Source organism: Accipiter gentilis, chromosome 32, assembly GCF_929443795.1.
Source record: "Accipiter gentilis chromosome 32, bAccGen1.1, whole genome shotgun sequence".
Taxonomy (NCBI): domain Eukaryota; kingdom Metazoa; phylum Chordata; class Aves; order Accipitriformes; family Accipitridae; genus Astur; species Astur gentilis.
The window spans coordinates 8,768,768-8,829,715 of record NC_064911.1 but is presented as its reverse complement, the minus strand read 5'-3'; the positions used below and the strand labels follow the sequence as shown (position 1 = coordinate 8,829,715).

The 60,948-nt window shown below is 41.7% G+C and overlaps 1 protein-coding gene across 1 annotated transcript; it reads right to left on the bottom strand.

The window, feature by feature from the left end:
* Positions 1-1,429: 1,429 nt before the first annotated feature.
* ABCG1 (ATP binding cassette subfamily G member 1) lies at positions 1,430-56,935 on the bottom strand. The gene is made up of 15 exons (XM_049835213.1): positions 56,775-56,935; positions 53,488-53,731; positions 20,952-21,069; positions 20,056-20,188; positions 18,589-18,639; positions 13,529-13,674; positions 12,712-12,835; positions 11,524-11,638; positions 10,681-10,829; positions 10,394-10,495; positions 7,204-7,372; positions 6,343-6,443; positions 5,719-5,877; positions 4,217-4,335; positions 1,430-2,818 (listed from the first exon to the last, which is right to left on the bottom strand). The coding sequence occupies exons 1-15, from the start codon at positions 56,814-56,816 to the stop codon at positions 2,590-2,592; spliced, it is 2,001 nt and encodes a 666-aa protein (XP_049691170.1). The 5' UTR covers positions 56,817-56,935; the 3' UTR covers positions 1,430-2,589.
* Positions 56,936-60,948: the final 4,013 nt, after the last annotated feature.

Below are 60,948 nucleotides of genomic sequence, written 5' to 3'. Positions count from 1 at the left end.
ACAGAGGAATGGGCACAGATAACAAGACAGTATCCAAGGAACTCATACTGTAAACTGATCTAGACGGGAGAACACAGCATTGTCATCATGTAAGTTAACAGTGTTGGAATGTCAGCAAAGTTACTTCATTTGGTACACTGCAATGGATTTTCAATGTGGTATTTGGTAAATGGTGTTGGTAAACACAAGTCAGGAACCCTGAAGGTATTTAATGCCATGGATGTCACACTCTTTCATACTCAGCTAGCCTACAGCTGGACCAGCAGTGTGCAACAGAAGAGTAATTTGGCAAATGTAGTCCTTCATCTGCTTGCAAACAGCATTTGAACCACCTGTAACATTCACAAATATTTTGAGAATCTTGAAATAATCAAGGCACATTGTGCCAAGGGATTTCAGCTTGTGACTTATTTAAAAACTGTCCACAGTTATGAGTATTATTTAGGATAGCCAAAATTCTTAATGTCTCATATGTGACAGCCATAGAGATCCATACCTGCTTGTGATTATGCCTGGAAAAGCTGCAGAGCTGTATAAAAGCTTTTGGGAAAAAACACCAACAACTACGCAAAGAGGTTGTGTAAGGATTTTTTTTTCTTCTACAGTAAAGATTGACCTTGCTTTCACAGGTCAATCTTATTTTCAGGGAAAGTTGAGCTAATCTTCCTAAAACATGTGACTTGACTTAAAGTCTTCCAGAACACGGGCCTAACTCAAGTGTCCTGAGTTTAACAGATACACGCGGTCTATGTCTGTATTGGTAAATTAAGCAGAGCCTGCGCATGGGCCAGGAAAACTGGGAAACAATTGTCTTCACTGCTAAATGGCAGAGCTGCAGCCCACCACAGCTTTTCCAGACAATGTTTGGGCTCTGTTTAGAAGTTAGTACAGTACAGGGACCATTTGTATTAGCCCCAGTTGCCTGAGGACTAACAGAGCTGGCCCAGGCACTATTTAGTTTACTAGTATAGACGTAAGCATGGAGTGTTCAAAAATAGTCTGTGAATTGTGACTGCTGATGGCCAGCAGATCCGCAAGGTCTCTCTTCATCTGCTCTACTGTCATAAGCTGCTGACATTGAGCTGCTTCCAATCTACAAGACTTCAGCATCCTGGTAGGAATAATGCATTTATAGAATTTGTGGGTCTGTGACACTAAGGTAAATGCACAGTAATGGCAGAAAGTAGTGGAATTTGCACAGAAGTTCACCAAGGTGTCCAACATGAGTATGAGCCCCACAGTTTCATTTTTGGGTTGAAAATCCAAACCCATGAAAATCAGTGACAAAATTCACATCAGCCTGGAACCAGAATTCCCCCTGCCAGGTTTACAAAGGTGAGTTACGCAAAATAAATGCATGCTTCTTTCAATGGTTTCATTGGTGTTTAGATCAATTAGCTATTATTCCCATGTCATGCATGTAGACTTCAGGATGAGAACAAAACTGCTCGGCATAATTAGGCCTGCAGGATTACAAGGTCATTTTCATATTTTGAGGACAGTTCTACATGTAGCATGTTGCAGATATAATGAACACTGCCATATGAGGCAGTTACAAGTGTTTTAGCACAATCCCCCAAGCTTTGAGCTGTGGATAGCTCTGGCACTCCATCAGGCTTTAACAATCGCTCAGGCTTTAGGGATAGATTCTGCTTTCACATATTATCAAAAATGAGCCTTGGAGTGCTTCAATTTTTTCATTCGCAGGAGGTAGATCAAACAGATAATGAGCAGAGTTAGCATTTTAAATGTCACAAATACTGAGGATTTAAAAGAACATTTTTTCAATCATTCAGCAACAGCTTGAACATGTCTGACTGCCCATGCTATCTATTGATGCTTCTGAATATGGACCACAGGTTTAGTGCAGACTCAGAATCTGCCTTTTCCTGCTATCATTACAGTTTTCAGATATGAGACCAGCTCGACAAGTAAAGCACCAGAATTCTAAATTTAGACAGAAACAAAAATAATGACTTGAATCACTTTAGGTTTGTTTTAAAAAAGTATCCATATTAAAAAGATATCTTTACCTTATTAATTAATACATTTACAGACTTTTGGCCAGAAGGGGTAATTCTGTGGAAAAGAATTGCAAAATAATACATAGAAAACTGCAAAGATGAAACTCTGAATTTAAAAAGATGAGAGAATCCTATTTTCTTTGCATTTCCCATTTTCCCCATCTCATTATCTTGTCAACTATAGGTGACATTATACTATTCTGGCTACCAGGACTAGTATCCTAGTGACCTTATCACGAAAGTGGTTTTCATAATGAAAGTTCCTGCAGCCATGTTTTTTGTTACACTTACACTGCCTTGGTATTGATACTCTGTGGTGTAAAATTCCCTTCTATTTCTTCTTCCTAGTTAAAGCTAGAAAGTGTAATGAAAACATGACCCAACCCAACTGGACTGATTGGCTTAACACTATATGTCCACTATCCCATTGTGGTTCTCTATGGGCTAGGTCCTAACAGCATCTAGCTGGGCACTGAAGACCGGCCTGCCACAGTGAGACAATGTCAAGTGCCCTCTACTGCATGTCTAAAGATCTTCCTACTGCATCATTTTAGCCATTTTTCCTTTACCTCTCTGCTCGGATTTTGTATCTGAGAACAAAATAGGCAATTAGGCGCAGAGAGAAGAAGAAAATTCCAAGAACAATGAAGTCCAGGTAAAGTTTGGCATTTTCTACATCCAGTTCTCTCAGAATGGCCTCTGATTTTTGAAAATGGCAAGTGTCATCTTTGTCACAATGCAAATCTTCTCGATCCAGTCCATAGATGGAGAGAATAACTCCTTCGAACCCATATCTGGAAGGAAGAAAGACGGATTACAAGGAGAGTCCTGATGATCTGTTTAGAAGTACTCTACCAGCACTATAATCCCTATGAGAGCTCAGCTGAAACAGCAAGGGGTTCAATATCATCCTGACACATGTGTCTTGGGGGAAGTTCTATTCCTGTTGCAATCAAGCAAATGACATGTCACTGACATTTTACATAAGATTGAACAAGGACAGAAGTTTTGCCTTTAACTGCTTCCAGTTAGTGTATAGTGCAATATCTCCAAAGAAAAATGTTAAAATAGAAAGCAGTCTAATTTCAGCTCATATTCAGAAATTCCCCTTTTAAAAGTGACATCATTAATTCAGTTTTTAAAAAATAAGCAATGGGGATACAATTATGGTTTGAAGTCACAAATATATTAAAACCAGCATCAATCTAGAACAACTCTTTCCTTCCACGTGCTACAGTTTCACTAACAATGCACAGTTCCCATGTCTCCCCCTAGCACTGGGTGCACTTAGCATTTGACTTTGCAAGCAGATACACCATCATGGATCCCCTGCGTACGATAGCTCCCTCCAGCTTCCAGAGACCCCACATGGGCTAGACAGCAGCTTAAGGCCTCATCTTGAATTCTAGCTACTAAATCAGGGGGTGCAGTCGTTTAATCTTTGATAGGTCTCTGTGCGAGATCTTACTTGCCAAATGAGAGGATATTTTAGCTTGGGTTTTCTCAGTAATAGTGCAACTTGGGCAGGGTGGGGAAAAGAGGGATGGGAAAATTCACCTCACCTAAGTTCAGCTATAAACATTTAAGTGTCTAGTCTAAACTATCCCTCTGTGCTAGCCTCCAGAGGTTTCCTGATGGCAAACATCCCACCTTAAGATAGCTGTCTCAGCCAGCAAGAGACAGTCATAGATAAGATAGAAGGTACCCATGGTTCTTAAAACACTGGTTTAGATTAGAGATGACACAAATCCCATGCCTCTTGTGGCAGTGCTACTGCAAAACTTAAACCCAGGTACTTATCCAACAAGTCTACATAGGATACAGCAGTGATTTATACAACATTTTCTTCCAAAATGAGGTGCTGGCATCAATTTCCCAGTTGGGCATGCTGTCCCTATTATTTCAGAAATCTACTATTGCAAAATCCAGGAAGATTTGCATGCTGTGCAATCCCACTGAATTCAAGGGGACTGACATGAACTTGTGGCCGATAATCTGTACTGAAAGTTCCTATTTATTTCACATCATATACAACATGAAATGCAGTGAGATAATGGGTACATCATACGTATGTTTATACTCTAAAAGAATGTGCTGTGAACATAGTCTCTTTAGCACCCAAAATAACCAACCAAACAAGAAAAGACAAACAGCAGTTCCAGATGGGAAGTTAACGGCCTCCCTAGCAGTACCTGACATAGGAAATGTAGGACATCCACTGGAGGTATGTTGGGATGGTATCAAAGCTGACAAAAAACCCAGAGAATAGAAGCACCGGGATGGCAGTAACTGGGCCCACGAAAGTGGCCACCTGTGAAGAGAATACAAAGTTTCTTGTCAAGACAGAGAAAAAAATATAATTAACTTGCTCTTTTATCTGATGTCCTGACCTCCAGTGAGGAAACCAGCCTTTAGAAGAGCAGACTTTCCTTATGGCAAATCCTCTGTTCTGTGCCAAACCTAAAGAGGCAGTGCAAACTTACTCTTTAAGCAGTGGGGAGTGATGCCATTCAAGTCCTTCTTATAATGCTACTCCCCCAAATTATCAAAGTTCCAAATACTAGGAAATTATTGATTTTTTTTGGATAAGATTTTTTGTGAGGGGGAGGTTAGAAGCTGCTAGTGGATGAAAAGAGGTACCTCTCCACTTCCTAAACCTTTTTTCTAGTTCATGACACTGCTGTGCTGGGATCTGTCCTTTGAAGGACTTGAACGCACCAAGAAATTTACAGTGCAAGAGGGGCACTGTGATTCCCTTGCTTCTCTGGGTATGAGACCCCTCTTTCTAATTATTATCCTTTCTCACTCACTCCCCACTGAGGACACACAGACCTCCCTCCTCATTAACCCCACATGAACAGTAGCTTCAACTGGTTCTAAAACATTGTGAAGAGGATAAGGAACATCTCCAGCTGGGTAGTTTTGGTAGGGAACAGATCTTGACCTAACTCCAGCCTTTCCTCTCCACATCCTCTCCAGGGCAAAGGTACCTCTGGAGAGAGGAGAAGCACAGGCATCATATAACAGGGCTATGCTGGTCTCTACAGGGTGGCACAGAGAGGGAATCAAGTCTTCTACTACAGAAATCTTGATAGCATCAATGAATATTAATGTCAATATCAGTTATTATCACAAGCACCACAGAATAGTTCTGCTGTGGAATGGTCACCTCAGCACATCTCCTGCCAGGAAGCAGAATGGAGTTACATAGCCAGCTTCCAGTGTGACAGTCATGCCAACAGCTGCTTCTCTCCCTCCCTCTGCAGAAGTTTAGTTTCTGGGCAAGCCTCTTCTTACCTTGCCTTCTGAAACCTTTTTGTATGTGTATAGAAGAACCCTCTCCTGAGCTACTGATCCTCATGGCCTACCTCCGCTTTATAGATGCACAGAAATGTATCAGTCCTGCAGTTTCTAGGACCTGCTCAGCCTGGGATGAATAGCAAGAGACACTCAAGCAGGGGCAGGCAGAGCGCCATTCAGATGGGGAAGGAACTTCAGAGCCTCACATCCAGTATGTGTATATGCTGTTTTAAGCTGATGCTAGTGGGAAGTGTCAAGTAGCTATATCAGTCCAAGACAACTTTTTGCCTGTTGTCTCTCAACAAATGTCTTGGGGACACAGCAGCAGTCACAGTAAGCAGTCAGTGTTGGGAGACAGCAGGGTTCCTGTGATACCACAAAACACTATCAGTACCTGAAGGGATGTAGAGGCTGCACCTATGAGAAGACCCAGTGACTGAGCCACCAGGGATGTCATGGTTCCCAACGCTGCGAAGAGGACAAATCGGAGTGCATCAGATGGCTGTGAAGTCATCCAGTACACAATGCTGCAGTAAGCCACAGGAAACATAATCTGCAAGGAGATACACTTGGAGTTAGTCCATTAAAGCCAAACATTCACCGTTACTATGAATAAGATAAAAACATAGGGAGTTCTAGTTAATCCATAGCTCTCAGCCTTTCCATTACATGACAGGCATGGCTGAAGAGAGTAAATACATCTGCCACAGACTGTGATATCTATCTTAATACTTGAGCATTAGAAAACAGATCCCACTCACTTACAGCCCTTTTCAGTTCCCCTTCTGCAAAAAAGCAAAGACAGTCATCTGTTTATTAAAAAAAATACATGGTCAGGTCTCAGCTTTTGTGAAGGTCTGCTGTTTACTCTTAGGGTGCTTCCGAGAAGCTTCAGCACACATATATGAACAGTTCCTCCACTATGCGGATGGATAAAATACCAGTACTAACCTTCTTGGCAAGTGGACTTGCCACAAACTTAAATGGTTCTTGTTTTATTTAAGAGTAGAGCATATACCTGAAAAGGAACATCAGCCATGGTTTTGGCGAGATAGTAGGCTTTCAGGCTGTACCAGTAGTTCAGATGCTCTCTGAGAAACACTCCCATCTCAAGAGGAACTACAGAGAACACAAATTATTAAGTTAGGTTGTCAGTGTGCAATATTGTTGCACATAACAGTACAGTTTATTCACATCTAATTCTGCACTGCTGCAGTCCCATAGTGGGACTGGAACTCTGAGGCCTTCAACAGACCAGCAAGTTTCAATGATTTGTAATGAAATGTAAGAAGCCAGCCCTGAGAGTTTCTCCCTGTTTAGACTATGTACCAGTCTACTCAGATGGTCTGAACCTCCCTTAAAGAAGCTTTTTGAATTAAAAGTGGTGTCAAAACTTAAAGAACATGGTTATTCCTTTTGGTCTAACAGGGAATCCAAAGTAACAGCGCTCCCAGAGGAAGCATGGAACAGTCCGTACCGCAGGATTTTGCTTCTGACACGACATGAATACGCTGATCTTATGCAGGAGTCATGACTTAGAAGTCCTAGAGAAATTATTACACCCTCCCCAAGACCAACCACAAGCTCATGACACGGTTGAGTTGCACTGGCACAAGGGGAAATTCCAGTTCAGGACTGTAACAGTGAACTGTCTGGGTTGAGAAACACTGGTGTAACTGGCGGGGAGAGAGGTGCCACTGGCAAGTCTACCTCTGCCTCTACACAGTAGTTTAGTGAGTGCAAGATTTATCCCTGCACCTGCCTTACAAGTAAAAGCAAAAGTTAAACATTATCTTATATGAAACAGATACATTACAACACCCTCCCAGCTTACTGCAATCTCCTTGTCCATTGATGTAATAGTAAGACTGATACTCACATGTAAGGACAGTTGGCATGAGCGCAGCAAACATAAGAAACAACATGGAAAAAAAGAGGAAGCCAGAGTTGCTGAGGACTTTCTTAGCTTCATTGCCAATGCCTAAGTAGAGCAAGCCGATGAGCAGTCCAATGCCAATGTGTGAGGTGATACGCAAGTGTGTCAGAACCTACAAACAAGGAAAGAGTAGTATTTCTGATCAAAAAGTCTGGGCTCAGAAACAATGGCTATATGACTGAAATCAGATATACAGATTGCAGAAAAGGAGTACTTATGTCCAGAAGAACTTATACAGAAATGTTTCCTACTGGCAAACTGGGCTTCAGCTAAGGAAAACTTACTGTAATGAGCTTCCCAGTGTCAATAAGACACACAGCTATTACAGTACAGAAAATTTCTTCCTGTAAACACAGCCAGAAACCGCAAATGCTGCAACCTGAAATCTTACTGACAACTTTATGGAGCCATTGGCCCTCATTCATCAGGAGAAGGAAACTTTCTCTATGACTAAAAGAAAGATTTCCAAGAGCAGAAGAGAGGCAGAAAAGGTATTTCAGGCTTGTATAGACCAAACTAACTTAATCAGGCATAAAATAGCCTTCTGTGCCTTCTCTGCAATAAAGTATTCCTACAACAGTGTCGTGGTTTAACCGCAGCCAGTAACTAAGCACCACGCAGCTGCTTGCTCACCCCCCCACACCCAGTCGGATGGGGAGAGAACCAGAAAACAAGTAAAACTCGTGGGTTGAGATAAGAACAGTTTAACAGAACAGAAAGGAAGAAAATAATAACATCAATAATAAAATTACAATAATAATAAAATTATTAGAATATACAAAACAAGTGATGCATAATGCAATTGCTCACCACTTGCCAACCAATGCCCTGTTCCCAAGTAGTGATCCCCCCAGCCAACTGCCCCCAGTTTATATACTGGGCATGATGTCCCATGGTATGGAATATTCCTTTGGGCCAGTTTGGGTCAGCTGTCCTGGCTGTGTCCCCTCCCAACTTCTTGTGCCCCTCCAGCCTTCTTGCTGGCTGGACATGAGAAGCTGAAAAAATCCTTGACTTAGTCTAAACACTACCCAGCAGCAACTGAAAACATCAGTGTGTTATCAACATTCTTCTCATACTGAATCCAAAACGTAACACTATACCAGCTACTAGAAAGAAAATTCACTCTATCCCAGCTGAAACCAGGACAAAGAGGTATAGAAGAACAAAAGAAATACTAAAATTTGGAACAACTGCAAGCCTTTACAGTTGAGCAGGAAAAAAAAATCTTAAAAACAACACTGGTCTTCAATCTATGCATCAGAAAATAAGTTACAGTTTCCCCTTGGTGGAGATGGGAAGAGGACTGTATGATCCATGGTTAGTGCTTGCACACATCTGAGATATGCTCTCCAAGTGTACCAGAGACATTCTGATCAGCTAGTTGAGCAACATGGAGAATGTGAAGCTGTATTTACACTTAGGACTACAAGAGCCCTCCCACATGAACAGGCCAATTTATTTTTGACCAAATCTTTGGTGCTAGACCAAATGTGCAATATTCCAGATTTCAGGAAGGCAAAATTCAACATATTAATTGATCCTGGAATGACAAATGCACTACAATGTAAAACAGCAAGGAAGAAGAACAAGCTATGGCAAAGACATATGCTGGCAAATCAACAAATGGGCATAATATATATGGTCTGGAAATAGGAAGATGCTTCTTAACCACTAGAGTTGCATGGTTCTGTCATACCTTCCCAACCACAGCAGTGGGGAAAACAGCTGATTGCTTTTACTAAGGCATTCAATATATTGTTTCCCTTTCTGAAAGGGAAGGAATACTGTGGTTATCCGACAGCAGAGGCTTGGACACAATGGTCCAGTAGGTTTCCTGCAGGCCTGTAGTTCTGTGCAGACATGTCTACACTGGAAACAGTAGAGTCCTAAAGAGATATGTGCCTGGGTGCAGGACAAAAGCAGTGTAGCTGCAGCACCTGGAGCTCAGTGAAGCTCAGCTTACCCTGTCACAAGGATAACTTACTCATACTGAACTCCACATGGCTCAACTGCTTTCGGTTTCCAAACTACCTCATCTGAATCCACCATGTGCCCACCAGAATAGATATATTTATTGCCTGGCTCTCCCCTTTCTTAAGGACAGGTATGTCAAATTAAAATATCAATACGTATTAATGTATATATTGTCTTTTCCCCCTGTCATGTAAAGCACTGAAAACCTTCCAACTCGCAGAAAAAGCAGCGGACAAACCCTCAGATTTATCAAATTGCAAATTTGCCACAGAGAAAAGCACTTGGCCAACCAGTACCAATTATACAGAACACAGGTGAGTTCCTTGGACAGGTGTGCATGTAAGGTCTAGTTAAAGAAGCGCATCTCCTTAACTTATGCCTGTTAATGAAAGGACAATCTTATCTAGAGGACATTTCAAAGCATCAATCAGACAACGTAAATAGTCCTATCTCTGAAATTCATGAACAACTCAGCTACTTAGAGATAAGAAAAACTTTCTTGAGCAAAAAACAAAAGCACCATTGTGTTTTGTTAATGCAAACTAGGCACCCAAAACATTTAATGAACATACACGAAAACTGCAGAGTTTGGGATTTTGAAGGAGGTTGTTTATTTTTAAGAAAAAAGGTGAAATATTTTTTTTATTGGGAATGAAGACTTTCATTATGATGCTTACTTCATCTTGGTATTAAATGTATGAAACCAGAAATGTTCCCTTTTCAGAGAAGGAAAATTTTTATTCACCAATTTTCTGTTTCAAAAATAAAGACCTTAAGTATTAACCTTACATCACACTGAAATTATTATCTCTGCCACCCTGAATTTTCTGGAAAAACTAATTTTGTGACATACCAGTACCACTTCTCACTCCCTTTTCAGTAGGATAAATACCTGTACAAGGGACCTGGCAGCACAGAAGGGATTTAAGCTTTAGGTTTTTAGGCCAGAGGCTTCTGAGTTCCTCCAAAGAAAACTGTTCTTCACAGTGAAGATGGTACAGTTAATAGCAAGACTGAAAGATCAGTCTCTTTCCTTTGAAATTCTGTGATGATCTTCATGCATGGGAAGCACAGGACCTTTAAGGCATATTACACTACCTCACAACCAGCTGAATAGACCTTTTGGCTACAAAAGTTATTATAAAGGCAGTCTTACCGAATCCCTCATGATGGTGAGAAAAGTTCTTTTAAAGAGGATACAGAATTGGGTTAGGCAGCTGGCAGAGAAGCTGTGGCAGCCTTCTGTGGAGGAGGAATCCTGCAGAAACACATAAAAAATAAACTTCTTTCTTTGCAGTATCTTGCTTAGTTTTCATTCACAAAACCCCACTCTCATCAGCTGAATGTGCCCAGAAACCTCCTCCATTGGCTGAGGATTTAAATTCCCCCCACCCCCCCCCTCCAGTCTCAAGCCATGCCCATTAGTTGTGATATACAAAATACCTCTTCAGAAGGCCGGTGCCAGAGGAAGGGATTCAACTCATTCTCACCACCAACATCCCTCTTGTAGTCTGTGTCACATATCCTCTCCCGTACCGCCCTTACTAGCCGGCTGTTTTGGTCTCCGTATTCACCAGATGCTACTTCCATAACTACAAAAACAAGAAGGTAAGTTACTGGTTTACACTACTGACTAGTTACAAGCCTTATTATTAGATCCCTTTGGTTCTGTAGCATTGACAGAAACAGGAGTTTTGTCTAGAACAGGCTCTAAAATGCCAAATGCAAATTCGTATGTATACACACTTAATTTAAATGTATTTTTCTATAAATCTTCAGAGATTTCTCTTCATCCTGGAAGTTAAATGAACCATTTTAGAGGAACGGCAGTGAATATGGAATAGTCTTGGTAGTAAAAAATCGCAAAAGTCTATTTTTGTGGTCCTTACTGCTTCTTTGGAATTCAGAAAAGACAATGAAAAAACCCTCAATGCTATTAGCTGTACAATACCACAGTGGTATTGTTCAAGACACAAAACCAGAATACCGGAGCCACTTTGAAAAGCCACTAAGATTAATTACTATGAAACACTAAAGAATATATTTTATCTTTCATTTCCTGGACCTGAACTTCCACCAGAGAGAAATATTCACTAGATTTTACCACTAGATGGCATTCAAATTACTTAGAAAAAATCCTGAATACTTTTGAGTTTTGGTACATGCATGTACACGCGCACATACGTACATATGCACAGAAGTATAAAACACGCCATGGTCCCCATTACCCTGAAGGTCCTAATCAAATGAAAAATAAATTAAATAAACTATTCAAATTGTCCTTACCAAAATCCGCTGGATTGTGGTAGGTTGGGCAATTCAAACCCAGATCTCTCAAGTAAGGGACTAGGTTTAATACCTTCCCACGGTAAATGCATTGTCCTTGACTTAAAACATAAAGCTGGAAAACAAGGCAAAGAGAAGAAAAAGGAAAAATGTGAAATATTATCAAAATATTTGAACCTGCTATCTGTATAACAGCAATCCATGAACCTAATGACCTCTTCTTGTTCTCGTGGGACGAACACCTTGGGAAGATTTGTGACCTCTTGGAACTACCTTTGCATGGAATTACAACTAATGGAAAATGAAATGCTTAAGGTTTGAATTCTGCAAACATTCCCTCCAGGACTTAAAGCACATTAACACAGAAACAGACTAATTCCAGCCTTAGACACATGCTGAAAATAGGCAAGAAAGTATAGAGCCGAGCCATCTAATTTCCACACATTATGGATATTTTGGGCTGGGAGACGAGGCTGGTGAATGCAGGAATGGAAGGAGAGGTGGAACAGCACAGCAATGGGAAACAGCTTGATTATTCTTACCTTTAGCTACACTATTGACTTTAAACAAACCTCCTTGCTAGACCAGCAACCTGCAAAAGCTTGTTCACCTATGGTGCAGTAGGTTTTCTCTTAGCTCTCACAGGTCTAATTTAAATCTCCTAACAAGACTGAAGTTAATTTAAATCTAACCTAAACAGGCATGGTCTACATCCTGTTGTTAGGTTGGAGAAAAGGTCTCCAACTGACTTAATTTCAATTATTATTATTTCACATGAATAAACTCTTCTGAATTTACACCTGTGTAGCTAGGATGAGAATGTGTACTGGCAACATTGCCAACATTGGCACTAAAGCTCTCTTGCTCTTAAATTACTCTAATTTACTTTACTGACAGCCCTGTTCCCAGGAGCAGTGGTGAGTAAAGACATGAAAATCACAAGTGTGATAATCATGATTTCACAAACATACCAGCCAGATTCTTTTGAAACATGACTTGTAAATAATGGAAATGGGCAGAGAAGAAAAAAACATAATCAAAAAGTATATTTTACTCTTATTTATTTAATTACTTTATTTGATTTGGAACCATAGACTAGAATTATTCATGTTTTTACCTAAAGAGTGTAGCCCTAAAAGTATAACCCACCTAAACCACACATAAAGAGAAAGCGTTTGAGAATAATACCTGATCAAACAACTCGAACAGTTTAGCACTGGGCTGGTGAATCGTGCAGATGATCGACCTGCCACCCTGGGCTAAAGCCTTCATCAGAGAGACAACCTGAAAACATGATGCACTATCCAAGCCACTGAATAAAAAGAAAGAAGTTTGTTATCCACAGGTCCACATGCACCACTCAAAACTAGCACACATATTGTTACTTTGGTCTCTCACTATTATCCTTTTATAAATTTTCTCTGTAGCAGTTTAATTTTATCATATGCCAACCTTATGCTTGTATTTCTCCATTAGTCTTTTAATTAAGTTGGAAGCATGCCTGAGAATGAAAAAGAGAGTATTCTCAAAGCTGCCTTAAGGGACTTCTACATTTTAGGACTGCAGATTTAAATGCTCCCAACTTTAATGAATAGATACATATTCATAGCTCTCCCAACTTCCTCCTAGTCTGATCACAGAATTTGATTTTAAATATGCTATATTATTAAAAGTCACACTTCAAAATGCTTATATTCAAGCTATCTTTGCTTGAAAACTCCCCCCCTCATGCCACAACCTGAAAATATTTTCCTCTCTCTCTTCCTTCCTGTTTAAGTTTGTGTCTCCCTTAAAAATTATTTATAGTTTCATGGTCCAGCGGTTACAGTAGTGACCCAAGGCAGTAAGTACCCAAATCAAATTACTTCTTGTGGCCTCATTCAGTATTTACAGGCAACACAAAATGAGCCTCTTCCAAGGACTTAGGGGCGAGTAACCTTTCTGCAGCACTGTTCTACCATATAAAGCAATATTTGTCTATCTTTAATTTATGGCCTTGAAGTACCTGGTTGGTTCATCAAAAAACATGACAGGAGGATTGTTCACCAGCTCTAAAGCAATGGCAAGACGCTTTCTCTGGCCTCCAGAAAGACTCCCAGTCCTCGTATTAGCACATGTCAGCAAACCGAGGGCTGTCAGTATTTCCTTTACCTAGAGGAAACAAAGCAATGCATCATTTAAATTTGTTAGCACAAAATAAAAGCCTCTTTACGGATTTTCACGGAGAATGTAAACTAGCTCATGATTTGTTTCACCATCCATACACTGAAACCTTTTTCCATCTAATGTAGCATTTATTAGATGCAGTGGGGCTTAACAGTCTACCGTTAACTATTTTGATTCAAATTCTACTTGTTTGTCCTGCACGACCTGTCTCAATAAGGAAGCCTTTCCTGTGAAAATGGAGTGGAAATCAGTTCTTCTATAGCACCCCTTGGGTATCGCACTGATATCAAAAGAGCTTTGCAGCATGTTTACACAGTGAAATCAAGAAGCTTTTTTCAACAGAACTTCTAGGCTGTATTTACAAGGGATTGGAAAACTGTATTAACAAAAATTAGTGGTTTCTATAGAGCAATGACCTGCTCTTATCTTGTCTGTACTTGTATTGGGTTTGTGTGGCAAGGTTTTGGTAGCAGGGGGGGCAACAAGGGTGGCTTCTGTGAGAAGCCGCTGGAAGCTTCCCCTGTGTTCAACAGAGCCAATGCCAGCCGGCTCCAAGACGGACCCGCTGTTGGCCAAGGCTGAGCCCATCAGTGATAGTGGTAGCGCCTCTGGGATAACAGATTTAAGGAAAAAAATAAGTTGCTGGGACAGACAGAAATGGCAGTCAGAGAGAGGAGTGAGAACATGTAAGAGGAACAGCCCTGCAGACCCCCAGGTCAGTGAAGAAGGAGGGGAGGAGATGCTCCAGGCGCTGGAGCAGAGATTCCCCTGCAGCCCCTGGGGAAGACCATGGTGAGGCAGGCTGTCCCCCTGCAGCCCAGGGAGGTCCACGGGGGAGCAGATCTCCACCTGCAGCCCATGGAGGGCCCCATGCCAGAGCAGATGGATGCCTCAAGGAGGCTGTGACCCTGTGGGAAGCCCGTGCTGGAGCAGGCTCCTGGCAGGACCTGTGGAGAGAGGAGCCCATGCTGGAGCAGGTTTTCTGGCAGGACTTGTGACCCCGTAGGGGACCCACAGTGGAGCAGTCTGTGCCTGAAGGACTGCAGCCCATGGAAGGGACCCACGCTGGAGCAGTTTGTGAAGAACTGCAGCCCGTGGGAAGGACCCACATTGGAGAAGTTCATGGAGGACTGTCTCCCATGGGACAGACCCCACACTGGAGCAGGGGAAGAGTGTGATGAGTCCTGCCCTTGAGGAGGATGAAGTGGCAGAAAATAACGTGTGATGAACTGACCATAACCCCCACTCCCCATCCCCCTGTGGCACTGGGGGGGTAGGTGGAGAATCCAGGAGTGAAGTTGTGCCCAGGAAGAAGGGAGGAGTGGAGGGAAGGTGTTCTGAGATTTGGTTTTATTTCTCATTACCCTACTCTGGTTGATTGGTAATAAATTGAGCTAATTTTCCCCAAGCTGAGTCTTGCCAGTGACGGTAATTGGTGAGTGATCTCTCCTGTCCTTATCTCGACCCACGAGCCCTTTGTTGTATTTTCTCTCTCCTGATCAGCTGAGGCAGGGGGAGTGATAAGAACAGCTTTGGTGGGCACCTGGCATACAGCCAGGGTCAACCTGACACAGTTCTTCACAGTCTAGTCTTTAAAGTGCAGCCATTGATTTTAAGTGTTTTCATTCTCCTCAGAGCCAATTCATTTGTCACACATACTCTCAGATGCTTGGGATTTCCTCAAGGCACAGCCTCAGGAAGGGCACAGCTTGTCCAGGGTCTTTGGAGCAAAAGGAGAACAATGCCAGCAGCTATGAATCAGTGATGGTAGATCTGGCCTGGCAGCCCTATATGAGGAAAATAGCTCTTTGGCATCAGTAAAAACATGGACATAAAAATGAATGAATCCAAGCTACATTGCTCATGCAATTAAAAACTCTACCTCCTAAAAGGTAGAAAGAAAGCCCAGACATTTAATACTTCACTGAAGTATAGGAAAAAGAGCCTGTCATTTTTTTTAAGTAATAGTTGCTTGGATGGAGGGAGTTTTCCAGAAAGGGTGGCTAACATGGTAAAAATTGGTTAGACCAACCAGGGCCTGACCTTTCACTTGTCCTGACTTTAATTTCCTGGAGCTACCTCTCTCAGTGAGAGGGGGTGAAAAAAGAACAAAACCCATTAACCTTCGTTCTCAGAGAGAAGAGCCCAACGCCCTTCCCTTTATCTCTAGGAAGGATGTTACAGGACGTAGGCAGCACAAGCTAGGTCAGCTAGAAACATAAACTACGATTCGCTGGAGGATTTTTCACTTGTCTCTGGTTTAAACAAGCATCTGTAATCTTGCTAACGCAACTGCATAAATTCATAAAATTTATCTATGATAAAAAATTTACCTTACAATTTACAACAATAAAATGATCTAGTCCAGCACAGGCCAGTAACACTAAGCCAAAAATGATGTGTTGAATAAATGCATACAGCACAGGTTTTTCCTCGAAGAGCTGTTTGTAATTACAGTGACAGTGTGAAACAGTGAATTAACTTGCCTGGCCTAACTTACTAAAGTGTAAATGAATTAAGAGTTTCAAAGTACAAATAAAATTAACAGCTGTTTCTAAGCAAATGTATTTTCCAGTAAAAAAATTTGTGTTTGGCTTATTAAAAAAAAAAGGATTTGAGAGAATCAAAGCAATCTTAAGCTACCAAACCTATGTTGATTCTTGTAGTTTCCCTCTCTGGAGTTCTTTATGATTTTCAAGTTTTCTCTGAGATTGAAGAAATGCCAAATGGTCTAATTTGGAGATAAATACAGACAAAAGACAGCCACAAAAATGGCTGCTATACCTTTGAAGTTGCCATAGTTTTCACACTTCAGGCAAAGGGTATACTTTTCACCAGGTGGGTCAGAAGCAGTTTCACCTTCTCCTTTATAAACCTCTGCTTAAGAATCACATGCTGGCTACTGTCAGAGGCGCCTTTTATTGGAGTAAGAGACTTCTCTGAAATGATTAAGTCCAACAAGTCAAGTTCAGGCCTCCATCAGATAAAAAAAAGAATTAAACTGGCATCTGGGGAAGAGCAGAAAGCCTCTCGTGTTACTGAGACAGCAGGCCACAACTTTCTCATGTCCATGTTCCACTCCCACTCCTGTGTCCCCTCATCTCCTCCTTCCTCCTGCACAACTTGGTTTCAGCTGAGTCCACCAGCTGAGGTGGCTTCTTCCAGCCACCTGCAAGACTTCCTAATTTGCTTACAGAGGGTCTCATCAGTGCATGGTTTTGGGACCACAAAATGCACCAAAATGAAAACCTCAACTTTCTTTCTATTTATGAAAAAAAAAACCCACTGAAAAATCATGGAACGCCCAAAACTTGAATTTTACAGGAGTAAGTATAGCAAAAATATTGGGAGCTTCCTATACCAATAGTAACTACCTTTTCATTCGTGGGGCAACTGAGTTGCTAAGCCACTAGAAGACTTGTCCAGAGTAACATACATATCCCTAACAAAGGCAGAAGGAGCAGCCAGCTTTCTTGGAAGGTAAATCTTCATGTTAGTCATGGGGCCATGTTATCACATTAGCACTCAGCATAACCCCCACATAAGAGAGGCTTCCTCCTCGAGGAGGCAGTGTATGAGAGATCATACTGTCTCCTTGTTGGTGTGGTCTTATGCTGGATTGAAACAGAGCTTGAGGCCAGCCAAAACGCCTCCAAACACTTTTCTGAGCTACCGTTTCACTTTTCACAACTGTCTCAACAACCTGAACCATCTCTGCTTTCACCAGTGCCATGATTTTTTGTTTATGTTTAGCTCCAGACATTATGCTCCCTAGGCATATATGGTTTTGAAACATGCTGTGCAGCACCGAACTGTTCCTCTCCTACACTTCGGCATGCTCTGGTAACTCTAGCCAAGTACAGACACCTGAACTCTGAGTGTCCTTAGGAACACACAGGCCCAGACATTTTAAGTGCAGAATAAACGTGTAGAAAGGGCACATTTCCAGCCCTTTAAAGTATAAGTGAGGTAACCAAATTCAGTTGAGAAAGCTGCCTCATGCACAAGCTAACGTGTCAGAAGCCATTTTGTCTGGTCACACACCTCCAAGGTATTTTCTTTAGAAGGACAGCCCTGTGTCAGAACAAGTGACAGGGACGAATCGTGGCAATCAGATGGGTGAGAGAGAGGAGCACACTTCCTAGTGCAGGTCCAGCTGGGTTATAGGTCTCCATGGGCAAAACACACCAGGACTTCTCTCCCGCTCAGAAAAGTCACATCAGCCGCAGGCAGAAGCAGAACAATGCAGCAAATGTGCAAGAGTAAATTGTGCAACTCACTCCCAGTGTTTTAGAAAAGATACATGCATGTTTTAGCCTGGTTTCCTACTTGTCCAAACCTCGGTCACCCAACACAGCTTCAAAATACATTAGTCTGTATCTTAACTACAACTGCATTAACTTGTCCAGTGCAACGATATGCCCACCAGCATAACCATAAAGATCAACCCTTTCAAACACGAGCACAGAAATTTCTGCAGCAGTTACAAGAACTGCTGAGTTTTTCATTAGTCCTTAGAAAAATTAAGCCCTACACTCACCATTGCCAGACATGACTGATTAATCTTGCCACACACAAGATGCCTGAGCCCTCAGACATGCCTGTAAGAGAATCTAAGGTGTTAAGGTACATTAAAAGGAATCCTACAAAACCTGTGAACTTATTTCAGTAGGTCTTTTACAATTATCTACTCAGTCTCATACTGAAAGCATCTTCCACAGAGACTGTAGTAAACATTGCCTCATAATGATACCTGTCAACTTTGAGGTTATGATTTATTCTATCATTACAAGTCCAACGCAATTCAGTGTTAGATAAAAATGTCTGTTTTACAGAGCTCACTTCATGGACCTCTTTGGCATCTCCCAAAAATCTCAGTTTGATGGACAGTATACATACCATTTCTCTCCTGCCTTCATCTTTCTCTTGAAGTTTCAGATGAGCAGATACCTGGAATGCAATACAATGGAAATTGATTTTGAACTGGTCTGAAGCACAACCAGTTACAGTGGATGTCTCAGACACAACATCCCAACATACCATTTAAACAACTTCTTCCAACCCAGTCAGGAAAGTTTAAGTTGAACTATAATGTTCAAATCACAAGCATCACATATGCATGTTCAGTAGGTAACTGAGTATAATCTGACTTAAGCAATCACTGAAGTATCTGACAAAAAGCATAGTAGGAAGGCCACTCTACAAGTCAAAGCGCTTGAGAGGAAGATGGGAGAGTCATGTTTTTTGCATAGCCACTAACCTCCCAGGCAATGCTAGAATCACAGTTTATTTGTGCTTCATCTGTATCATAAGGATAACCAAACTCTGCCATTCTCCAGGATGTGAACAAATGAGTACAGAAATAAATAATCTTGTGAAAGCTGTCATTTGCTGTCTTAAGAGGCAGCTCCACAAAACATTATGATTAACCCTTATTAGAAGCAATTAAACCGTTAAGTAATTATTTTTGTCAGAGCCTTGATTGATTAATTTACACAGCAAGTATCATCTGGGCCCAATTCTACAAAAGTGGTCCTATGGGATTCTGACTGCAATGCTCAAGTAAACAAAAGAGAAGAAAAACTTCCTCACAGAGAAGAACCTTTGCAGAAAACTAGCCATATAAAAACTACAGTGATTTCTTCTGGCCTTAAAATGTGTGAACTGATGCTGGCATATAGTATGAGCAACCTTAGCCTGATTTTGGTAACACCCTCTGAGAAAAACTGGTTTGTTTCTCAAACTGAGTAAGAGGCTCTTCTAGACTGATTGGTCAGGCTGGAAATTAGTAAACTTCTTGATGCTATGAAAAACGGTAAGAAGAATTTACGTTGCCTGAAAGCCTTGGGATTATTCTGTTCCTGTTTTTCTCCTGTGAAGAATGGGAAGAGATTTTATACAATGCCTTTATTAAAGAAAAGGCACAGAAGAGTAGGAGTAGCAGAGAGACCATGCTCAAGTCAAAATAGCACTTTGCAGTCAGAAACATGGAAGATGGGGAGAAAGAGAGAGACAAGGTTACTCATCCACTACCCAAGAAAAAAGATGGTTCCTACAAAGGCTCATTCTGTGCAGAATTTCAGGTTCCATTCTCTAGGATGTCTAGGGAGTAGAGCCTTAGATCTTCTTCCAAATCATAATGTTCATTACAAATTGAAAATGATAAAACTAAAGAAGCTCAGATAACCCGTAGAAGGATAAGCCTGAAATGGAATTCAAGGCACCATCGAAGTCCAAGCACTTCCACTAAGTGGAATCAAATAGAGATAACGGCTTGTGACATTACCAGGAGTAAGAACATGTGCACAATACACAGAGATTTTTTATGTTTTCTCCCGACCAATTAGAGCAAGAAACAAAGCTCACCATCATAGCTTCTTGGACAGTCAGATGAGGAAGGAGCATGTCATCTTGCATGATGTAGCAGGAGACTTTGCGAAAAGAGCGCAGGTCACGAGGCTGTCCATTGATGAGAATTTCTCCTTTCATTCCTGTCTCTCTGAAACGAACCAACAAAATAACCAGGGGTGAATCTTGCCTTCAGTTGTGCTGCCAAAGGCCTCAGTATGTGGAATTCTTAGGTAATTACCATCCACTATGGAATAAAACTGATACAGTGGATAAAAATTAATTTATTTCATGATTATGTTCTCTTTCATAAAAGGCTTCATGGAATGTTGCTGAAAATTTCACTCAAAGTTAGTACGAAACGTGTGCTGTCTTATATGAATGTCTGAAAAAACATCAAGCCATTCAAGTGATTTTTTTTAGGTTTCTCTATCCTGTTCCTTGTGCCCTAAAGACAGCAACACACAGACTCTTTGTATTTGGCCATACAACAGGGGACTGGGGAAGATGAACTACAGTCACTTCATACACTGCAGTTTGGTCAAGACATCAACATTATGAAAGTGGCAACTAAAAATGGTCATTTTTTTCAAGTGGTTATAAAATGTGATTTAAAAAATATCACAAACATAAGACACTGAGTCAGATTAGTTACACAGCTAGAAGGGAGACTTTTTTTGTGTGCTTTCAACTTCAAATTGCTTCCTATTTTTGGATCAGACTTGTTAACAGATAAATCCTAAGTGACCTGAGCAGGACAAACAGAAAAAAATATAGGCAATAAGAATCTAATTCAAAATCTGTGAAATACCTGTTTTCTACAAACACTGGGCTAAGATTTCTTCTGCTGTTGTCTCCAAGGAGCCATCAGGCTAGGTGATCTTATCTTACCTGGTATTTTCATTGTTACTGACCTGTATCCTGCCAGAATGTTCATGAGGGTTGACTTGCCAGCTCCTGAAGGACCCATAATTGCAACAAGTTCTCCACTGCTGAACTTCCCTGAAATTCCTTTCAAAAGGGTCTTATAACCTGAAAGAAGAAAGAAAAGTTCACTGAATCCTTCACAATCATGTCTGGGGGCAATGAAAGTTCATTTCCACTAAACAATGATGACAAATAGGCATTAGTGGGTACCTACTGAGAGGTTGATGCTAAGATCAGCACATTGCAATAACTATCAAAAGCCAATTTCTGAGTGGAAGCAGCAGCCTCCTCCTGCTACACAAGTAGTATGGTGGGATTACAGAATCACACACTCTTGATTCACTCTAGGAAAATTTTCAAACAGGGCTAAGAAGCCTTGCTGCCATTTTCTAAGTGTCTTCTCGAGCATTTTACTAGGATGCTGATGCCTCCATTAAAATATCTACTACTCCACATCTAATGTAACTCCACAGCCTTCCAATTGCAGCTTCAATGCTAAATTGTGCCCTCACCGAAACAACTTATTGGAGAGTCATAGCCATGATCTCAAAGGCAAAGCCCTATGCTTTTGTTCATTCCCTGTTAAAAAAGGTATGACAAGAAACACAGCACAAGGAGACATACAGGAAGACAAACCTGCTTAGTTCTCTTAGCATAAGGACTCTCTTATTGTAAGAACTCTAAAGGCTTGTTTAAAAAGGGAGACTGATCACAATAACTCTGTAAAAATAATTCCATGGGAAATATTTATTCCAGATTAAGAACATGCAGGTTTTTTTCTCATTTAGATTAATCCACCTCAAAAGACCATGCCACAATAATAATGTCCTCAGGCAAAACTGTTCTAGAATAACCACAATACCAACTTCAAATATCTCACCTTGTTCCTGAGTAAATTACCTTTGTCAAGAAATGTTAATTTAAACCCCAAACTCCATGTTACTCTGGGTGTAGGAAAACTGGACTCCAATGAGAATTCCAGATTCAGACTTAGTTGCATCCATCTTGTCTTGCATGATTCCCATTTTAAGGCATAAGGACTGGGTGGGGAGGGTGGAGAGAGCCCTGAGCAGCTTTTAAACTTTTCAGGATCTCTTTCCCTTTTATTTTTTGCTTGCTTACTTCATTTTAATTACCAGTGCTTTTAGTTAAAAATCATTATAATAAAAAAAATGTTAAGTAAGGTGTCAAAAAAAAAATCCTCATATGTTGAAAATGTTACTGTCATTAAATTAAAATCAAAACAGAAGAGTGGAAGATCCATTTACATGCAGTGTTGGGATTTGACAATCTATTTTGCCATACTGGTGCATATGCAGGCAGCATTTATATTCCACATGTAAACTATTCCAGTCCTGTGATTATCATTAGCATAGGTTGTAGCTGGAATGTTGAAATGCTGTAAAAAAATCACGTTGCCTGCAAGCTCCTAGAAAATGAATGGTGGATTACCTTCTTCTGATTTCTCTTTATTTCTAACTCCACAATTTCTTGTTTTCCTTTCATCCTCCCTTAGCATTCTCTTCAAATTTTCTTCTTTTCTCTAGTCCCAGTTCACACTCTTTCAATGCCACAGAGAGCAAACTTTGCACCAAAACCATTAATGTCATGCTGCCATGGGGTCTCCCAAATACTCAGCAAATACTCTTTTCTGAGCATTCCCCAGCCCAAGAGGTAAGCAGTAGCCACAAAAACTCTCTCTAGAAGTATCTGATCCTGCCATTTTCATGGCAAATGTCCTAGAGAATGTAATTGACCAAGTGAATCAAAACATAGTTTTCTCGAGTGTTTTTTTTTTTTAAACAGGCCAGTAATTTTTCACTCTAAAATCTTGTCCTGGACCTGAAAGAAACAACTTGTTTGGAAGCTACGAGATATAATAGTATGAAAACAGCAGTGTATTCACACTGACTGTTTATGGCACAAGACCTAAAAACAAAAGCAAAGACAATCATCTATCAAAAGGAACAGCTATTTCAAAGAGAGAAATCCTTGGCACTCCAACAAGGTCAACAAGTTTGTCCCTCATGCCAATGTCAGCATCCAAATCACCATTTGAAGGAAAAGTACAAGGAAGAGAGCAGACCTTTGAAACATGACAATATTTACTAAATGGAATCTATAGAGACAAAGTCCTTCACACTATCCCTTAAGTGTAATGAGAACCAGCTACCTCCCAAGCCTATTAAATTTGTAAGGGATTCCGACGTTACTTTACCACTGATAATTTGCATTACGCACACCCCCAGCACACACACAAGCTATATGAAGCTCAGAACTCTTTCTCACACTGGTCAAATGCTGGCCAAGTTGGCCTGTCATTAACTTCCACTGGGATAGGATTTCTTTCAGTGGGTCCCACACGTAGTGCATGGGGTAAAATACTCATTGGTGTCTGTCTCTATTCCCTGTGTGCCCCACAAGGCAGTTCAACATGACAGAACATCACGCGACAACTCCATTACAACAATTTCCATTGTATGGGCTTGTTCTGACCCAGATTTCCGGGGTAAAGGGTTCTTGTCAGAGTTTTGTAATAGCTCATCATGAGTTTCAAGATCAGGACAGTAAATATTGCACAAACTTATAGGGGAGCATAAAGAATGTGTCCTGCCATGAATACTGAGGGAGGTACAACCTAAAACACATACTCATGGTCTGAAAACATGCATCAACATACATACCGTTACCTAAAACTGAAGGCTTTCCTCTCACTAACGACTGTGAGGTTTAACATTACATCCATTTAAGTCACTTTTCCAAACATAATTTCACTAATTATAATCAGTTTAACTTCAATTGCAGTAACTTCTCCCTCATTACCTGCACTTGTTTCTGCCCCTCTGATGGGAGATTTCCATTTTAAGTATTCTGCACACAATGTTAAATCAGAGCGGGACACATCTCTGCAACTCATTTGCAAAACAGTAAAGGAACATGATTTAAGAAGAAATAGAAAAAACTATGCATTTTAGATCAGGATCCCAATCACTGGCATTTTAGGTTGCTACCAACTCAAAACCATCTCTTCTTTTGACTGGAAGCACATAAGAAGCCTTTCTATTACAAAGGTTAATTTAGCAAACCCACAAAAAGATTTGACACTGTAGCAGTAGCGTGGTGCCCAGTATAATCCTTTACAAGGAATTAAAGTCCCTAAGTAACTACAGTCTTCTCTTTCAGAATATTGAGGCTAATCTTTAACTGAATCAGTTGACCTAAAACTTCTATATGGGCCACATGTCTTTCACAAGAAACAGATTATGCATTTGGAGGGGATTGTATTCTTCTAGTACAGGGACTGCTTCATATCCATCAGCTATATATTAGGAATTTCTGAGCGCCTTCAATCCTGGTTTACCTGGCCCACCTCATTTTCCTTACAGAAGTGGCCCTCTCCCATCCTCCATGCAGCAAGGAGTTTTTGTACCCCAGAGTTCAATGAAAGGCTGAACCTCAAAGCAAACTCACCGCAAGATGGATGCATGTTATGGGCTGTTCAGATCGAGCACCACAGCAGCTGTCTCCTTTTGGACTGGACTTACATCAAGGCCAAGCTTGGCATCATGACCTTCAGTTATTTCTCTTAAAACTGTTTTGATTTCCAATAGAAAATAGCTTGGATCCTTTCAGTTTTCCAATGTCCCCTCCTGGAGTTACTGTGACCTCACCCTTAATATATTTAGGGGTGATGCCCAGGGGAATCCAAATACCAGTTTTCAAGAACTACTTAAAATACAAATTTGTCAACAGGGCATTAATATACCATCACCAACCAGAACAAGCAGTCAGAAACTTTCTCAGTCCAACCCACTAAAAATAGAATACAAAAAGTAAGAAATCAAAATTGGAACATGATTCAAGTCATGCAAAATTTTTTGGTCTTAATTTCACCTCACATTACATTCCAGAGTTCAGCTGCTCCTCCCAAGAAGCAAAATGTGTTTCATTTTCCCGTGTTAGGATTTCCCACAGAAAGCAAACTCCAGGCACTGTGCTACTACACCAGATTCGCAGCCAGAAACACATGACTGGTCTGAACAGACCTCCATTCAAAAGGCTGACTGCCCTCACTGCCCGGCTGCAGCACAAAGCCCACAGCAGCCCCTTGTTTAATGAGCTGATAGAGGGTGACCTTTTGTCTTTGGTGAAGATGCTAGGGGAGCTCTTGTTGCTCAAGGCACCAAAACTTTTGCTAATGGATTCAGCAAGGGAGAAACCTGTTGATGGTTTTATCTGCTTCCTCATGGATTTTACAAGGATTTCTGGGGAGATTTGGTTTTACCATTCTCACAAAAATTATGGCCGATCTGGAAAGAAGCAAGCCACCCCCTCCTCATACTTAGGGTAGGAGCGCATGCTTCAGAATGTGTCTGAATCAGCACAAAAAAACCCATAACCAAAACTCAACCCTATCCTTACAGTGAATTTCCTCAGGTAAATACCGTCTCTAGGTTTTTAACTAAAACACTTCATTCATTTGCATTTCATTGACCGTAATATACTCATTTGTTACTCAGAGAAATGTCACACAGACTCCTAGAAGTTTCTAGGCATTGTAGCCTAATTCTGCATCCATCAATAGGCACCAAGAGCCCATCTCAGGTCCCTGGTGAGCACAGCAGGCCTTCGCTGCTTGCTGCAATTAGAGCAGGATTTGCCCTTCCCAATATATCTGAACTGTTTCTCTTTCATCACAAGCTCTTCTGAAGGTAGGAAATAGCTGTTGGTAACCTGCAAGTACCACCGGCCTGAATTACTCAAAGGTTTTTCAGAAAATTCACTATAGCAAATAGGTAACATAGGAAATTTCAATTCAAAGAGCTCAAGTTTGGCAAAACTATAAATGACTGAAAACCAAGCCACAAAATAAGCAGTGTTCGGCACTTAAACATCAAAACCAAAGACATCATAACCTGCTCTTCCCACACTCTCTACCTGCAGCCAGGCAGAAGTGCACCATTTCTTTAATTAAAAAAATGTATACAATGACTGTATTTCTATGTGGTTTTGGGTGCTTTTTTAGATGGGATGCGATATTTTCCTGCTCAGAAACATCCAGCTGGAAATACAGAAGACATCTCTGAAAGTACTATATTACTAACCCGCCTTACTTTAATACCTTCAATAAGCAACATATGTTTTAAACAGCAATTTAAATTTCAATACACAAATTTGTTCTTTTACAGCACCATCAGTCAAATTGTTTGTTAAATCATGAAGAGAAACCACAGCAATTTCTTGGCACTGTATACTGACCCTGTTCCATTAACAAAACTCCATTGCATTTTCCTATTCTAAAATTTATAGGCTTAACCCTCATCTCATTTCCTCTTGTTTCAGTCAAAAAAACTATGCCAAAGTCCAGGGAATTCTCCACCACAAAACCCAAAAAACAGAAAGTGGAATCAAGATGTCACATCCACACCTTTCCCCTTGAGGCAGGAGTAGGGAGTCCTCCTATACAGAAAAATGCTCCTAGCAAATTCATGACTTTGCTGCTACCCCTGAGATCCACCATACCCACACCTCGATGGCTAAAGACCATTCCCTGGATTACCTGCTGTGCAACAACAGAAATAAGGGAAAAACAGGCTAACCCAGTCACATATCATATTAAAGGGAAAGTTAGTGACTTATGGGTGAGAGAAAGAGCTTACAGAAATCCATCCAGACATGGAAAACACCCTCATGATATCTGGCAGACATTTCATTTGTAGACTCTTTAGATTTATATCAGAAAACTTAACAGCTGGGAAATGCTGGCAGAAACTCTACAGAGAGGCACAAGATGAGAAACACACACAGAGAGATAACAGCCCAAGGCTAGATTTACACTAGAAACATTTGTAGATGTAATAAAACATTAGCAAGAAAACATATTTATCATTTTTACATCAGCAAAAAGTCTTTTCCATACACCTAGATGTAAATATGCCAACAAAAAATCCTCCTGTCTGATCCTTCTCAGTCTATTATTCACTTTCTGCAACTCAGCCCTTGTTCTCACTCCAGAGAAGAAGCCACTGTCATAACAAAACATCTACATGTTTACTGGTAGAGACTAGCCAATCTGCTTCACCTAACAGATTTTTAACGCTGTAGGCCAGGAATAAGCAAGGAGTGGCAGCACAGATATGTGAAGTTCCTGGAGAAAGCTACCCCATACTGGCATCCCATGGAGTCTCTCTCGGTCTCCTCGTGCTTTACTTCCTCTGCCCCCGCCCTGCACTGAGTGAGCACCTTCCTCAACCCCAGAAGCAAGCATGCACTTACAGAAGACCAGCAGGTTGGCGCTGCAGAGCATTGAAGGGGTAGTGACAGTAAATATCCTGAATTTATTATGCTACTTTTGGAGCATGCAGTCATGACCACATAGTCATGCACGTGAAAAGAGGTGCAGGTTCCTCTTCTTTGCCCATAAATAACATAATTGTGCATGTAAATTGGTTTCTGATGAATTACAGTTCCATTTTACAACTCAGCAGTCACACAGCCATCCAGTTTGTGCATGTAAACATGATAGCTGTACATATGTCAGGAGATGTGTGGAGTGACTAGCAGCCATTGCAAGGTCGTGGCACAGTTTGTGGGTCTGTGCTAGTCGGAGCATACAGTTTCAGAAGCACCTTACAGCAAGAGAAGATGACATTGTTACTGAAGTGGGCAGTGTCCTCCTGCCCTCTCTTCCCAGGACACCTTCCCATCACTTTCCCCTAGCTGGCTTTCAAATGCACCTACACATCCAGTGAGGACAGCAAGCCCATCCACCTGGAAACCGTTCCTGGAAAATTAGGAACACAGAGGGTTTGTTTCCAGCTGCGTGGGCTGCAGGACTGTCACTGCCAGGACAAGACAGCACAGTTCACTAGCAGGGTGGGGAGGTGGGAGAGCCCCTTCAGCAGCTGGGGACCTTCTAGCAGTTTGTGCCACCCAGGAATCCATCTCTTGAGACACCTTTTCTCTTCCATTCTGAAACACAAATAGGACTTACAGTTAAATGAAATTACTCCTTTTTGCAATTCATGCTGCAGCATTCAAACCATTTCATTCCAAACTGGATTGCTTGTTTGCTTTATTTTAGTATAAAACAAAAATTAAATCACCTCCCAATGATAAGATGAAGGTATTTGGGGCTTTTCACAAAAATCAAAGTTAGTTCAAAGCCAGGGTGTTTTAATAAATTGGGATATCATCAGGGAGATGTTTTTCATATATTTCTAATCCTGCTATTAACCAGCCAGGGCACCATGTTCCCCACTCACTACATGAGTACAGAATGCTTTCCTCTCAGTGGTATGGAGAGGGTTTGTTAATGTTCCAAGTAAGAGTTTGTAAATTCTCAGCTGAGAGGGATTATCTGTATCTGTTGATAATTATTTAAATAATTTGAATTTAAAAAACCTCTTGATAGGGATTATTTAAATAGACATTTCTTTCCCAAGCTCCCCACTGTGTTCAAACAGACTTATAGTGAATTCTAGGTACTGATACTTGGGAAGAAAAAGAAGCATCTTTTAAATTCCAGAAAATGGGTGGGACAGAAACAGCTTTCCTGAAAAACAGAGTGAAAAACTATACTGCTTTAATAATAGGAACTTTCCTGATTGTATATTGGCCTGAACTGTACGTCTATAAAGCCTGGGGGGCAAAGTTACGCTAGAAGTAATAAACATGTTTAAGGTAACTGCCTACCAAATAAAACCTGTATGTAAACTCACAGGTCATCAGTTCATGGCTTCCACCATCATTTGTGTATCACAAATTAATAAACCTTTTTATGAATCATTTTTCCACTTTAGCTTTAGAATCCACAAATCCATATACTTCGATTCTATTCACACATCTCTCAGGGACATAGAACAATAGGATTTTCCATTGTCTAAGCTCTGAGCCCTGCTTCAGGACAATTAAGGGAATTTACAATTGTAATGTAGTCTTGTACCTTGCCTCAGAGAAACGACCTTCGTTATGTAAATGTCTATAAAACAGCATGCCAGGCACCAAAACATCAGGACAGAGAGGGCAGAAAAGCTAAGTGAGTGCTTGAAGTAACCAAATCAAATTCCTTTGCCTCAAAGTCCTTTTCAACTCAGATATGAGAAATCCATTCCTCTCAACCTAAAAATATAATGTCTTTCATGCTTTAAAAAAACCCCACAACCAACCCAAAAAACCGTGCAATCCCCCTGGACAGCAAAGCTCTTTCTTTGCAGTGGACTAAACTGCATTTCTTAATATAGCCCACAACCAGGCCTTCTTAAACATACTGTTCTTGATCCATGGCCAATTTCCAACCTAGTGATCATGGGACGGATTATTCATATCTCAGATGTAAAACTTAGCCCATGCTCACAGTAAGCTTTGTACTGTTCAATCTACCTAATTTTATACATCTACAAGTTTGACTCTTAACCTAAATTCATTGTTTAGGACCCATAAATTACCAATAGTGAGAAACAGGCACACCTAACAGGTAATTAATTCTACCTATTTTGCATTCCTATTCTGGGAAGGGATAAATAACCTTCTGGAAGTGCATCTTTCTCTTAACTATAGTGGGAGTTCAGAACAATTAGGTTAGACTAGGCACTAGATGCTGCGACAAATCTCATCCTTTGCCAACAAAATCATGGCTGATTTCAGCATCAGTCAAAAATAAAATGGGTATCAAAGCACTTCCTGTGTTTTTTAAATGTCAGTTTGATCGTGGTCCCTCATTTGCTTGCACAATTGCAGTAATTAAGCACATGAATTAAGTACACTCAAAATCTTCAAGTTGGATTGGTACTGCACATGTTCAGATGTTTCCTATGAACATATTGAGAAGAGCATCCTGCCCATGTTCAGGATATACAAATGTACCAGATGTTGTGTTTTTACTTTATCATTAGTATTTAGCACTTACTTCACACTCTGATAACTGGGGACAGCCCAAAACTCCATGAATTTTTGCTTCCATCTACCTAACTAGCACAAGAACACAGCACTCTATTGGTAGCACTTGGTTCAAACTTAACCAGAACACCTCAAAGCCTGAAAAATCCAAATGTGCTTTGGAAGATTAGATGTTAATCAAAAGCTAAATGTTTGAGAACAAACTTTAAAGCAATTTTTTAATTTTATTTGTGTGGGTGCCTAAGATTTGACTTCTATCAGCGCACTTCCTTTGTGCTAAACATATCAGCTTAACTTCCTTCTGTGGCAAGTCAGTAAAACATACAGTAAATTGCAGCCTAAAGAGATCATGAGCCCCTTGCGACATGAAATCCCTAGTTACTGTAGGCCATGTTGCATAATAAAAGAGAATGCATCGATGAGAAGATGGCAATCCAGATGAGAAACTGAGTTCTAGACGAGGCAGAATCTTCAACCAAACTGTAGATTATAAAGACTCTGAGAAATTCCTTTAATTTCATTGTTCTCTTAGATACCTGGACTAGGTATTAAACTTATGCAAGACATTGGATCTGACAGTCCACACTGTGCAGTCAAACAAAAAAAAGCCCTAAGTAAAGATTTCACTCTTCTGAAACTTTGAAATGAGAGTTGCGTGCACCATGCTCCTTCTCTATTATGCAGGCTGCTCATCCCTTTATTTTAGTATCTGAATACTGCTTTTCTTCAGAATAACTAATTAGATATGACAGTCTGTTAGGCTGCAAGCTCTGCAACCCCCTAATTTTGAGTCTGAAGGTTTAACAGACTATGCAACCTCACTCACATTGTCTGGCTGTATCACATCTCCTGGCCAGGCCATGTTTCTCTATAAAAGATGGGGTTTACATACACAGAACCTAAACCACCAAGTAACAGGAGACTGAAGTGCTTGCAGGTGGACACAGAATTTACAGACTTTCTTGAAACATGCATTCCTCCAACAGTATGGAGGAGCAGAACAGGAGTCAGTAGCATCGTGGGCACACCTCCTTGCTTCTGCAACTATTGATTACACTTCCCCACCATGCTGTGAGATGAATGGATTTTGTACTAGTCCCCTTTAAGTCTATGCTCTTTAGTAACCTGTCAGTGCAAACTGAGCCAATAACAGGCCCAGGTAACTACTAGACACTCTTCTTGTTAAAGGAACTAGTCCCTCTGAACAGCTGCTCTGAGCCTTTCCTTGTATTTACCTTTTCTGTATATCTCCCTTTATCTGATCCTACAGCAAGGTTACAGCCTTCTACTGAGGTTTTCAGGATGATTACGATTATTATGGGTCCCGCCTATTAATTTTAATCAGATACGTCCACGGTAAGATTCGGTTCTTGACAGTTTCTCTGTTGAATGCTTCTGCCTGACAGAGTTAAAGCTGTTCATCTTCCATACACAGGCACATGAAGCCATATGTCTGCAACTGAGGATAGAGAATCGCAATTAAATGGGTCAATGAACGAAAGTAACCTTCAAACATGAATGCAAATAAATCTGTACTTGCAGTAAGACTTGATGGCTTCAGAAGCAGTATTTACATGTTGAAGCATTTAGAGATCTGGGGCATAGATTGTACTTAGCCCGCACAGAAAATAGCTACCCTAATTTATCTTCAACCCTTAGGAAACATGAAAGAGGGAAAAAAAGCACGTATGAATGATGCACCGCTTCATCCTTCTTCTGAATCTAGTGGAAATATATTTCCAAAGCAATATCCATAGCCTAATCCTTGTTTGATAATTGCTTTTTGCTGTCTTTTTTTTAATTGCCTTTGTTTCTGTTACTTAGGCACGCAAGAAAGGTCTTTCCTGACAAAAGAAGACCCAACACAATTTGAAATGAAAGCTGACACATTCCCCCGAATGACAAACTGAAGTCACGAGCCCAATACATGCATTTACAGATGAAAGCTGTTTACGTATGCCAGTCAGGCAGAAAGCAATTTCTCATAATTGCAGAACCTTTATACCTCAAAGTACAAATATTATTATTCACAGTCTTACAAACAGAAAAAGCCAGAACCCTTCCCAACATCCCTTCCCTTTTGAAAAAAATCTTCAAGTAGGAGTTATTCCAAAATAGCCCAGCAGCTGTTATGAACTGAACTGTCCCATCTGCCTTCGTTTCAAAGTGCAGATCCAGCTGGGTCACTCTGCAACAAGGGAGAAGAAACTCTTCCTCCCTCTGAGAAGACTACTTTGGGTCTTCTGTGTTGATGTTCAGAGTCACCACATATTTTACTGTTGTTCTCTCCCTTACTCCTCCCAGCCTCTACCTACCCATGTGCACACACAGAGCAAGAAAGCGGGAAGGGAAAAAGGCAAAAGTAAAACTTATCTCCCTCCTCCTACCTACCTGTGTAAGGGCTTGGGAAGAAGGCCCTGGGGCTTTCCAGAACTACAGCAGAAGCAGCTTAAGTTATGTAGCACCTCGTTCCTTCAAGCACGACCTGATGGCAGTATTTAGTCTGAAGAGCTTGGGGTGTAAAGAAAAGCTTTTCCTAAAACTTCTGTGTACACCTTTATCACAAACTCTAGGTTAAACTGGAATGTGATGAAATGCCTCCTGCAAATTGCATAGGAGGAAAAAACCATACCTTTTCACAGACTATTAGATACCAGAGTTGTTCAAAACGCAGACTTCTGCGATGATTTACATGCTCAAATGACAAAATTTTGCCTCTAGCCCTTACAGATATGAGGAGCCACATTTCTTGGATTTTGAAAATGTTTCAGTCCTGGTCACTGCAATTTAAAAGCTGGCGCAGCATTTGACCTTTTAAAAAAAATCACAGTTCACAAGTCAGCTTCAGTAACTCAAAATATTACATTTGACTCCAAATAAAAAGTAGTTTTTCACAGCAGTCTTATTGAACTGCAATAGTGATGAGTTTGTTGCAGGAACTTTGAAGAACAAGCAATCGCTGAGATCCTTGGCCACGCGACCTTCCGAACAACTGCTGCACATCCTTCTCCTGCCTCCTCCCACCCTCTCAAACCAATTCTGCACTGCAAATTGCAAGAAGCATTTCCACCTCCTCACATCCCCACTGCTCCCATCCCATTCCCTCCCACAAGCAGGCTGAGGAACACTTGGAGCCAGGAGGACCCTTTGAAACACACTCAGAAGCAAATATCAGAGGTGTTTTAAAAAGTAAATTTTAAATTCACACATTGAGTCTTTAATTCTACTATATACACCCAGGAGCAGAGACATGGATAGAAACTTCAGTGATTGGCCTCCAAAACTGGAAAAGTTCAGTGAATGAGAACAGGAGTCACATTCAGAAGAACCACTGAGGCTGAAGAAGCTCCTACAGCAGTGGGACATCCCTGTGGCCTGCCATATGGATGGCCAGAGCATGTGTCCTGGGAGACTTTTATTTTCAGAAATGGCCATACTGATTCTGCCCATTTCTCCTCAACACTCTCAAGACTTTAATGAAATAGAAACACAGGATAATGTATTTACTTTATTCTAGTACTAATCTAGTAACAGATATAACCTATGATCCTGAATGTAAAAATAAAGGAAAACCTGAAGTGTGTGCGGAAATAAACGCTGGATTACCTCCAGTTCTTGCATTTTACTTAGAACAACTGTGTTTTTATCTCTCTTCTTGAATATTTACACTGATGAAGTTGCCCAAATTAAAATACTTTTCGTTGTCAGCAAACTAAATATAAAATCCTCTAAACACCACTGAACTAATTATCATCTTCAGTAGCATGTCAGTGCTGAATATGTTACAAACAAAACCCACTGCACAGGGCCTTGCTGCTTCTGGAATAAAAATGAGTTAGAATGAACGCCTTTCAGCAGTCTGATTTCTGCTTTTTTCGGAATTCGGAACTGGAGAAGTTGGCAGCCTTGTGGGGACATACATCCACTGAACTACCATAAACTACTAAATTTCCATCTGTTTTAAAAAGCTCCAGCTGACCTACATTTTGTGTTATGGATTAGCTGAAGCTTACAGAGTAGCACAATCAAAGCTTGACTCTTGCTGCTAACTATATATCCTAAGCAATTAAATGTTTTATCAATAATATGTCCAATGTAAAAAGATGAGTTTTCAAGAGGAAAATTCTTTGACATTTCACACACAAAACAGAAATAATCATTTGACAGATGCACTTAGATTGCAGTGTAAGTATCATCAAATTGATTAACTTTTATTTCACATACTAAAAAAATTCCAATGTACACATTAAAATTATTTGAAATTTTAAAAAAAAGGCTAATGAACTTTAATTCATAATTTTACGACATGGTAAAATAAGGCATCAGAATCATTCAGCATTTTGGAAATCCTATCTTTTTTAAATTATCTACAAAATGATTAGTAAAGCAAGTTGGGCAACAATAACTCATTTCACAAAAGCATGATTTCCACCTCAAGTTTCTATTTTGTTCTTATTCTGAGGCAGAGAGAAAATTAAACTTTGAGGTTTGGTGGTAGATTTTTGGGGTTTGTTTTTTACAAACCAGTAACAAGTCAGTCCAGAGCCCAGGGGAACACACTGAGATGAGGGTGAATGAAGTCTAAGTCCTTGAGTCTGATCAAGAACTCCAGCTTGGGTCTCTTACATTGTCAAGTGCCCTGGCCATCAGTGCAATTGGGTTTTCTCTCTTCCTAACTAGAAAGTTCTTGACCTAAGAAATCCCCATGAAAATGTAGTCAGAAAAATATAGTGAAGAAACAACATGTTTCTACTCTGATGCACTACCATTTTCCAACAAAAAGAGGATTTGAAGATTTCCAGAGGGGTTTTCATTACAGGCTCATCAGGAGACCCTCTGTGTTAACAGTCCTTTCACTTACTCTTTATCTCTTCATTGGTTCATTTCCCAGAAACACCTGTAACTTCTTTTGACACTTTTTGTCCTTCTTTACAATAAGGTTATTCAACTGTTCAATGAAAAGGCAAGGGGTAAGCTATGGACAGACTTAGGCTGGATGTTGACTGATCCAACTAGTCTATTGGGATAGGAAAAATCTGGTAGTGAAAGCAGTTGCTTCCTGACAAATTGGAAGTCCAGCAAAAGAAATTAGCTATGTGAGTGGCCTGAAGACTCATATGTATCACTAGTAAGAGAGACTCACATAAAGAGTGTTAGTCTTCTCACATTATCCTAATTAGGTGTCCCTGTAAACCATATTCCAAAATACATGTTTTCCAAAGTCAAGACAACATGTTTCTACTTTTTCCTGACCACCAACTAAACTAACAATGACATTTCAAAAAAATGACGGTTGGATACATTACCAAAAAAATGAAACTTGACTTGTCTCTTGAGGTTTCTTTATTCTCTTACTGTATGACTTCTACACAACTGGTCTACCTATTCTTAACATACTTCCGTAAGTCATTTATCTATGTTACCTATGAACACACCAGTACACACAGGTAAGAAAAAGGAGTCCTGGCTGTTTAAATGGTTTTCCTCACAAATACTGTCACTTTAAATGAAATAATGAAGAGACATAGTTAGAACAATAACCATGTCACCTCAAAACACATGCTTTGATCCTAAAAACCACAGGCACTCTCCAGACTCAGTTCCTGTAAAACAACACAGAACCACTAAAATCAATACAGCAGCACAGGTTTATGCTATTTTCAGTAGCTGACACAGTCTAAGGGATCAAGAGCAGGGATTCATGACAATCCAGACACACAGCAATATTGCAAAATTCAAAGACTGGAAGGTAGAAATCTTCCATGTAGGAATACTGATATATCAGGAACTCAAAATCTCAAGATGGTGTTTATTTTAACCAGCTGCAAACATGTACAATGTAAATATTTGCATGTGAGCTATTCTCCTAGGTCTGGCTGGGAGAGAGTTAATTTTCTTCAGAGCAGCACCTACGGTGCTGTGTTTTGGATTTGTGTCTAAAACTGTATTGATAACGCACTATCTTTTGGCTATTGCTGGGCAGCACTTGCATGAAGTCAAGGCTTTCTTTTTTTGGAGCACACTTTGTTGCGCAAGAAGCTGGGAGGAGACACAGCCAGGACAGCTGATCAAAGTGATATCCCACACCATGCAACATTGTGCTCAGCAATAAAAGCTGGGGGAAAGAGGAAGGAAGGGGGGACATATGAGGTTACAGCATCTGTCTTCCCAAGTGACCCTTCAATGTGCTGAGGCCCTGCTTTTCAGAAAGGGCTAAACATCTGCCTGCTGACAGGCAGCAGTGATGAAACTCCTTATTTCACTTTGTTTGTGTACACAGCTTTGCTTCACTTATTAAACTGATCTTGATCCACAAGTTTTCAGCTTTTGCTCTTCTGACTCTCACCCTATTCCAGCGGGGGACACTGAGAGAGCGGCTGTGTGGGTGCTCAGATGCTGGCCGGGGCCACCCCACCACAGCTATTCCTCCTACTAAATGTGGTGAGTCATTTGTTCTGCTCATTTTGTATGAAATGATCCATTGACTGTCAGTGAAATCTTTTGTCTGTAAAGAGAGCCTAGGCTGTTGTCTAGCTTGGACACAGCCTCTTACACAGTAGAAACCTACAAGGACTCAGATGAATCCAACTGTCAAGCCTGTCTCACTGCTATGAGATGCTGAAGGAAAAATGTGGTCTACTATCTATTAGGTATAACCGCCCATGCAATCCATGTTTTTAAAAATATCTGATATACCTAAGTGTAATTTAAAATCTCATTGTAAGATGAACAGCTTCATTACACACAGTGATAAAGCAATTGCAGTCTGCCGGGCTACAGACAGTCCTTCTACAGACAGTGCATTCAGTGCCACACAGGAGATGCACAAATTCAAAGTTTTCATGCAATTTTTTCTAAATGTATGTGACAGAACAAGGGAAAGTCATGAAAGTTGTAGCCTGTGTGCAAATGGAAAATAAGCACATCTCTAATATTGCTAGTTTTCAGTCCAGTGCTAGCTAAATGCTTTTGATCATTATGTGCAAGTGATGAATGCACCACCTGTGTCTTTTTTGTCTTTGTACCAACAGGTGAGATTACATTATGCTGATAAGGGCTGCAACAATCCAGATAATGGCACAAGTACAGAACATTGCTCTGTCAACAAATCACATTTTCAAAATATTACCATTTTTAAAAATTTCTGTATGTACATGTTAAAACTGAGTCACCACTCTACTTCCAATGAAGACCTGAGCTTTTAAGCTCTGCTATCTGCCCCCAACAGATGAGTTCCCACTTCTGTATTTGTAGTATTTTTAAGAGTTCTTGCGTATTTTACAGTTGATATTACTGTTAGTGTCGAAACCAGGACAGTTAGCACAGTAGCTTCCACATGTCCTGGTCAGACTCATGGTCCCATGTTCTTAGTCAACTGACATCAAATATTAAGATCAAGATCTTGGAGCAGGGACAGAATCTGATCTACTCTATCCTTCCCTCCCACACTCCATTTATTTGCTGTTGATAAATTGTCCCAATGAAATGAAAGGGTTTGCTATAGTATGTTTTCACACAGGAACCCAAAGCACTGCTCTAAGACCCTTATATGCCAGTAAAGCAAAGGTCAAACCAGGATTAGTTTCACATAGAGTGGTAAATTCAAAACTTAATCAAACCCACAGTTTGGCTTTGCCCACAAAAATCCCACCATCTGTTATGTTAGAAGAATGCTTGGGGAAACTGCGCAAGACATGCTCTTCTAGAGCAATATTTGCTGAACCTAAACCAGAAAGTCATTTCAGAACTGATGCAGAATGAAAAACAGAGAATGAGGCATGAGTCCCAACGTATATAAACCCCAAGAATGGGACCTATGAACTGTGTAGCAACAGCCCCAGCTGCAGTATCTCCATATATTTAAACTATCTTGGCCATTTTCTGCAGTAAGGCAGAGCAACTACTGGGTGACAAGAGTCCTTGTTCAGGTAAAAGACCTTTTCTGGCAACTGGGAAGAATTCCCCACTCCCTCCTATTCCCTCTCCATCCAGCTTATCTGAATCACAGCTCCAATTCCCTGATAAAGGCTCCTTGTGCCTGTAATAAAATAGCATGGGTGATTCAAAACCAGCAGACCCTCTCATCAGGGTCTGACCCACTGAACTGCAGTTGAGCTGTTCTGTCTCTGCCCCGGCAGCCCAGGGGCAGCGAAGACAAGGGTCACCCATGGGGACTGGCCAAGAGTCAGTGATTTGGGGGGCAGAAGCCTCTTTAAAAGCAATGCGTGTAAGGAGAACATGCAACTGCCTTTGGGGAGGTTTACATCTGTTACTTTTTCCATCTTACAAAGCCGCAAAGAAAATGGTGTAGGTGGACGGCTGAAGATTGTTCTTCTCAAAGGCTTCCTCCTGAAATGGGTGCCTACGCTTTAATACTGACTAAGCCACAGGGCTTTGCTTCTGATCTAATTAGATAATGATACTGCGATACAAAAGGAGAGGTTAATCTTGACTGTATCTTCAATCTCCTTTCCTTGTGTACAGTTGTAAACACCCTGGAAGCATTTGGAGTCACTTCTTCCTATGTGTTTTAGTGTCAGCACTTGCACAGAATGACTACAAGTGTGGATAATTAGGGGAGCTGGAGAAGAAGAAACAGGAGAGACAATCTTTTAAAATGCACTGGGTAATTCACACAAATCCTGAGGTGTATTAGTGCCAGGGTGGCTAGCAAAAAAGACAATGACAACAACGCAGCTGTTGCCACCCCTATCCCACTACCCTCATCCCTGTGAAGAAGCACTCCTGCTCACACCTCTGAGGTATGTCAGGTGTAAGAGGTACACAGTGTGGATCCTCTCGAGGCTAACCACAACCAGACAATATCCTCACCAGCCCTTTCCCTTCCCCACATCAGAGGTGCTCCGGGAAGGCAAATGTAGCTACAAGGGAACATGGACATCCACTGTGTGCACAGAGCTGTTTCTGGAAGTGCCCTCCATCTGCGGAACTTGGGTACTATTTGCCTTCCCCAGTGCAGTCAAAGGACATTTCTAGCCCCCAAGAAAATCAGCCAGAAGAACATCTCTACCATATTCCCATTCTTTGCACCACTCTCTCAGTGGCTTTTGCAAATTGAAGCACATGTTCCCATTAGTTTACATAAAATGTTGGTATTTTCCTTCTGCGCCCCAAGATACACACTCCTTCCAATTTTCTGTCACCAGCAAACCACTACTGAAACATACAGAAGTAGCACACATTTATCTGGCATGTAAGCATACTCTTTTACATCCAGCAGGAAAGCAAATTGCAATAATGCTCAGCTAATAAAGAAGGAAATTCAGACAATAATGCTGGCAGTTATAGACAGGCAAAATTCCCCAAACACGTATGAACTGAACCCACCACTGACACCCATGAGAGCTCCAACCGATTCTTTCTTACAACTTCTAAAGAAAACAAGAACAAAGCATAAGCAATCTGATTATGAGAGAAATGACCAAGAGTAGAAAATTACTCAATTTATGTAATGCAATAAGTCCCTATTGAAAAGCATCAGCAAAATGCTGTCTTTTCTTTATACCATTCTTTACACCACTGGCATTCAGGTGGATAAACCAGCTTCCATTTTACAGTCATTTTTCCTACTATTTTAGCTTTTTATGCTGTTAATCCAGTACCAACAGACTTGAACTACTTCTAAGCAACCAATATTCTTTTGCTTTTCACTTTAAAGATCAGGTTGTTACTGCTTTTCTATAATTGTATCATCTTGTCACTACAAAGGAGGAGGAATACACACCTCCATAAAAATTTTCTCTTCAAAATACTTGTTATAATGATACACAGCCAGTTTTTGTACATAAATAAATATACCTGAGTGTATATATACACACAGGTATATGAAAACAGAAATAATATGTATGTGTATATATACTCATACTTACACATATCTATATAAATATATTAAAGGTATCTATATATATACATTATATTGAACGTATTTATCTATATATATAAAGACAATGCACATACAATATACTCACAGATTACTAAAAAGAAAATTTAGAAGTCTTAGTAAGAAGCAATACATTACTCTTTGCACTCTGAAGGGGAGACCTCTGATGCTCTGAGACATGCCTATATTGGATGATGTCTGCTGACACACTTCTACCACCATATAAACATGCCTTGCACTCTCATTTGTAATGCTGAGTATCTATCTGGACAGGAGTTGGAATCCAAGTCAGGACAACTTTTCTTAGGTTAAAACTGTGGGTGATGGGAAGGAGTGGGAAAAAGAAGGCCTTTGCTTTATTACCCTGGTAGTCAAAAGTCTAGTTTGGCCCAAACAGCCTATTGGTTGACATTCAACACTGACATTTCACATGAACTGCATTAGCTTCTGTATTTTTTAGAATGCAGTTTTAGCAGTAAACCATACTAATGAGTGAAAAAGCGTCTTTTAGGTATTAGGCCATACTCTTCCTTCAGCAAGCTTTATTCATATCAGATAATTTCTATCAGGGATGAATGTGGTCCAAAATGTTCTATCGTAAGACAACACTCCTGGCAGACTGTCAATAACCTGTTCCTCCGGTAAACTACATCCATTATGCCACTGTGGTGATTTCAAGGTTCATTTGGCCCTGTACTTTTAAAGCTATATAGTATGAACATCTGAGATGAGTTGTAGGTTGGCTTGGCTTCCAAGTTAGTTTTATTTATTGCAGAATGTGCCACTTTTTGCCCCAACTCACTTTGCTTGGGGAGTTTATTTTTACTGCCTGTCAATACGAATCAAATGCTGAGTGTTAAAATGCCACAGCCATGCCCTGTATGGAAAGGGCTGCTTTATTTTGATTTATTTGGTTGGTTTTATAATGTGTACATGGCATATTTAGAGTATATGGGATTCAGGAGACTGATGCTAATAGTTCTGTTTGGAGGCTAAAGAGTAAGTACGTTAAGTGTTACTATGCATATTCTGAAGTTTCATCTTTCTTTTGGTGTTCCCAGTTGCCATACTATTACTGGACAAGAGACAATCATTCTCTATGAACACCTAGTCTTAAGTGATCCCAGAGTTCATGGACTTGTGACTACTTCAGGTATTTCTCCTTGAGGTGTACAATGTCCTTCTCCTGGACAAGAAATCAAACAGTCAACCTTCTTCATGAATGTCTGTCAAGTTCCTCTGACTGTTTTTGATATAGCAGCTCGTACATACAGTCATAACTCAGCCTTTAAGATAGAATAACCTGATTTATTATAATCACAAGTGGCAGCAACTCGATTCCCTATTTGCAGTTACTCACAACTCTCCTGAAACTTTCAGATGTGAGGGTGAACACGTGCCAGTGTGAGTTCCACTTCAGTGATGATCTATATCACAAGGAAACATCCCATGGGCTTAACCAAGTGACTGGCCAGCCACATGATTTCATTTATTTTTAAATAGAAAGCTTAGAAAAAAACAAAGCAACCAAGAAGGTCTAAAAAATGGTCTTTGCTCAATTACGTGATAAAAGGCCAGTCACACTGAGCACAGGGACTGAGTCAAGGCTCAGAGGACCAGCCCTAATGACTACCCAGTGCAAATGCAGCCCCTGCAATCAGCCACTCTGAAGATGCTCAAAGGAAAAGGACAGGACCACTGTTCCTGGAGGAAAGCCCACCAAGATGTGTCAACAAGGAAACTCTCCCTGGAATGCCATGCAAGCGAGAGGGGGCAATGGCCTGCTGGGGAATAGGACTTACCATGTCATGCAGGGGGAACAGAAGTTTGGGATGGTGTAAAACCAGCATGGGGTGGCTATGGGAATTACTCAGAGTGAGAAATACTTACCACAGGATGTTTAGGGGAATTACCAAAGGCAGGGAAAGGGATGGATCAGACTGAGGAGGAACAAGTGTAAGAAAATATATGGAAAAGGGGATTAAAGGGGCCAGACGCATGTGAACAGGCAGCTGGCCAGTACACCTGCCTGACCAAGCCCTGTTCTTGATCACTGCAGTCCAACCAGTACTCCTGCTAAACACTATTTCCAACTATCTACTGTGTGAATACACTCTCTACTGTGAGCCAGTGTGCATGAACACTAGCAAATATCATGATGGACTCACCAGCGAGTAGCAGAAGTTTGTGTGTCAGCCACTGGAGTGAGAGGTTGCAGACCTCAGGGCTTGTAGGTCCAGGTACCAACAAACAGAGGAGACCAGATTCTGGGCCAGGGACTGGATTGACAAGAGTGTCCAAAACCCATGGGTGGAGAGACCTGGCTTGTGTGCTTGTAAAACCCACAAGGAGCCAGCGAGGCAGAACAGCAGTGAGCCATCAGTGTAGGTGACGTCTGCACAAGTGCCGTCTGTGTTTAGGTGGGTGCTGTAAAGGCACTTTTGTCCTTGTGCTGGTCAGTATGGCTGGCTGAGTGTACTGCATATATAGCTGTGTGCATCTCCCTCTTGGGAATACATGCACTGCCTTGTTACTAAATGGACCCATAAATACAGAACTGAGGCTGCTACATACCAATTGGGCTGCAGCAGGAGGCATCCCCTCGGGTCCTGAAGCTCCAACAAATTTGGCTACTGCCAACAGTCTTGTTTTACAGTCACCACAATTAAAAACTCCTGCAAACTTCTTGTGAGGAACTCACAGTTCTGATTACAAAACAGATCTGACCCAACTGGTTTTCAGAAAGGTCTCTGATCCAGCATTTGCATGCTTAATATTTTTTTACTGTCAATTTGTTCCTCTGGGGCAAATTCTCCTTCAATTAATTCTCCAAGACTCAGGGTCAAAACCAAAACCCAAGAGAGTAATTTTTCATGGCTGACAGTGCAGAGATGGACCCCTCCACATTTGTCCTTGTCTTTCTGATACTCACATTTCTCTGGTGGCAGCATGACCTTCACCTCTCTGAGTGGAGAAGGAAAAGGAACTCAGTCCCAGACAGCCATGCACAGGCTTCAGCTTTATGAGCCTCAAATAGTTATTTTAGATGGTCAGGCCTCAATATTCATATTCAATAAGCTGGCTGAAGTTTGTGGCTTTTTGACCCAGAAAAAATAACTGCCCTTCCTCTAATAGCAAATATTTACCTTCGATCCCCTTAATTGTGTACTCATTTACCAATTCTAGCCCTGTCATGCTGGTGCTATGAGAGTGTTTAATTTCTGAACCACTTGAGGTAATAGCTGGATCATGACTAAAAAAATTATACTAGCCATGCTCTTTCAGTGCAACCTCATCCATTTGTCTGCTTCCACAAGCATAAAACAGATGCAACAGGGCAGAATTTTATAGCATTGCTTAACAAGCATATTAAAACCTTCAGATTTTTTTTTTCTTCAAATTTCATATTAACTAGGTGCATCACTTCATTTGAAATTCCTTTCTTCTCTTGTCTGGCATAAAAGCCTACCCTCCGCAAGAGACAGAGCAGAGGTTTCATTCTCATTTACCCTGGAACTTGACCATTGCATGTTCCACCTTCTCCTCTACCCTGTAGATGTACTGCAATTATAAATAACATTTGTTATTATTCTAAACATGCAAAGCAGAAAGAAATATGATTCTTACACAAAAGATGTAGGCTGTAGATACTAAACGAGAGGCAGATGGTACATTATCTTGTAATGCCAAGGTCTCTGCCATTTATTTTTCTTTGGAACAGATACATAAGAAAAAGTGAACAAACTAACAAGCGGTTAACTCAGTTTAACTATTACGTAATTCCACATACTTCTGATAAGAATTTGGACGGCTTCATCCCTATCCTCTCTGAAAAGAATTAAGTCTTCAAAGTGCATCTGTTTCTCCCCCTGAAATCAGCAAAGTCTAAATGAACTGTAAATGAGAATACAAGCTTAAAAGCAACAAGGAAGTCCAATCGGGAAATGCAGTTACAAAGGTTCCCACGGGGTGACTCAAGACATATAGCAGCATGCATCTCCAGCCACACCATTTCCTAGACAGAATTATTTTGTCCTCATTCCAGAGACACTTACAGAGCACTAGTCCTTCTGTATTTTATACTACCACTTACATTGTGTGTCAAATATTCATTCTAAAATCTTTTCTAAGAGATGAAGTATCCAAAGGCCAAATTAAACTCAAACATCTGCGCTAAGGCACATAATTCACAAAGGAGCCATTTTCAAATATCTGAATAATCACCAATGGGTATTTCAACAGGGTTCCTGATAATTATTTCAGGAACAAATGAAATACAAAACATCTACTTGTAGCAAGCTATTGAGATTCAAATAGTTACTGAAAACAATCAAAATTGCTTGGTCCTCTATGTATGTGCTGTGACTCTTTTCCACCAAACTTAATATGTTGTTTTGAGGATGAATAAGTTAAAGAATTGGTTGAAAAGGACAGCAATTCTTCCATACATCTTTTATTATACCATAACTACTTTCCATGTATTTGAAAGTTTGTGAAAAAGTGACTACATTTGGATGGATTTGGGGATCCTCAGTCTTTCAATTTCCTAATTACCATAGACTTTGATATCAAGAAGAAGATGCCTCCTACAGCATGGTCCTGGGCTTGATGAGGAGGACTCTGTCAGTGCTAGGCACTAAAGCTGTGCTTGTAAATTATCCTCATACTAGAGAACTAAATTTTCCACAGTCTAAGTAAGGGCTGGTGGTTTTGCTGTCCTCTGTACCAATGGCGTTAAAAATTGCTAGCTTCTAGGTTCAAAGCTGGCACAGTAGGTAGCCAATCTGAACCACTAACATCTCAGCTTCTTACTGTACCAACGCCTTTGATAGAGAAAAAGACAGATCTTGTGCAGAAGTCTCTGATACAAGATTTGGTAATATAAAATGCATGTGATATCTTTTGGAAGTAATACCTAAAAAAAGAGGGCCATTTTGTCATCTTACATGGATGTCATGTTTCAGCAAGGTCTTTTATTAAAGTTCTTAAATAAATGAATCTGACAAGAAGGTAGATGGCCAGTTCTCAAATAAATGAGAAAGCAGATAAAGCAACAGGAAACAAAAGCATAGGAGTCAGTGGTCAATCAATGATGAAAGCTTACCCCTGAGTCTCAGGGAATCTTTATTGGGCTATGTGCTGTTCACCTTCCTCCTGCATGGTTTGAAAAAGGATGCAAATAGTGAAGTGACAGCACAGACACCAAAAGCCTGCTTAGGTTCAGAGAGCAAGTGAATGATTTTACAAAAGAAAAATCTATCGAGAGCTAGTAAACACAAAGATACTACACCTAGTTCAGGAAACCCGAGCTGCAAGTTGCGAGAACACAAAGAAATACTACTACACACTTGGCTGCACTTGACCTCTTCCCCAAGCATTCAGCTCTACCTGCTGTCAGAGAAGGGACACCAGGCCAGGTGGGTCTTCTCTGACTTCACATAATGGCAAGCTGACCTAAACTCCCAGCTTATTTTTGTCAAAAACTCAGTCTTATGTTAGACATATATCCTTACACACCTCAAGAGTATGCAAGTCACAGAGGTTCTGGGGATAATGCATGGCCTTTTTGGCTAATGCATTTAGGTTTTGCCTCAGGGACTTTCATCTTGAGACTGAACACCCACCCTTCAGTTTGCAGTGCTTTAATTTTAAATCCAGATCAGTTCATTCCCATGTGCTAAACTATCATGTAAATTTTGCTGGGATTCTCCTTGCGTATTGTTTGGACTAAGTCTTGAGATGTTCTTTTTAATAGTAAGACCAAACACTGTTTTCTAATAGAGGACAAAAGTAGCCACCAGTTTAACGGGTACAGTTCTAAATTATAATGCAGTTGAGTATTCCTTGTGAGGGTCTGCCACATTTTGAGTAGTATCATGTTCCCTGAACTCTGTCTTCCTAAAGCCAGCCAGTTTACCTACAAGAACAATGCTGCAGGGAAGCGTGAAGTAATTAATTTCTTAGAGAATACAGAGCTGAACTCTGAGATATTAAATCCCCTGACAACAAAAGAGCTGCCTTAGTAATCAGGTAAGTTTAGAGCCCATGGGCTTCCAGAAGGCACTTTCCAAAATGGCACGTAAATACACCAGCAAAAATGGACTCCAACAGCATTTTTACTCTTGAGCCACCTTCTATTCTTGGTTACTTTTGTGATTTCTCTTTCCTTTTACTGAGGTTATGGAGAACCCTGATCAACCATCTGATGGCTGAAACATTAAATTGCAAAATGACTCTTGCTTCATCTTCCTTCAGACTTCAGACTTATCTTCAGACTATGGACCAAATTATACCTTGAAATGTGAAAAAAGTACACCCCTATGATGGTGCATGCTGTTTCTATCTCCTCAACACCTTCAGCAAGACATGACTGCGTATGGGCAGAGGACAGCAAAGCATTTCAGCAAATCCCACTCAGTGTACAGAAAATTGTAGTGGAGGGCTATCAGGGTGAGTTACAACCAGCCCCCAAGACATGCTTACTGTGAGATGGAAACAGCAGAGACCATAGCTCAAACTCCCGACAACTCATCATCACCACTGCCATCACCACTTCCCTGGCATATAAATTCTGAAATGTTTTAATTGGTATCTCTCTAAAACTTCCTTTCTCAGCCAGAAGTTTTCACAACAGCAACTAATAAAATTTACTGTATTTAAACATTAGCTAGAATGAAAAACAGTCAGGTCATTGTAATGTTTAGTTTTAATAAACAATATAGCAAAGAGAAAGAAGAAAAAGATTTTCTACTCACACAAAGACTCAGTGACCAAAACTCACTGAGTCAAACTCAGACACATTTCCAAACAAAGCTCCACATAAAAAAAAACCAAACAAACCCACAACAATAACAATGGGTTCCGCATGGAGGAAAATAAGTAATGCTGAAGTAAGGTCATACTCAGCTGGGAAACAGTAGAAGGATCAGACGAAGGGACTGACCAAGGCTTGTCTCCAATGTCCTTTGGTTTATACACCCCATGCAAGAGGACGCTAGGAAGAGTTATATAGCACTTAATAAAACACTGTGAACTATTCCTGTAACAGCGACTACTCAGTATATTTTTACCATCTTGAGACAGCTTAAGTGTTAAAAGAAAAACTGCACAGATTTTATCAAGGTTGAAATATGCATTTAGAAATCCTCTGCTAAAAATCCTGTTTCATTTTCATTAATTTCGCTAATATTTTAAGTCACTGAAAAAGAATCCACAAAATATTTGCTTAAACAGCTTTTTACTAGCATCGTAGCTCATTTCAACCAGCTTGTTTATTCTTTCTAACATATGGATCTTAATTTGCATACATCCCGCTCTCCAAGATACAAACACGCTCTCAGACAAAGCAGGCAAAAACGGACGAAAACAATACCACCCATCTGTCAGAGAAAGGAAAAAAAAAACCCACCAACCCCAAATACCCAAACCCTCTCTCGCAAAGTGGGTTTTGCTCTTTACTGTTCTGCATCTTTTCCTTCCATCTTAGCAACAGCGCCTGGAGCAGCCAACCAGGGCCCGGGCGGCGGGCGAGAGCATCACCGCCGGGTTACTGCAGTGCATTGCCCGCCAGTAACCGCGCCGGGCGAGACCCAGACCGTGCATGCGGCACCTCTACCGCAGTGCACCTGCTGGGGATGAGGACAGGCGCTTTTTTTTTTTTTCCCGACTTCTCCAGCAAGGATTAGCAAATAATTTAGGGCAAATCCTCCCCTCCTCACCCCCCCCCCTGCCCTTTTTCATTTAGGTCTTTGGATATCTCCAGACGGGGTGTGTGTGTGTGAAGTCTTTTGAATGAAGTCAGAGAGAGGAAGCAGCAAAAAAAGCCCAACTAAATAAAAAGAAACAGGTCTGACCAAGCGCACATACCAGAACTAATTTGTAACAGAGCACCAAAGCAAATCAGCAAAACCCAGCCTGTTTAAATCTCTGCTGACGACCTGACAGCGGGTTATGTTTCCATCTTACGCAGAGATCAGTATTAACATATACAGACCTCCTAGCTGAAATGTAGGTATCTAGCTGTTCTGATGACACTATCTCAGACTGTCACGGCCACTTTTCACATTTCATGAATATCAAGCAACCTGCCAAAGACCCCGTGTTTCCCCATCGGACACAACAGAGCCATCCAGAATAAGCACGGTCCTTCTCTCCTTCCACTCCTGCCGTTTGATGTGCTGAATCTGAAAGCTGTGAAGCAACAACGTCGTGAGAAAAGACAGCACCTCTCTGGCTGATTGTTTCCACACGGTCTGAACCATTAGAACAAAGTGAAAATAACAGAAATACCACATTTTCGGCTGAGCATGAATTTCTGTATTGCTACTAAACCACTCCGTAAAAATACCCAGCCACATTTTGACCGGCTGGAGCCCGTTCTCTCAGAGGTTACTAAAGACCAAATCCTACCAGAACTTACACTCAAACGCGGCACAAATGAGTCATTACAGTCCTAAAAATAACAACAGAGAAGTTTCCAACTAAAATGCTGCCTAATTAACCATGAATACTGACAAGTATGAGGAAAAAAAAGCAATCCCTGAGTTGTGGAGTTCTGAAAGCCAGTATCTTCCTGGATGCTCTCAAGCTATGTAGGAACAGTATTTCCATTTCCATTCTACATCATAACAAAACCACCTAGAAACAATAGAACAAATGTCCTTTGGTGCGTATATAGAATGTAAGCATCTCTTCAAAGTAAAGCTGAATGAACTTGACCAAGACAGAAGGCTCCGAAGTACTTTTCATGCCCTCTTCATATTTGGGACTGTCCGTAATTTTATCCCCAAACCACTCATTCTCTTCAGATTACTATATGGCGCTTTTAGCAAAAATGGCAGTAACCTAAGGCACTAACTTTTCTCCAAAATCCTCTTGCAAACAGTTTTCAGGCAGTCCTAGTATTAAAACCTATGCATCTATAATTTTCCTATAAACTGGTAAAACCAATATGTCTCTGTGGTTTGCATTTCAAACTGCAGTTTAAACAAACAGTTCAGAAGCCAAGGTAAGATCCACTTTCAGATCTCTTTCTCAACCCTCAGATAAATGACTTTGTGACAAGACAGTGAAACTTTGGTCACATTCTGTTCTGAAGCTCTGCAGATCTTGCTTTTTCACATTTAAGGAGCCCACACTGGACCTAATGCAGGACTCTCCTCTTCCTCTTCCCCTCCAAGCCAGCTGGCTCCTTGTCCTAAATGAAAGGAGAAGGCATTCTTGGACTAAGTGGCCCTATTATTTCTCTGTGTGATGATGTTTCCTTCTTCTGCCTTTGCCAGTTCATCTTAATCTTACAACACAATGTCTCTACTCCAGGAGTCCTGCAGCTTTCTTAAGCAAATCTTGAACCTTGCTGACCCGCAGGAGACCCCTGGGACATACTTGAAGATAGGCTGGATTCAACGACTGAGACACATTTTCAGTTCTGGAAGATCCTTAATCTCACATGATCTGGATCAAGTCACTTATCAATCTCTTTCCTTCAAAACTAAGAAACAGTTGATTCTATCAGTTGACTAACTCCCTAAAAGCTTTATAGGGAAAACGCTGAAGTCATACGAGACCTTCTGAAACTTTTACCTCTGTAACCTTTTACAAAATCCCATATAGGTTAAGAACTACTGAAGGGAATGGGTCACATACAGGTGCTTTGATCAAGGACTCACCTGCCAGACTCCTCCCCTGTTAATACCACTGACTTCAAGAGGAATTACACCATGAATCAGGTCGAGTCATACCAATCTTTGCTATGAATCTGATAAAACGTCATTAAAATGAGTAGAGCAGCATTTATCAGACAAATCTGAGGATGAAAATGCCCTTCCTCATTTTTAAAGAGAAAATGAGATTTAATAGATAAATTAGGCACTTTAAGGCTAAGACACAAATCAATGAAAAATTCTAATTTGAAGTCTGCTATGGCTTATTTAGCTTCTTTTCTGTTGACAAGCAATGCAAATTCACACTTCTTTGTGCTTTGAATAAAAAGTAAATGATGTTACATACGATGAGTTTCATTGTCTGAACAATAAAGCTAAGTACAGAACACAATGGCAGCATTACTAATTATTCCTCCTTTTGTTAGTTTAGAGCCTAATCTTAACACTACTTTGCAATACCATTTTTACTGAACAGAGTACATTTTTTTGTTGTTTCTCTTTAGCTGAATTCCTCTCCCAACAAGCTGGCACAAATTGTCTTTGCAAGGAAACTATATTTCTCCTTCTGTGATCCAACACTCATGAAAGTTTTAACTAATTCATTATAGTCCTGGAGAATGATGTAGAAATAGCAGAATTTTTTCCAAGTTCTGTTTCAGAATAGAAACACCATTAATTTAAAAGGCACATTTTCATAACAGCATCCCTTATCGCTTATTGCCATGACCAGCACCCAAGAACAATGTGAACTGAGACACAATTCCCCTTTTTTTTTTTTTTTTTTGTACTTTCAGGAGTGTGTTTTCTGCTACTTTTCCCATAAAAAAGTGAAATTTAAACATTTCACACCACAGCATGAGAAATCATTTTAGCACAGGGAACCCACAAGGGGTATAGAGCTACAACAACCACCAGTGTTTGGAAGTACAATAATGCCCTCCTGTTGAGCAGACAGATTAAAACCCACTGCAAAGTCCCAGTTTCCCCTGGAGGAGAAACCAGTAAAAGGCATTCAGAATAGTTTTATGTGAAATGCAGTCATCTACAAGCCCATCGGTTTTAAACAGAATTATTCCAAATTACACACAATCAATTCTACTTGCAGAACCACTAAAACATTTCAAGGAATCTGATAGTTTGGTCCTTACCTTCTTTTGAGACGATCTAGGCAATTTGGTTTTCTATTTCTCTGAAGGAAAACCTCTTCTATTAAAACCAATATATTGGCTCAGTCCCTGGAGTAGGGAACGTGGCTGGGAGGAAAGTTTCTAGAAGGTTTCTATAACCTGACTAGCAATTCACTTAATCATAGAAGGAAGGGACCTCTGGAGATCACCTAGTCCAGCCTTCTACTCAAAGCAAGATGATCACCAACACCAGATCAAGCAGGCTGTGGCTCTGTCCAGCCAAGTCTTCTAAACCCCTCTGGCATGGAGAAAGCAAGCCATCTCTGGGTGACCTGTCGCAGTGCTGCACAACCTCCTGGTGAACAGATACTTCCTAATGTCCACCATGAGCTACCCAAACTGCCACATGTGGCCACTGGCTCTTGTTATGTATCATCTGCCGCTACTGACAGGAGTTTGGCTCTACTGCCTTTTTAACTGCCCTCTAGGTTGCTGTACGCCAAAATGAGATCATCCCCCAGCTTCTCTTTCACTAGACCAAGCAAGCTCAGCTTCCTCAGTGTCTCTTCATAGGTCCCCTGGCCAAATTTTTACCCCTCTGACAGACCTCTTCCAGCTGCCCAGTATCTCTCTTGATCTGGAGGGCCCAAAACTGGATACAATATTCCAGTAGTGCTCTCACCAATGTTGAGAAGGGTAACAACTTGCCTCCATCTGGCCATGTCCTCCAAAGGTTTACCCTACTTGCAGTGAGAGTACACTTTGGCTCATAGTCAGCTTGGGATCAACTGTACACCTTCAAGTCTGTTTTAAATCCTTGCCTAGCAGAAGAATGCCAAGACTTGCTGGCATGCCTCACAGCCACTCAAAGGCTGTCCTTAGTGGTCCAAGGAAAGACATATGGTGCAAGACCAGGTGAGGAGGGGAGAATTTGAACTCCTTCTCACGGATAGCCAGGAAAGTTTAATTTCCTCTTTCAAATCTAAATGTAGTAACAGTCATAGCCATGCCCTAGAGCTATACACCTCAATAGGTCCTTTTCAGCAGCAGGCCATTTTGCCAGGATGTGCCATTTTGTTCAAGCCAAGTCACTCAGGCATGTCAGCAAATGTGGACAGAGGTTTTTGGTATAGAACTCCTCAATCATTTCTGGCCAATGAGATGCAGTCAGAAAGCTCAAGTTTTTAAATCTTACATGAGACGCTTCAGCATAGTTCCATTTCTTGAGGGAAAAAACTTTAGTGTTTGAATTTGTTGTGGTAAGATAAAAAATAATTCTGCATGTATAAAAGTTGCTGCCAAATCAAGTTGTTCTCCGATGGAGAGTATGGCTACATGCAATTTTAATAAATAATTAAAAGAAGGCAGGTGTTGTGTACATACAGTTTTCGTGTTGAAAAACCCATTAAATCCTCAAGTCTGCACATCCTCCAACAAATGAATAGGCTGTCCACATACAGTAGCATTTCCATAGTCATAACTACAGTGTTTTTCATACCACACATTTTTAGACTATTAAAGCCTTGGTGGTGTGACAATGACACAATTTCCAGACAGCAGCAATGTACTTTGTGAAACAATTTCAAGTGGAACCTTTAAGCCAGTGCATTTATAGATTCAGAGCAAGTGCAGATATCAACTGTGGCTCAGGTGAGTGGTGTATTGGCAGGGGCTTATCTCTTAAAAGAACTAAAGCACACAACCATACCCATTTACCTTACTAAGAGAGAATTCCTTGAGGAAGAGCAACTATGTCATTTAGTACACAAATTCTCCTGCAGATTTCAGTATTTTCTTTAGAGCTTACTTTTTTCACTAGCAGGAATTTATCGCACGACCTAGTTTTCCTTTCAGAGATGACTAGTCACACACACACAAAAAACCCCAAAACTCTCAAGGAAACACATGGCTACACAAAGCAGATGAAGGTATAAAAGGAACAAATGCAAAGCAGATGAAAAAGGACGGAGCCACCGTACACCCACCTTTCAGAACTGGAATAGACCAAAAGCATATCAAGAAGAGAGCTGAATATGCCCTCTTTACTCCCATCAGTATATCAGCACCAGAAGAATTGTCTCAGAGTCAGCTATAAGTGAAACTGGATTGTGAGAAGAAAGTGGTTAACACTCCACTTCCTTGAGATGCATCCAATATCTCTATCATTTTGGTGTGCCCTGTGTTGTAGGCTGTAAACTCTTTGCTGTGTATTACTAGCAAAGTAGCTAGCAAAAGAGCATTCTGGGCTGACTAAACCTCAGGATTCAGTCCTAGCAGTGGCCAGTGATTTAATCAGTTAAAAGAAATGGTAAGCTTAGACAGACCCATCGTAGAACACCAAGATGTGGATGGGCTGACACTCCTCTAGCTCACATCATTTACTTCCAAACACAGCATTTTAAGAGAATAATTTTTATCCTGGTTTCAAATGCCTTCTGAAATTCTGAGATGCTTGCTGTTCTGAAAGAGTACTAAAAACCCAGCCATTTCACAAAACAGCCAATGGCAAAAGTAAAAAAAAAGCATCTTCTTCCCCCCCCACACCTTTAAACTACTGCATGCTCTACCACCCTCAACAATAAATTGTAGACATGCAAGATCATAGGACAGATATTTGGCAGCACAGCAATACTGTATTTACTTCAGATACTTTAGAACTGGGAGGGAAAAATAAGCAGTTGTATGAACTACTGTATCTACAGTTTCTTGCTGTGCAAGGGGCCATACACCCCACTGCATCAGGCTCTGGGAAAGTTCACCGGTGTCGGCTGGGTGGCAGTGGGTCTATCAAGAAGCCAAATAAAAAGCAACTGTGAAAACCCACTCCCTTTACTCACTTTGCTTCGCCATCCGCAACAGACTCTTTCCACCTGTCATGACTACCCACATGGGCAATAACATTTGTATGCTAGCCAAAACATTAAGATTTCCTTACCTTTCTTCCTCCACCACGGCCCTTCTTGGATAGAGTATGATAGTTCTTTAAACTCAATATTCACAGCTGGTCTGCGGGGTAGGTAGGAGAAACGATGAGCTTCTGTCAGAGTATTGTCCACTTTTTTTAAATGTCCATTCATCAGTCGAACATCTTGGTTATCTGTGCCATTTGAGACCACTTCATCCACCGAAACACACACTGACTTTGGCTCAGCCATGGTACAAGCAGAATTGCTGCCGTTCTAGAGGAAAGAAGTTGGAGAATGGACAAAGTTCACAGACTTTTGTTTAGGAACACGTTTCAAAACCTCCTGCATCAGAAAAATTATTATTTAAATAACACAAGAATCCAGCACAGTAATGTGCTGAAAGGGGAAAAAAAGAAAACAGTTTTTTGTTTGTTCTGCCAGTGTCTTGACAGAAGAGGTAAAAGAGCTCTTGGACTTGCAGCACACAAAGGACAGTTCATTTAGCACCAGTTTCCCCTCAAAGGGTATTTACACAGCAAACTAGTATCTTCAGAACAGAGTAGCTCTTGCACCAGATTAATACATTTATAAGTTCAGTCCCCATTGTATTTGGTTTCTCATGCACTCAAAGAATTTGGTTCTAGCTACTCTGATTCCACTTAGCTCTTATTCCTTTGGATCAGCATATACTTATGTAAACGTGAAACTGTACAAGTTATATTTCTGTGAATTTTAAAATGTACTATTTTGTGCCTTAGTTGCTGCTGCACTGATAGTTCTGGGGACTCTGCAACTTGGAACAGTACAACTTCTTTCCTAGAGGTCCGTTAGGAAATCACAGCGCCTTCCACCCAAATTCCTTGCACACTTTCCTTGCTTGGCAGTGATCCCTAATGGAAATCTTATCAGCTACATAAACATATTAAACCCAGCTCCAGTACTGCACCATTGACACTGTAAGGTCAATGCTTTATGCTTACAGCCATACCTCTTACTATGCTTTGCCAGTCGTAGCACTCAGTACAATTCCACTTGGCAATATTCTTTCCCCTCCTCTCCTGACCATGACAATGGCCTGCTACCTGCCTGTCTCTTCTTTTTCATTATGTACACAAAATCTGAACTTTTTTCTGTTCCTTTTACCTGCATGAGCACCTTGTACTGATATCAACAGGCTGTGTGTAAGGCCAAAAGTAAAACAATCATGAATTTTCTTCAGCTAAACAGAATTTTAAACAGTTCAGAGGCTGTTCATTGTCATCTGTTGTTTGGAGTATGTCATAAGCAGGGCCCAACATCTGCAAAGTTGTCTATTAGAAAAATCAGTACTTTTAATGTCGATGTGTATTGGAAAAGACTTCTGTAGGTGGCTTATGTGCTGTCCCATCTACCTAACAATCTACATGCCCCCAAAGGTATCTCTTGGAAGGCATACGTGCTACTCTATTTTTCAAGGCATCGGTGCTGAACACCCCCAAACAGAGAGCTACAGGTCATGCCAGTGTCTCCCCTTACTTGTCCTCCAATACAACTAAGAAGTCAGATTGCATCCTTTTCACTGTGCCATTTTCATCCTTTCTGTCATGGTTACTGGTCTTCCCATTTATGTTGTAAAAGCAGTGCTCCTCAGATCGGTCACTTGTCATGAGTGTTGATGAAAAACATTAAAAAACCAGCCCTACATAACCACTGATGAAAAATATTTTAAAAAATCGTCCTATATAACTATAGCTAGCGTCTTCACGTTCTTCATGCATATGCCCCAATTCTAGATGTAAAAATCAGCTCTGCTTGCCACATTTTCTCACGAAAGAGGTTTTAATTGTGCTCTCAACTTACTCAGACGTCAGGTATCCAGTAACACTTACTCCCAATTTCTTAAATAGTTGATTGTAATGGTATGTAATTTGAACATAATAAAAGTAATGTGAAACATCTTAGAACTGAACAATTAAAGTAGTGGAACCTCCCTCCTCCCTGAAATATAAGAGAAGATGAGTTATCAATATTCTTTCCTCAGTGTTTTCTGTGGCACTCATAAGCTGTTTGGTTCAGGGGAACCACGAAGCACCTTCACACGTCAGAGGGAATAGACGAAAACTACCTCTCAATGAGCAGGTAGGTCACCTTGAGTATTCAGGTGACAGTCAGAGCTTCTCCAGTTTAGATCAATACAAAAAAGAAATCCTTTGGACAAGGTCCGTGTTTCTGCCTACTTAACCATCTGTGAGTATGAAGCCAGAGACTTTTGTTCCCGAGACATTAAACAAACCGTTCCAATCACACAGCGGACCCAAACGCCTGTTTTCAGCAGAGGGTGACGGAGTCCTGCCAGCCCTGGGTCCAAACCCACCTCCTCCAGGGACCCCCTGCTACGGGCGAGGATTCCCCCCAAGAGACTGGGGCGGCACAAATGGCTCCCAGTCGCGGGACCGTCTTCGCTCGCAAAGAGGTGGGCAACTCCCGTGGTTACCACCGCCACAGAGCCCCGCGTAACGGCTCCTCGAACACACCTGAACCCCCTTCGTGTGTCTGCTAACACCAACTGACCGTCTGTTTCCCCACTGACATACCCGATGCGCACCTACACCCGCGCACGCCAAACTGGTGTCCATTCCAACCCCCCTGCCCACCAGGCATGACGAGCACACGTTCTCAGAGACGGCGCTCGCATCTTCCTCGGCCCCGTACAGTTTTATTTCTCACACAGTTTTATCCCCCCCCTCCCCGCAAGGAGCTGGACTGCTTCCCGGCGCCCAACGGGCACGGCACCAAACGCCCGCCCGCTCACAGCGGCAGGACGGTCCCACAGGCTCTGCCCGCTCCTTCCCTCAGCCGCCTCCCCGCCGAGCCTCTGCGTGTCCCCGTCCCCGTCCCCCCCCGCTCCCGCCCATGTGCCGCTCGCCCCGGGTGTTATGCAAAGGTTACGGTCCCTCCGCAAATCTGTTTGGAAAAACGGCGGGGCGCAGCGGCGCAGGGAGCATGCTCGGAGCAGCCGCTAATCCCCGTCTTAGCTACAGCCCGGAGGTAACCAGCGGTCAAGCCCCGCCAATGCGCCGCCCTCCCCTCGCACACCCCGCCGCCGATCGGGGGCTGCCCCGCACCCCGTACCTGGCACCCCGCGGCGGGACGCAGCCCCGGGCCCGCTGACCGGCCCCGGTTTTCCCTCAGGGAGCGCGGGAAGGCGCCCCTCGGAGCCCTCCCTGCGTCCCCCACCGCCCCGCGCCTCGCCCGCCCCGGCCGCGCAGCCCCATCCCGCCCGCCGCTCGCCGCGGCCCCGCCGAGGGAGGCAGGGGAGGTGCAGGGCGCGCCTTACCAAAGCGGTGCCCAAGGAGAAAGCCGCCATCAGACATGCCATGTGCCCCGCTGCCCGCCCGGCTGCTGGCGGCGGCTCCCGCTCCGCCGGCGCCGCGCCGAGCCCTCGAGTGCCGCCTCTCCGCCCGGACTGGCTGCGGGAGGCAGGCGGGCAGGGAAGGAACGGCCTCCAGCCGCGTTGGGGCCGCCTCCGCCCCGGCCCGCCGCGGCAGGTACGGCCCCCGCCCGCCCCCGCGGCCCCCGCCGCAGGGCTGGCGAGAGCCGGCGGGGCCCCAGCCCGCGGGTGGCCGCTCCGCCGGGGGAAGCGTGGGCAGCGTGACCCCCGCTGTGGGCAGCAGCCCGTCCCGCGGGTGGCCGCGGCTTTCCCCTCTATGGAAACACCCGGCAGGCGCTTCTCCGGGGGCCTGGGGGCCGAAGACAGACCACTCTCTGGGGCATCACTGAGGAGGGCTGCCGAGCCTTGCCTCCACGCTCATAATTGGCACAGCTCGCGGCCCAGCTTCCTAATGAGCTCCCGGAGGGGACGTGGGATGGCATTCCCTGAGGAAACTGGGAATCGAAGCGCCGTCTAATTGCGCCTTGTGCCGTCCCGCCCGCGTGAGGACGAGATGGCTCTTCTGGATCTGGGACTCGCACGCCGTTGATTTATAAGCTGAGCAAGCTGTTGTGCTTCAGAAATGGAGAGAGAGGAAGGTTGTCACAGAATTTCTGTCTTTGTTCTTTTTTTCCTCAAATCGAAGACCTGCATTTCAGGGAGGTCTTGCAAAGACGGGGGCCCGAACCGCACACTTGCCCTGGAAGTGTAATGGGTGGTGTTCATGTGCATTGGGCTTGTGTTGGCGCTGCTGACTTTAATCTAGATCTGTGACTAGGTTTTGAGTTAGGTTCATTAGCCACGCTACCCAGTGGCAGAAAGCCCTGCCCAACCAGTTCACCAAGAAGCCAGGTAGTGGAAGACCCACCAACCATCTGAAGTGCCTCTGAAGTTACGTACCTGCTGGGCCTGTTTTTGGCGTGTGCTGAGGCTCCCTCTCTATTCCTCTGGAAGCAGCAGGAAGAGGGGATAAATTACAGCAGGGGTCTGAGAATCGGATTCAAAGCATCTACCAAACATTACATACACGAGTTCATAATCTGTGAGGAATCTTCTAACCAGGGAGCTTGCCATAACGCTTGGTGCTCACGTAGCGTTGTGCAGACGTGGAGGTAATCTTCACAAAGCCCCTGGAAGGTAGGCAAGTATTTTATCCTTGCTGAGCTGCGGAGGGGTGTTTACTGTAAGTGGCACAGCACTGCAGGGAGGGAACCACTGCACAAAACATCTGCGATGGGTCAGACAGGGGCCCCTCTCCCGCAGTACCCTCCCTCCTGGCAGTGGCCAGGAGACGGATACTCAAAGAAGAGCTTAAGGACAGGGCTGGCTTGTATCAGACATCTCCCTAATAGTCTCCCAGCCTACAGCCATTTTCAGCTCAAGGACTTGCTGATGTAGTTGTCGCTCCTGAATGTGCTAATAACTCTCAGTAGATAACTCTTCCATGAGAGAAGACACACACACCCCCCTTGGAAACATACAGGCTTTTACCATCCACTTTTTACCATCCACTACATCCTATTGCCGAGGAATAGAGTGTGGAGACTGACTGGGCTTGACCTTGGATTCAGTCTATAGATGTTGCAGAAAACCATTTAGTTGTAACTCATGTATTGAGGAAGAAATGCCTACCTGTTACAGAATACCAGACCAAACATGGATGGACCCATCCAGAACTCCTCCCTGAAGGCTTGAACTGTGTTTGAGAAGAAATTTGAAATACAATTATCTCCTAATATTAGAAATAAAGAGAAGTTGTGAAGCATTCTTCAGTGAGGGTCCAGGGTTTTAATTAACTTGATTTGGAGCACATGTCTGTAGCACCTAAAATATATTCAAGCTTGTCTCTTTTATTTTCCCTTAGAAACATTGAAAAGGCTGTATTAACTCCCTACAGGGCCTGGAAAGGGCCATGAAATACTGCTGTGTATGTTTAAGGCATTTACAGGGTAAAACAAACTGCTGAAAGACATCATGTATTTTAACTGTGAGGTGGAACAAGATACAGAGAGAGAGCAAGAGATACTCTCATCTTAGTGAATGTGTGATACACACCCAGCACAATGCTTACTATCCTCTGTTTTTAACTTCTTAAAGGCTCAGGAAGAAGCAGGGAAAACAACATAAGGGCTGTAACGAAACTTAAATGTACAGTACTGAAATCTGCTGCACAAACAAAAGTTTTAGCTCTGTAAGCAGCTTACGGTACTAAGGGCTGAACTGTGCCTTTCACAAACCAGTCCTTGGCAGGAAGGCATGCGCTGCCTGTTGGCTGCAGGACTGTCCGTGCTGCCCACCTAGGCTCGCCCACATCACCAGCTAGGTTGTATTACTGCCCCTCGTTCACAGGCCAGCAGTGTGCAAGGAGGACCATTACACCGAGTTCATGCCACATTATATGTCACTGATCAATAAAGTGATGGCTTCTCTATCAATATTATGGCTGAAGTAGTGTGGGCTCAACTGTGTATTTGCCATACTGCTTTTCATGGTGTAGGTGAAAACTACCCTTCACGTATGAAGCGGCACAGGGGCACAGACGTTAGGCATGATACGAAGACAAGTGGTGGCTCGACCCTGCAGCCTCAAGCGCTGCTCCTGTCACCTTCCACCAGAGTCTTTCCTGAGCAAGAGTACATGATCAGATTCTGAGAACTTATTTTTTCCATGGTGGCCACAGTATCAGTATCTAAGGGAGCTTCTTGTAAAACATTGAGACATAAAACGGGTTTCTCGGAAACCATGTTCTATTTGGTGTCTATTTTGATTCCACACAGGAAAAAAATGATTACATAAGACGAAGCATGCTAAAAATAGCAGTCTCCTGCATTCCAACATTCCCTCATTAACTCTTCCATTAACTTTACAGGTGATCCTCTGGTCCCTGCAGACAAAAAAGATCAAGAACACAACTGTGGGGAAAAAAAAAAAAGAAGAGGAGAGGTATAAAACTGTGTTAAAAAAAAATCCAGGACAAAAAAAAAGGGAAGCTACAAATGAAGGTGAGGACAAGCAGGCAGGGACAAAACTCTTGACTCCTAAAATAGATGAGGAAATAGTAGTAGCTTCCAGGCTTTACGGCAGGGTAAGCATTACAGATAGTACACTGGTGCAGCCCACAGGAAAGAAAAAGGACATCACAAGCAGAAATACAGTGGGAAGGGCAGGGCAAAGTGGAAACAGCACCAACAGAAGGAGAGGGCAGATGTAGAGCACAGCCACGGGAGGCATTTTAGTGCAGTACTGATAGCTCTGGTGCCTCTGTACAAGAACTAGTTCATGCATAGAAGCAGGTAGCCTGGGGAAATGCAGAGGCCAGCATGGACTTAACTACTGAGCTAAAACGGAGGAAAAGTTTAACTGAGAAGTGTAGAAGAGGCAGATGAGAAAAAGAAAGGCTTAACTATAGAAGACAAAATATTTTAGATGGAGCTTTCATTAAAAAAATACCTCAGCTTTAACTATTTGCAACTTACTGTTAATTTAAGCTGGTCTGGACAGAGTTTAAGGAATTCTATGGAAAAGACTTAAGGAGCTTTTGAGAAAAATGTCCTTTTTAAAAAAAAAAAGTTTATGAAAGAAAATCATTTGGGGTTTTCATTTCAGTTATGTTTCTAAATCTACCTAAAAAGTCAAAGGCGCTGAGAGCACAAAGAAACATATCCCACTGTGAAACACTAATGCAATTATTGACCTAAATAAAACCCCAACAACAATAGTTTATCCCAGATGGAGTGTCAGTTTGCCATTTGAAAATATACCGTTTTGGATGGTTTCTGAAGTATGTTTTCTCTCTTCTTATGCCCTACCCCAATTATTTCCATAAGTTTAGTGAAGTAAGAGTGGAAAGAGTATCAATAGATTTGAACAGCCTAAGATGAAGTTAAAAAAAGAAGATTACGGTCTGATCCTGAGAAAGGCTGAGAGCCTGGGTTTCTGACAACTAGTAGCCATGAGTCTGCATTGTGCTTTAAAAAAAAAGGACAGGGGAAAGAAAAGGATAGTGGGGAAAAAAATTAGTATCTTACTGGAAGAGAATTATTTTATCTAAAGAGAGATTATTCTCTGTTTAAGTTCCCAT

Coding starts and splice junctions, on each gene's coding strand:
- ABCG1 (XM_049835213.1), bottom strand. CDS start 56,816: ATGGCATGTCTGATGGCGGCTTTCTCCTTGGGCACCGCTTTG. Junction 10,830..11,523: donor CCACAATCCAGCGGATTTTG/GTAAGGACAATT, acceptor TTGTTTTTGTAG/TTATGGAAGTAGCATCTGGT. Junction 5,878..6,342: donor TGGCTGATGTTCCTTTTCAG/GTATATGCTCTA, acceptor ATCTCCTTGCAG/ATTATGTTTCCTGTGGCTTA.